Genomic DNA, 72,089 nt, shown 5'->3' on the forward strand with positions numbered 1-72,089 from the left:
GGGACGACAAGGAGTTCAGAGTAGTGCAGGGATTCCCTAGCAAGGAGACTTATGTAATTGTTTTCAATGTTGGGACAGCAATTTTTGGGGAGCACTATACTCTGGTGAATGATATATGGGGCCCACCATACACTGGAGCATTCCAAAGGTGGACATCAGACACTGGAGCAGCATTTACAGGGCCCATTATACACTAGAGCAGTAGAAATGGGGCCCATTATATATGGAGCATTATTTGGGCCCATAAGACAGTGGAGCTTCATCCATTGAGACCAACATATACTGTAGCATTATGTGGAGCTCATCATATACGGTTTGAAACATTATATGGGAATAATGATTCCGTATGGAGAAATATATGGGCCTCATTACTCTGTATAGCCCACTAAGCGCTGGCCATAATACTGTATGGAGTTATATACTGTCCGTTTTTGGAGGTATTGGAGAATTTAAAATGGATATCAGTCATGAGATGTATGAAGTGAAGTATTTTTCATTGTACTATACTGCTATTTCTCTGCCGTATCAGAGCATCATGAGTTGTGGTATGTGTTAAAGGGGCGCTCTTTGGCCCTGGGCCCACGAAAACCTGGAGCCAGCCCTCCCCCCCACAACTGTAGCCAAATAACCCCCATTTTTCAGTGCGTAACTAGTATTATGAAGTTAATTAAGGTTGACAAGCTTCAGTAACAAGAATTTATGCTTTTGGCATTCAAATGGGCACTGTTGGTGTGTTTCCTGTCCTCCTCTCACTGCCGACTTTAATTCTCCATTGACTTACATTGGGTTTCGTGTTTCGGGACGACCCCGACTTTTCCCTATAGTCGGCCGATTTTGCTCGACCCGACTTTTGGAAAAGTCGGGTTTCATGAAGCGAAACTCGACCCTAAAAAACCAAAAGTCGCTCAACACTATAAGTGAGGTCATCACCATTTTGAAAGACATAGCCGAGTCGACCCCGTACAAAGAACAGCATGCCCTCAATAAAGATATCAAGGCCCTTGTGCAGCAACAGCAGGTGGTGTTAACTGGTGGAGAGATTGGTATCTTAAGGGTGAGTGATCCCTACTCCATTATGCTTCCACCTAGGAGTGAGACCCTCATCTGGTGCAGAGCAGCCATAGGCATCAGAGGACGGGACTACCAAGCTCTCCTTGAACCAGTCTACTCAGATAGCAGACCTACTGTGCTGATGGCCAGGGGAATTGTTGATGTTAAAAGGGGCAGGGTTCTGGTACTGTTCTGAACTGTGGAGAGGAGGAAACTTGCTTGCCCCGTTATGCAACCGTAGCCAAACTATTGACAGTCAGCAACAATGACATTCAGGCTGTAGAACCCTTGACTCAGTCAGAAGCGACGGATGGCAGTGGCTCTTCTGTTCAGATGGAGGAATGGTTCCAAAAGATACATGTTGGCACCGATTCCACTCCTGTACATCAGAAAAATGGACACAGTCAAAAGGCAATACAGTCATCAGGTCAACAATAAGATTAATTTTATTAGAATACAAGTATAAAAATTTATACAGACGGACAGATAAAAGATGGGGCTATAAGGTGGAACAAGTCATTCCAACCACACTACCGAGGCCCAGGACAAAACTGCAGGGAAACAGGCATACAGAAAACATCATGCTAGTGCATATATATCTCACACATAGCTCATCTACGAATAAATATAACCACAGGTATAAGGTAACTATATCGAGCATCCATAGCAGAGAGTCTGGCATAAAGCCATATAAAGTATCAGGCTAATAGCGCAACATCTGCAGGGCTGGGGCTGTGGGAGAGGGACCTCTTTCTGTCAGGCCGGATGTTATTGATAGACCGCGCCCCCTTTTGGACGCGGTATATCGATGACATCCTGTTTGTCTGGCAGGGCACGGCCATCGACTTTGCGCAATTTGTCAAATGCCTCAATAACAGTGATCTTAATATCACCTTGACCTGCGAATGGGATAAAACTAGTATCAACTTCCTTGATGTCACAATCTCTAAGGATAGCAGTGGCAATGTGAAAACGGATATTTTCCGTAAGTCAACTTCTACCAACACACTATTACACACCTCCTCCTGCCATCCACGCCATATGGTTACTTCCATACCGGTGGGACAATTCCTCCGCTTGCGACGTCTATGTTCCACAGATATGGACTTTGAGAAGCGAACGGATGAAATTGAAATTGCGGTTCTTGGAGCGTGGGTACAGTAAGCGGATTATTAAGAAGGCTTACCACAGGGCAAAATATTCTATACGCAATCAGTTGCGCTATAAAAAACATGCTGTGGAATCTGACACTACGAATCAATGTAGGTTTATAACGACGTTTCATCCGTTCTCGGATAGTGTCAGATCCGCATTAACTAAGGCATGGCCCATTTTGCAAGTAGACCCTGTAATTAGTAAATTTTTGCCTAAGCATCCACTTATAACATTTTGACGTGCTAGGAACCTACGCAATCTCCTAACTAGGAGTCATCACGTGGGCCTACAGTCACAAACATTTTTGGATACTGTTCCGATTGGGGGTGGTTGTAGTCCTTGTGGCCGATGTGTCGCATATCTCAACTTTGATAGATGCAATGATTTTTATAATTCCGGTGGTACGAGGAATTATGAAATCAAAAAACGGATTACATGTACCACACGTTATGTCATCTATTTTGCCACCTGCCCTTGTGGGCTGATATACGTTGGGATGACGACCAGACAATTAAAAGTTCGTATTAGAGAACATGTCTTGGGTATCCAGGCGGCCAGCGGACATGATGAGACAACCACCCTCAAAACAATCCCCAAACACTTCAAGTTATTCCATCAATGTGATAGTACCCTTCTAAGAGTTCGGGTATTGATATTTTGGATATAAATATTAGGGGAGGCAAGCTGTCTAAGCGCCTTGGCCAGTTGGAAAGTCGATGGATTTGGACCCTCAATACTGTTCAGCCACTGGGATTAAATGAAAACCTCAGCTTTTCGTCGTTTCTGTAGTCGCCAGCTCTCTGTGTTGTGCTATTCCTCCGCATAAACCGTTTTTATTTGGTTTTAATATTTCTTCTTTTTTACTTATTCTTTTTTAGATGTTCGTTGTATTGAATTTGGCTACCATTACCTGGATATGTCGTGGACGTCCCTCAATCTTTTGTCTTGTTCCACAATCATCGTTGTCTTCTACTTGTGCCATACTTTTGTCTTCTTGGATACATATGTATATGCTTGCCTATGATTATGGTTTAGGGCATTGTATGCCGCTTTATTGACATACATGTATGTATGTGTTTCTTTAGATATATGCATATTCCAACCATGTATTCATAAAATATATATATTTGTAATGTTCTATTCTAGTTTTGGCTATTCTTCATATGTTTCTGTAATACATATGTTAATACATCTAGTTATGGTCCAATATATGAATATATTTTCATTATAGTGATTATTTTGATCAATTGGACCGTTCTAATGTGTTTCACAATTGTATGTATGGATATATTTCTTATATGTATTACCTTGAATGGCCATAAAATGATATATATGGATGTATATATGGGGGGTTTCTGTATTAATCCCTGTATTTTTGTAAAGGATGCTTGGCGGTAATTGGCACGAACTACATTGTGGGATGATTTATTATGTTAATAATGTACTACACTGTGAGAATAATCTCTTGCTACTATATTGTCAGCCTTATTTACAATGCTGGTGTTAATGTGGCCGTTATGTGTATATTACTGCATCTATAATTGCCAATAATAAGGATTTATTAATACCCTGTAATTATATGCATTTATTTATCTGACCACATTTTGCACAGTCTTTGTATAGTTTATGTACATTTTTGCACTATTCCGGCTGTCATTCTTTGCCAGCACTTGTGATGGTGCCTCCAGGACTTGAGATGGTGCGTCCTGTCTCACATTGCGGCGCGCGTGCGCCCTGCTTTTAGCATGTCGGCTGGTTGCAGCTCGGCAGTGCGCTGAGATCTGGATCACGTGGGGCCCCACGTGTCTCTGGCTTTCGGCTGCCCGTTGGAGTGCGATCCGGCGGATGTGACGTCATCAGGGGGCCACGCGGCTGCAATGTTGAATTCCGGGTCTGTTACTATTAATAGACCATACATACAACCTGGAACTTATGCCCCTTGATAAAGGCACGCCGAAATGCGCGTCGGGGCGGATAAGGCTGTCGGGGAAGGTGTTCCATTCTGCTCCTCATAAGGTAATTGCATCCTGATTTTGTGAACCATTATGTTGCGCTATTAGCCTGATACTTTATATGGCTTTATGCCAGACTCTCTGCTTTGGATGGTCGATATAGTTACTTTATACCTGTGGTTATATTTATTCGTAGAGGAGCTATGTGTGAGATATATATGCACTAGCATGATGTTTTCTGTATGCCTGTTTCCCTGCAGTTTTGTCCTGGGCCTCTGTAGTTTGGTTGGAATGACTTGTTCCACCTTATAGTCCCATCTTTTATCTGTCCGTCTGTATACATTTTTATACTTGTATTCTAATAAAATTAATCTTATTGTTGACCTGATGACTGTATTGCCTTTTGACTGTGATTATATCATTGCAGTTGGTCACATACTGTCCTAGTTGGGTGTTTTTTTCTGAGATTGTGTTTCTACTCTGTACAATTTTGGTTGACCTTTTCCACCAATTATGTTCATTGGACTTCTCTTATCAGAAAAATGGAGTGCAGCAGGTGGTGCAAGAATACGAGAGGGTTTTCAATAAGCATTCCTTGGATTTTGGGCAGGTAAAAGGGTTTCAACATAACATCCCCACAGGTGATCACCCACCTATCAAAGAAAGGTATCATCCTGTACCTCCAGCTCATTATCAGTGTCCAAAAGGTATGCTAAGAGAAATGAAACAAGCAGGGGTAATCAGAGATAGCTACAGTCCTTGGGCAGCTCCCCTGGTGTTAGTCAAAAAGAAAGATGGTACAATGCGCATGTTTGTAATTTACAGATAACTTAACAAAATTACTCACAAAGATGCATACCCCTTACTGCACATAAAGGAGTCTCTAGCATCGTTAAAATCAGCTAGGTATTTCTCAACTTTGGACTTAACCAGTGGGTACTGGCAGGTTCCTGTTGCTGAGGCAGACAAAGAAAAAACTGTGTTCACTACTCCTATGGGGCTATGTGAATTTAATTACATGCCATTTGGATTGAGCAGTGCTCCTGGGACGTTTCAGAGAATTATGGAACATTGCCTGGGGCATATGAACTTTGAGATTATGCTATTGTACTTGGACTATGTGATTGTATATTCCAGGACCTATGAGGAACATCTGCAACACCTGGCAAAGGTCTTGAAGGCGTTGTCCAACTTCGGCTTAAAGGTAAAACCATTTAAGTGTCATCTCCTAAAGCCCAAAGTGCAGTATTTAGGCCATGTCCTGAGTTCAGAAGGAGTAGCACCCGACCCAGACAAAGTGACTGTCATCAGAGACTGGCAGGTACCCACCAACATCCAAGAGGTCTGACGATTCCTAGGCCTAGTGGGATACTACAGACTCTTTATCAGGGCCGGACTGAGACAAAAAAGCAGCCCTGCCACACAAACCCCACCAGCCCACAAACTATAACACTCATCAGCCCCGATCAGTGAATTTTTGCTATACTTTGTCGTCCCCTCATCACTCTATTAAAGGAGTTATTTAAAGAGCCACATGTTAATGGCGTCACAGTGCATATGTTTGGACCACAGCTCCATTTACATGGTGCTCTTCAAAGCTACGTTTCCTAGGATCATGGGGGTCCCAGCGGTCAGATCCACAACAAACAGAAAGTCATCCCCTATCCAATCGATAGAGGAGAACGTCCGAATTTGGATAACCCTCCATACAGTATTATGGGCACCACATAGTCCTCCATACAGTATTAAGTGCACAACTTAGTCCTCCAAACATTGTTATTGGTACCACATAGTCTTCTTTACAGTATTATGGGCACCATATAGTCCTCTATAGAGTATTATAGGCAACTCATAGACCTCCATACAGTATTATGGGCACCATATAGTCCTCCATAGAGTATTATGGGCACCACATAGTCCTCCATACAGTATTATGGGCATGACATAGTCCTTGATAGTATTATGGGCACAACATAGTCCTACATACAGTATTATGGGCATCACATAGTCCTCCATACAGTATTATGGGCAACACATAATGCTCCATACAGTATAATGGCCCCATGTATTGCTCCATACAGTACAATGGACCCCACATATTCCTCCATATGGTACAATGAGCCCATATAATGCTCCATACACTATTATGGGCCCCATACATTACTGCATACAGTTTTATGGGCCCCATATAATGGTCCATACAGTATAATGGGCCCTCATACTGTATATTACTTCAAACAGTATAATGGGCCCCATATATTACTTTATACAGTAAAATGGGCCCCATATATTACTTCATACAGTATACTGGGCCCCATATAATACTCCTCCCTGTCCCCACTGCTCTGGCCTCCTCAGTGTATTCTGATCCTCTGCACTGCTTGGCACAGACGATTCGCTGTAGTGATGTCTTTGCACCCTCTGAACTAAGACGTCACAGAGCTCAGATGCAGAGGGAGAACTGTTGTGAGTTCATTTTTCCCTTCACCATTGAAGTCTAATGAACTCCCTCCTCTGGTGAAGGAAGGTAGTGATGCTGATTATCAAACACCTGGGCAGCTAGATGATGACTGGGTGGCTGGAATTGAGGACTGGATATAAGGCTGCCGACGCCCTTCTTCCTGGCTGGTGATTTTCCTGCTGGATTCTTGGAGACCAGTCTGATTCCTGCTTCTCAAAGCTAAGTTTTTCTGCTCTGCTTTGTACTCTTCAGTTTTGTTTTTGTTTTGCCTTGTTTTTTTGGGAGTTCTGCCATCCCCGGTCGGGGGTGAGCTGAATTCCATTTTTGTCTCTGATCTGTTGATCTTTTGCTCTGTCTTCAGAATATACCTGAGTGCTGATATAGTCTTTTGAAGCCTAGCGACTTCAGGGCCTGTTTTTCCTATCAGTCGGTTGGCTCATTTTGATAGGGTTTTTGCGGATGGCAGACAGCAGCTTTCCTATCCTGTCCTATGTAGTTAGCTTGGGCCCCATCATTTGCTCAACCTATCTTTCTATCTGTGTGAGTGTTTTCATCTTGCTTCACCGTCATTATATGTTGGGGGCTGCCTATTGCTTTGGGGTCTGCTCTGGGGCAGCTTAGTTTTTCCCCTTTCTGTCTTTAGGCTATCTAGTTCTCCGGCTGTGATCGAGGGGTCTAGGGCACCGTAGGAACCCCCCACGGCTACTGCTAGTTGTTGTGGATAGGTCCAGGGGTCTGCAATCCGATAGCTGCCAACCTCTCTGGTTTTTCTGGACTTAGCTGGTATTTTGTTTTTTCCTCCTTCGGTGACTCATCATAACAGAATCACCAGCCATACCGCAGATCCTAGGCTACTCAATAGCAGGAGAGAATTGTAACAAAAAAAAAAAAAAGGGAAGAAAAAAAAGTGTCAGAATTTTTTTTTGTGTGCATATTTTTTCCTCTATATCTCTGAGGCAGTAGGGGGAATTTTTCTCTCAATGGAGATGAAGCAATTGTCTGATTGTGTGGAGCAGCTCGCTGCTGAAGTGCGGGGAATTTCCGCCTATCTTGCTCATTCACATGCGGCTGAAAAAAAGATTCCCACTCCTGATGTGTTTTTTGGGGATCGGTCTAAATTCTTGAATTTCAAGAATAATTGTAAATTATTTTTTGCCTTGAAGCCTAACTCGTCGGGGAACTCCACGCAGCAGGTTAAAATTGTCATCTCTTTGCTGCGCGGCGATCCCCAGGATTGGGCGTTTTCTTTGAAACCTGATGATCCTATTCTGAATAATGTGAATGCATTTTTTTAAGCCTTGGGGTTGTTGTATGATGAACCTAATGCTATTGATCAGGCTGAAAAGACCCTGTTGGCATTAAGCCAGGGTCGGCATTTGGCAGAGTTGTACTGTCAAAAATTCCGAAAGTGGGCGGTCCTTACTACCTGGAATGATGGTGCCTTGGCAGCCCTCTTTCGGAAGGGTTTGTCAGAAACTGTAAAATATACTATGGTGGGATTTCCTGTTCCCTCTGGTCTTGACGATTCTATGTCATTAGCCGTTCAGGTGGATCGGCGTTTACGTGAACGCAAAACTATACGAGAGATGTTGCCACCTGTTGAACAAATGTCTGAACCTATGCAATGTGATACAGTTTTGTCTAGGGTGCAATGTCAGGAGTTCAGAAGGCGTAATAAGCTGTGTTTTTTTTGTGAAGATGCCTTGCATATTATTTCTTTCTGCCCTAAACAAGAAAAACGTGCACACACGTTTTCTGTGGGTGGTGTTCAACCTAAGTTTCTTCTGGCAATTACTCTGATCTGCTCCCTGTCCACATTTTCCGCCAAGGCTTTTGTGGATTCGGGAGCAGCCCTGAACCTAATGGACTTGGATTTTGCTAAACGTTGTGGATTTCGTATGACACCCCTGCGGACGCCTATCCCTTTGAGGGGTATTGATGCTAATCCTTTGGCGAAGAATAAACCTCAGTTTTGGACCCAGGTGGTAATGCGGGTCACCCCGGACCATCAAGAAAATTGCAGATTTTTGGTGTTGCATAATTTGCATGATACCATTGTTCAGGGGTTTCTGTTATGACTGAGTCACCGTAGGAGGCAAAAACAGAAATGCTAGCTAAGTCCAGAAAACCAGAGAAGTTGGCAGCTATCGGATTGCAGACCCCTGAACCTATCAACACAACTAGCAGTAGCCGTGGGGGGTTCCTACGATTCCCTAGACCCCTCGATCACAGTCGGAGAATTAAATAGGCCTAAAGAAAGAAAGGGGAAATCTAAACTGCCCCAGAGCAGACCCCAAAGCAAAAGGCAGCCCCCAACATATAATGACGGTGAAGCAAGATGAAAATACTAACACAGACAGAAAGATAGACTGAGCAAAGACGGGGCCCAAGCTAACTAGATAGAAAAGGACAGGAAGGCTGCTGTCTGCAATCCGTGAAAAACCCTATGAAAATAAGAGCCAACAGACTGACAGTGAAAAAGGCCCTGAAGACGCTAGGCTTCAAAAAAGCTATGTCAGTACTCAGGAATATTCTGAAGACAGAGCTACAGGCAAAAGGAGATTCAGCTCACCCCAGCAGGGAATGGAAGAATACAGAAAAGCAAGGAAAACAAAAAACAAATCAAAAATGCTAACAGGCAAAACAGAAAACTTAGCTTTAGAGGAGCAGGAATCAGACTGGTGTCCTAGAAGTCCACAGAGAAATCACCCGCAGGGCAGAAGGGCGTCGGCAGCCTTATATCCAGTCCGTGACTCCACTCAGCCAGTCATCCTCATTAGGCTCAGGTGCCTGATAATCAGGCTCATTACCTTCCTTTACCAGAATAGGGAGTTCACCAGACCTCAGTGATGAAGGGGAAAATGAACTCACAACAGTACCTCCCCCTTGAGGAGGGGTCACCGAACCCTCAACCACGCCACCAGGGCGATCAGGGTGAGCTCGATGAAATGCACGCACCAATCTTTTGGCATGAATATCAGAGGCAGAGACCCAGAAATTATCCTCCTGACCATAACCCTTCCACTTAACCAAATACTGGAGTCTCCGTCTAGCCAGACGGGAATCCAGTATTTTCTCTACCTCATATTCCATGTTACCTTCAACCAATACAGGGTCTGGAGGTGCCACCCCAGGAACAACTGGTTCAACAAACCTCTTCAACAAGGACTTATGGAACACATTATGGATTTTAAATGTGACAGGAAGAGCCAAACGAAAAGAGACCGGATTAATAATCTCCAAAATCTTGTAAGGTCCAATAAATCTAGGCTTAAACTTAGGAGAAGCCACCCTCATAGCAATATTTTTTGATGATAACCACACCATATCACCAATCTTAAACTGGGGACCAATGGTCCTATGTCGATTGGAAAACCGCTGGGCCTTTTCCTGGGAGAGAGATAACTTATCCACCACTTGGTCCCAGATCTGGTGCATTCTCTCCACCACAGTGTCAACACCTGGGCAGGCAGAAGGCTCCACCTGCCCTGAAGAAAATCGAGGATGAAAACCAAAGTTACAAAAAAAAGGTGACATCAAAGTGGCAGAACTAGCTCTATTATTTAAAGCAAATTCGGCCAAGGGCAAAAGTGAAACCCAATCATCCTGATCAGCGGAAATAAAACATCTCAAATACGACTCCAAGGTCTGGTTTGTTCTCTCTGACTGCCCATTGGTCTGAGGGTGAAAAGCAGAGGAGAAGGACAACTGAATTCCCAGCTTGGAACAGAAAGTCCTCCAAAATCTAGACACAAACTGAACTCCTCTGTCAGATACAATGTTCTCAGGAATCCCGTGTAAGCGAACCACCTGTTGCAAAAACAGGGGCACCAACTCAGAAGAAGATGGCAACTTAGGGAGTGGTACAAGATGAACCATCTTAGAGAACCTATCACAAATCACCCAAATAACAGTCATTCTTTGAGAGACCGGCATATCAGAGATAAAATCCATTGAAATATGGGTCCATGGCCTCCTGGGGACCGGCAAAGGCATCAACAAGCCACTAGAGCGAGAACAAGATTTAGACCGGGAGCAAGTCCCACAGGACAGCACAAAATTCCTGACATCACGAGACAAGGTGGGCCACCAAAAAGAGCGACTCACCAGATCTCTAGTACCAAAAATACCTGGATGACCAGCCAATGCAGAGCAATGAACTTCAGACATCACTCTCTTCTTCCACTGGTCAGGAACATACAACTTTCCACTGGGACAATGCTCAGGTTTGTCCTCCTGGAACTCTTGCAGAGCAAGTCTCAAATCGGGCGAGATGGCAGAAAGAACTACCCCTTCGCCTAAGATGGTAGCAGGCTTGGTCACCACAGGAGAATCAGCAAAGAAACTCCTAGAGAGGGCGTCTGCCTTGACATTCTTAGTTCCAGGAAGAAAAGAGACCACAAAATCAAAACGTGTAAAAAACAAGGCCCACCTAGCCTGTCTAGGGTTCAAGCGTTTAGCCGACTCTAGGTAAATCAAATTCTTGTGGTCAGTGAGGACCACAACTTGATGTTTAGCTCCCTCCAACCAATGTCTCCACTCCTCAAATGCCCATTTCATGGCCAACAGTTCCCAATTCCCCACATCATAGTTACGTTCAGATGGAGAGAACTTTCGGGAAAAGAAAGCACAGGGATTCATTTTAGATGTTACAGGATCCTTTTGGGACAAAACAGCTCCTGCACCAATCTCAGAAGCATCCACCTCTACCTGGAACGGGAGTGAGACATCAGGTTGCCGCAAAACCGGGGCGGAGGTAAATCTTCGCTTCAGCTCCTGAAAGGAAGCAACAGCCTCAGGAGACCAATTCAACACATCAGCACCCTTCTTAGTCAGATCAGTCAATGGCTTGGCAATACTACAAAATTTTGCTATAAATTTCCGATAAAAATTAGCAAAACCCAAAAACTTCTGGAGGGCCTTCAAAGAAGTGGGTTGAACCCAATCATAAATGGCCTGTACCTTGGCCGGGTCCATTTCAATAGTTGACGGAGACAAAATAAATCCCAAAAATGAAATCCCCTGTACTCCAAAAAGGCATTTCGATCCTTTGACATACAGGGAATTCTCCCTCAAGATCCGGAACACAGTCCGAATATGTTCCACATGAGAATCCCAATCTTTGGAGAAGATCAAAATATCATCCAGATAGATAATCAAAAATTTATCGACAAAGTCTCGGAAAATATCGTTCATGAAGCACTGGAAGACAGAAGGGGCATTAGTGAGCCCAAAAGGCATCACCAGGTACTCAAAATGTCCCTCCGGAGTATTAAACGCCGTCTTCCATTCATCCCCCTGCTTAATGCGGATAAGATTATACGCCCCCCTGAGGTCAAGCTTGGTAAACCAGCAAGCACCTCTAACTCTAGAGAATAGATCCGAAATCAGGGGTAACGGATACTGATATTTAACAGCAATTTTGTTGAGAGCACGATAATCAATACAAGGCCTTAAAGAACCTTCCTTTTTGGCCACAAAAAAAAAACCGGCACCTAAGGGTGAAAAGGATGGTCTAATATGACCTTTCTCCAACGCCTCCTTAATATAGGACCGCATAGCCTCGTGCTCGGGTACAGATAAATTGAAGAGCCGACCCTTGGGAAATTTACACCCCGGGCTTAGTTCAATTGCACAGTCATAACTCCTATGAGGAGGCAAGGACGCAGACTCATTCTCACTAAATACATCATAAAAGTCCACCAAATAGTCAGGAACATCATGCGACTGAGGAGAGGTGGAAAAAACCCGAGCCTCACTAAAGGCACACCGACAACCCCAACTCACCACAGACACAGATTTCCAATCCAAAACTGGATTATGAATTTGCAACCAGGGAAACCCCAGAACAACGGCATCATGCAGACCATGCAATACCAAAAATCTGCAATTTTCTTGATGGTCTGGGGCGACCCGCATGACCACCTGGGTCCAAAACTGAGGTTTATTTTTAGCCAAAGGAGTAGCATCAATCCCCCTCAAAGGGATAGGCGTCTGCAGAGGTGTCATCGGAAATCCACAATGTTTAGCAAAATCCAAGTCCATTAGGTTTAGCGCTGCTCCCGAATCCACAAAAGCCTTGGCGGAAAATGTGGACAGGGAGCAGATCAGAGTAATTGCCAGAAGAAACTTAGGTTGAACACCACCAACAGAAAATGTGTGTGCAAAGCGTTTCTCTCGTTTAGAACAAAAAGGAAATAATATGTGAGGCATCTCCACAGAAAAAACACAGCTTATTACGCCTTCTGAACTCCTGACATTGCGCCTTAGACAAAACTCTATCACATTGCATAGGTTCAGACGTCTGTTCAACCGGTGGCAACACCTCTCGTGCAATCCTGCGTTCACGTAAACGCCGATCAACCTGAATGGCTAATGACATAGACTCGTCCAGACCAGAGGGAACAGGAAATCCCACCATAGTATCTTTTATGGCTTCTGACAAACCCTTCCGAAAGAGAGCAGCCAAGGCATTATCATTCCAGGTAGTAAGGACCGCCCACTTTCGGAACTTTTGACAGTACAACTCTGCAGAATCTCGACCCTGGTTCAATGCCAACAGGGTCTTTTCAGCCTGATCAATAGCATTAGGTTCATCATACAACAACCCCAAAGCTTGAAAGAATGCGTTCACATTAGTCAAAATAGGATCATCTGGTTTCAAAGAAAACGCCCAATCCTGGGGATCGCCACGCAGCAAAGAGATGACAATTTTAACCTGCTGCGCGGAGCTCCCTGACAAGTTAGGCTTCAAGGCAAAAAATAATTTACAATTATTTTTGAAACACAAAAATTTAGATCGATCCCCAAAAAATACATCAGGTGTAGGGATCTTTGGTTCAACAGCATGCGAACGAGCAAGGTAGGCGGAAATTCCCCGCACTTCCGCAGCGAGCTGCTCCACACGATCAGACAATTGCTTTATCTCCATTGAGAGAGAAAAAAAAAATTCCCCCTATGGCCTCAGAGATATAGAGGAAAGAATATACACACACTTTTTTTTTAAACACAATTCTTTCCTGCTATTGAGTACCCTAGGATCTGCTGTATGGCGGGTGATTCTGTTATGATTGAGTCACCGTAGAAGGCAAAAACAGAAATGCTAGCTAAGTCCAGAAAACCAGAGAAGTTGGCAGCTATCGGATTGCAGACCCCTGAACCTATCAACACAACTAGCAGTAGCCGTGGGGGGTTCCTACGATGCCCTAGACCCCTCGATCACAGCCGGAGAATTAAATAGGCCTAAAGAAAGAAAGGGGAAATCTAAACTGCCCCAGAGCAGACCCCAAAGCAAAAGGCAGCCCCCAACATATAATGACGGTGAAGCAAGATGAAAATACTAACACAGACAGAAAGATAGACTGAGCAAAGACGGGGCCCAAGCTAACTAGATAGAAAAGGACAGGAAGGCTGCTGTCTGCAATCCGTGAAAAAACCCTATGAAAATAAGAGCCAACAGACTGACAGTGAAAAAGGCCCTGAAGACGCTAGGCTTCAAAAAAGCTATGTCAGTACTCAGGAATATTCTGAAGACAGAGCTACAGGCAAAAGGAGATTCAGCTCACCCCAGCAGGGAATGGCAGAATACAGAAAAGCAAGGAAAACAAAAAACAAAACAAAAATGCTAACAGGCAAAACAGAAAACTTAGCTTTAGAGGAGCAGGAATCAGACTGGTGTCCTAGAAGTCCACAGAGAAATCACCCGCAGGGCAGAAGGGCGTCGGCAGCCTTATATCCAGTCCGTGACTCCACTCAGCCAGTCATCCTCATTAGGCTCAGGTGCCTGATAATCAGGCTCATTACCTTCCTTTACCAGAATAGGGAGTTCACCAGACCTCAGTGACGAAGGGGAAAATGAACTCACAACAGGTTTCCCTGGTTGCAAATCCATAATCCAGTTCTGGATTGGAAATCTTTGTCTGTGGTGAGTTGGGGTTGTCGGTGTGCCCTTAGTGATGCTCCTGTTTTCTCCACCTCTCCCCAGTCGCATGATGTTCCTGACTATTTGGCTGACTTTTATGATGTATTTAGTGAGAATGAGTCTGCGTCTTTGCCTCCTCATAGGAGTTATGACTGTGCAATTGAGCTGAACCCGGGGTGTAAATTCCCCAAGGGTCGGCTTTTCAATTTATCTGTACCCGAGCACGAGGCTATGCGATCCTATATTAAGGAGGCATTGGAGAAGGGTCATATTAGACCATCTTCTTCACCCTTAGGTGCTGGGGGTTTTTTTGTGGCTAAAAAGGATGGTTCATTAAGGCCTTGTATTGACTATCGTGCCCTCAACAAAATTACTGTTAAATATCAGTATCCGTTACCCCTGATTTCTGATCTATTCTCCAGAGTTAAAAGTGCTTGCTGGTTTACCAAGCTTGACCTCAGGGGGGCGTATAATCTTATTCGCATTAAGCATGGGGATGAATGGAAGATGGCGTTTAATACTCCGGAGGGACATTTTGAGTACCTGGTGATGCCTTTTAGGCTCACTAATGCCCCTTCTGTCTTCCAGTGCTTCATGAACGATATATTCCGAGACTTTGTGGATACATTTTTGATTATCTATCTGGATGATATTTTGATCTTCTCCAAGAATTGGGACTCTCATGTGGAACATGTTCGGACTGTGTTCCGGATTTTGAGGGAGAATTCCCTGTATGTCAAGGGATCGAAATGCCTTTTTGGGGTACAGAGGATTTCATTTTTGGGATTTATTTTGTCTCCGTCAACTATTGTAATGGCCCCGGCCAAGGTACAGGCCATTTATGATTGGGTTCAGCCCACTTCTTTGAAGGCCCTCCAGACGTTTTTGGGTTTTGTTAATTTTTATCCGAAATTTATAGCTAATTTTTCTGGTATTGCCAAGCCATTGATGGATTTCACTAGGAAGGTTGCTGATGTGCTGAATTGGTCTCCGGAGGCTGTTTCTTCCTTTCAGGAGCTGAAGCGAAGATTCACTTCTGCTCCAGTTTTGCGGCAACCTGATGTCTCACTCCCGTTTCAGGTGGAGGTGGACGCTTCTGAGATTGGTGCAGGAGCGGTGTTGTCCCAAAAAGATCCTGTGACATCTAAAATGAATCCTTGTGCTTTCTTTTCCCGAAAGTTCTCCCCATCCGAACTTAACTATGATGTGGGGAATCGGGAACTGTTGGCCATGAAATGGGCATTTGAGGAGTGGAGACATTGGTTGGAGGGAGCTAAACACCAAGTCGTGGTCCTTACTGACCACAAGAATTTGATTTACCTGGAGTCGGCCAAGCGCTTGAATCCTAGACAGGCTAGGTGGGCCTTGTTTTTCACACGTTTTGATTTTGTGGTCTCTTTTCTTCCGGGCACTAAGAATGTCAAGGCAGACGCCCTCTCTAGGAGTTTCCTTGCTGATTCTCCTGTTGTGACTAAACCTGCTACCATCTTAGGCGAGGGGGTAGTTCTTTCTGCCATCTCGCCCGATTTGAGACGTGCTCTGGAAGAGTTTCAGGAGGACAAACCTGAGCGTTGTCCCAGTGGAAAGTTGTATGTTCCTGACCAGTGGAGGAAGAGAGTGATGTCTGAAGTTCATTGCTCTGCATTGGCTGGTCATCCAGGTATTTTTGGTACTAGAGATCTGGTGAGTCGGTCTTTTTGGTGGCCCGCCTTGTCTCATGATGTCAGGAATTTTGTGCAGTCCTGTGGGACTTGCTCCCGGTCTAAACCTTGTTCTCGCTCTAGTGGCTTGTTGATGCCTTTGCCGGTGCCCAGGAGGCCATGGACCCATATTTCAATGGATTTTTATGTCTGATATGCCTATCTCTCAGAGAATGACTGTTATTTGGGTGATTTGTGATAGATTCTCTAAGATGGTCCATCTTGTACCACTCCCTAAGTTGCCATCTTCCTCTGAGTTGGTGCCCTTGTTTTTGCAACAGGTGGTTCGCTTGCACGGGATTCCAGAGAACATTGTATCTGACAGAGGAGTTCAGTTTGTGTCTAGATTTTGGAGGACTTTCTGTTCCAAGCTGGGAATTCAGTTGTCCTTCTCCTCTGCGTTTTACCCTCAGACTAATGGAGACGGAGAGAACAAACCAGACCTTGGAGTGGTATTTGAGATGTTTTATTTCCGCTGATCAGGATGATTGGGTTTCATTTTTGCCCTTGGCCGAATTTGCTTTAAATAATAGAGCTAGTTCTGCCACTTTGATGTCACCTTTTTTTTGTAACTTTGGTTTTCACCCTCGATTTTCTTCAGGGCAGGTGGAGCCTTCTGCCTGCCCAGGTGTTGACACTGTGGTGGAGAGAATGCACCAGATCTGGGACCAAGTAGTTGATAAGTTGTCTCTCTCCCAGGAAAAGGCCCAGCGGTTTTCCAACCGGCGTAGGACCGTTGGTCCCCAGTTTAAGGTGGGCGATATGGTTTGGTTGTCATCAAAAAATATTGCTATGAAGGTGGCTTCTCCTAAGTTTAAGCCTAGATTTATTGGACCTTACAAGATTTTGGAGATTATTAATCCGGTCTCTTTTCGGTTGGCTCTTCCTGTCACATTTAAAATTCATAATGTGTTTCATAAGTCCTTGTTGAAGAGGTTTGTTGAACCAGTAGTTCCTGTGGTGGCACCTCCTGACCCTTTATTGGTTGAAGGTAACATGGAATATGAGGTAGAGAAGATACTGGATTCCCGTCTGGCTAGACGGAGACTCCAGTATTTGGTTAAGTGGAAGGGTTATGGTCAGGAGGATAATTCCTGGGTCTCTGCCTCTGATATTCATGCCGAAAGAGTGGTGCATGCCTTTCACCATGCTCACCCGGATCGCCCTGGTGGCATGGATGAGGGTTTGGTGACCCCTCCTCAAGGGGGAGGTACTGTTGTGAGTTCATTTTTCCCTTCACCATTGAGGTCTGATGAACTCCCTCCTCTGGTGAAGGAAGGTAGTGAGGCTGATTATCAAACACCTGGGCAGCTAGATGATGACTGGGTGGCTGGAATTGAGGACTGGATATAAGGCTGCCGACGCCCTTCTTCCTGGCTGGTGATTTTCCTGCTGGATTCTTGGAGACCAGTCTGATTCCTGCTTCTCAAAGCTAAGTTTTTCTGCTCTGCTTTGTACTCTTCAGTTTTGTTTTTGTTTTGCCTTGTTTTCTTGGGAGTTCTGCCATCCCCGGCCGGGGGTGAGCTGAATTCCATTTTTGTCTCTGATCTGTTGATCTTTTGCTCTGTCTTCAGAATATACCTGAGTGCTGATATGGTCTTTTGAAGCCTAGCGACTTCAGGGTCCGTTTTTCCTATCAGTCGGTTGGCTCATTTTGATAGGGTTTTTGCGGATGGCAGACAGCAGCTTTCCTATCCTGTCCTATGTAGTTATCTTGGGCCCCATCATTTGCTCAACCTATCTTTCTATCTGTGTTAGTGTTTTCATCTTGCTTCACCGTCATTATATGTTGGGGGCTGCCTATTGCTTTGGGGTCTGCTCTGGGGCAGCTTAGTTTTTCCCCTTTCTGTCTTTAGGCTATCTAGTTCTCCGGCTGTGATCGAGGGGTCTAGGGCACCGTAGGAACCCCCACGGCTACTGCTAGTTGTTGTGGATAGGTCCAGGGGTCTGAAATCCGATAGCTGCCAACCTCTCTGGTTTTTCTGGACTTAGCTGGTATTTTGCTTTTTCCTCCTTCGGTGACTCATCATAACAGAGAACGCTGAGAGAGGGAGCATTAGCAGATAGCTCCTTCACTCATCATCATTTTCAACTGTGTCGGCGCTGGCACCGGAGCCCCACTACTTACGAGCCCCATAGCATGCCAAGTTCCCGACAGCACTTGCCCGCTTTTGCCGGGTGGTGATGTTAACCTTGATATGTGTCATAATTGAGCACAGCCAAATATTAACCAGTGGATGAAATGCTTTTAGGACACACACCCTTAAATCAAAGGTATTTATAAAAAGAAAATAATCAGCACACCGATTAAATGATTAAATAAGAGAAAAGTGGAGGACTCTTTATTAGCCCATGTGGTAATATTTCAATTCCATAGCAGAGAAATGATCTGTAATAGATCCAAACCTTTGTCACATGGGCTAATAAAGAGTCCGCCACTTTGCACAATTCATTGGAGCGCTTTTAATTTTCATAGATACACACACTTACTGTAGAGTAGATGCTTATATTTACACCATGTACACAGGACAGGAGGAGCATACACAATGTACAGAGCTCTACACTATATACTGTGGTAAGAAATAAGTGGAGCTGTGTATATACCATATAGTGTAGAGATGTGCCAGTGTACTGTATATAGTGTGGATTCCACACTATATACACAGCAACATACTATATGAACAGCTCTACACTATATACACACAACTCTACATTATAATTGACAGTATTATACTATATTATGTTACATACTGCTGAATCTATCACATTGAGACTACTGTATATACATATGAATAGACGGGTGCTGGCGCTGATGTATATACGGGTGCTGGGGCTGATGTTTATACAGGTGCTGGGGTTGGTGTATATACGAGTGCTAGGGCTGATGTATATACAGGTGCTGGGGCTGATGTATATACAGGTGCTGGGGCTGATGTACTGTATATACAGGTGCTGGGGCTGATGTATATATGGTGCTGGGGCTGATGTATATACGGTGCTAGGGCTGGTGTATATACGGGTGCTGGGGCTGATGTATATACGGGTGCTGGGGCTGATGTACTGTATATACGGGTGATGGGGCTGGTGTATATATGGGTGCTGGGGCTGATGTATATATAGGTGCTAGGGCTGATGTATATACAAGTTCTGGGGCTTATTTATATACGGGTGCTGGGGCTGATGTATATACGGGTGCTGGGCCTGATGTATATACGGGTGCTGGGGCTGATGTATATACGGGTGCTAGGGTTGATGTATATATGGGTGCTGGGGCTGATGTATATACGGGTGCTGGGCCTGATGTATATATGGGTTCTGGAGCTGATGTATATACAGGTTCTGGGGCTGGTGTATATACGGGTGCTAGGGCTGATGTATATACGGGTGCTAGGGCTGGTGTATATATGGGTGCAGGGGCTGATGTATATATGGGTGATGGGGCTGGTGTATATACGGGTGCTGGGGCTGGTGTATATATGGGTGCTGGGGCTGGTGTACATACGGGTGCTGGGGCTGATGTATATACGGGTGCTGGGGCTGATGTTTAAACAGGTGCTGGGGCTGGTGTGTATACAGGTGCTAGGGCTAATGTATATACAGGTGCTGGGGCTGATGTATATACAGGTGCTGGGGCTAATGTACTGTATATACAGGTGCTGGGGCTGGTGTATATACGGGTGCTGGGGCTGGTGTATATATGGGTGCTGGGGCTGATGTATATACGGGTGCTGGGGCTGGTGTATATACGGGTGCTGGGGCTGATGTATATACAGGTGCTGGGGCTGGTGTACATACGGGTGCTGGTGCTGGTGTATATATGGGTGCTGGGGCTGATGTATATACGGGTGCTGGGGCTGGTGTATATACGGGTGCTGGGGCTGATGTATATACAGGTGCTGGGGATGATGTATATACGGGTGCTGGGGCTGATGTATATATGGGTGATGGGGCTGGTGTATATACAGATGTTGGATCTGATATATATATGGGTGATGGGGCAGGTGTATATATGGGTGTTGGGGCTGGTGTATAAACGGGTGCTGGGGCTGGTGTATATACGGGTGCTGGGGCTGATGTATATACGGGTGTTAGTGCTGATGTATATACAGGTGCTGGGGCTGATGTATATACAGGTGCTGGGGCTGATGTATGTACGGGTACTGGGGCTGATGTATATATGTGTGCTGGGGCTGATGTGTATACAGGTGCTGGGGCTGATGTATATATGGGTGCTGGGGGGTGATGTATATATGGATGCTGGGGCTAATATATACAGGTGCTGGGGATGATGTATATGCAGGTGCTGTGGCTGATGTATATATGGTGCGGGGGGCTGATGTATATATGGGTGCTAGGGCTGATGTATATATGGGTGCTGGGGCTGGTGTATATACAGGTGCTAGGGCTGATGTATATACAGGTGCTGGGGCTGGTGTATATATAGGTGCTGATTAGAGGCTGATCAGTGATGTATATACATACAGCCCATATATACATCAGGCTCAAGTCAGCACCAGTATATACATCACCCCCGCCAGCACCTGTATAAACATCAGCCCCGGCACCTGTGTATTATACAGGTGCTGATATATATACTGGTGCTTAGGCTTACTTATATACTGTTGCTGAGGCTTATGTATAGATAGGTGCTGACTCAAGGCTGATGTATATACAGTGTACAGTGTATGTACATCAGTCATTTTGGGCACAGTGGCTGGTACTGAGGAAAAGAAAGAAAGAATAGAGAGAGAGAGAGAAAGAAAAAATGACAGATTAGAGAAAGAAGGAAAGAACAGAGAGAGAAAGAAACAGAGAGATAAATAAATATTCTATAAAGATACTATAGCAGCATGGCTCCCATTGTAGTGCCCACCTGAGCCTCCCGGTGCAGGACATATCATGATCCGCTCACATGGCCGGCATCCCCGATACCAAGGCAATCCCACTGTCAGTGCTGTCGGACAGGGCCGGCCGGAGAGATTACGGCGCCCTAGGCGAAACTATTTTGTTGCGCCCCTACTATTCTTGGCAAAATAAAAATAAATAAACGAGCGGGATCAAACACCTGTCAGCAGACGATGCAAACGACTCACTTCCGTAGTTTAGCGCCTCCTTTCCATGCGTAAATTGAAGCTCAACGGTTTTTCTTTTAAATTTATGGTAAAAAAATGTATGTACACTTTTCTTTCCATCCCTAAAACTTTTTGCCTTTTGAAAAGATTTTTTATAATTTTTTCTATTTTTTCTCTGGCGCCCCCTTTGGGTCGGCGCCCTAGGCGGCCGCCTAGTTCGCCCATAAGTTCGGGCCGGCCCTGCTGTTGGAGGAGGACAAAGTGATCTGAAGCATACCCTGAAGTGCCTCCTGGGTTGTGTCACAATCTCCTCCTGAAATTACCTCATTTCCGGTCAGCTTCTAGCACGTCACTTCCGGTAGAACATCACGTGCAAGTTTTAAAGTGCTCCTCGGGGCTCCGCCGTGTACTCCTGTGTCCGTGGGAAAAGTAAGCTCCCAGCTGGGGCAGTTTCTCTCTCTCAAAATCGGGACTGTCCCATTGGATGCGGGACGGTTGGGAGGTATGAATGCTCCCCACCATACACCTCATACACGCATGGCTCCGCGCGCCTCATACACACATGGTTCAGCTTTGTATGCCTCGTACACACACGGCTCTGCTCCGTACACCTTGCGCACACATGGCTCCACTCAGTACACACTTGGCTCCACTCTGTAACACTCGTACACATGTGACTCTGCTCCGTACGCCTTGTACATACGCGGCCAAGCTCTGTACACCTTGTACACACATGACTCCACTCCGTAAACCTTGTACACATGCGGCTTTGCTCCATACACCTCGTACACATGCGGCTCCGCTCCATACACATGCAGCTCCACTCCAATCCGTTCACCCCGCACACACGCGGCTTCATTCCGTACACACCCAGATCTGCTCCGCTCCGTAAACACAAGGCTCAGATCTGTGCACTTTGTACACAGGGCTCCGTTCCGTACACCTCGTACACACATGGCTCTGCTCCATACACCTCGTACACCTCCAGCTCCGCTCCATACACCTCGTACACACGCGGCTCCACTCCGTACACCCCATACACGCCAGGCTCTGCTCCACTCCGCACATCTCGTACACACATGGCTCCGCTCCGCACACCTTGTAAACATCCGGCTCTGCTCCTTACACCTCGTACACACACGGCTCCGCTCCATACACTTCGTACACACATGGCTCCGCTCCATCCACCTCATACACGCTCTGCTCCGTACACCTCGTACACACATGGCTCCGCTATGTACATCTCGTACACACATGGCTCCGCTCCGTACAACTCGTACACACGGCTCCACTGCATACACCTCGTACACATGCGGCTCCGCTCCGTACACCTCGTACACACACGGCTCCGCTCTGTACACTTCATACACACATGGCTCCGCTCCGCCCACCTCATACACACTCTGCTCTGTACACATCATACACACACGGCTCCGCTATGTACATCTCATACACACATTGCTCCGCTCCGTACACATCGTACACATGCGGCTCCACTCTGTACACCTTGTAAACACACGGCTCTGCTCCGTACACCTTGTACACATGCGGCTCCGCTCTGTACACCTTGTACACATGCGGCTCCGCTCTGTACACCTCATACACACACGGCTCTGCTCCGTACACCTTGTACACACGCGGCTCCGCTCTGTACACCTTGTACACATGCGGCTCCGCTCTGTACACCTCGTACACACACACAGCTCTGCTACATCCACCTTGTAAACCCCTCCTGACCCCACACAAACTTCCCCCATCCAGCACCATGACAACCAGCACAGCAGACACCAAGAGGCAGGGATGTGCGCACAGGACCTGTGATGAGGTCACATGAGGGGAGGAGTCAGGGGTCACATGATCAGGGGTCTGGACAGAGGATCCTGATCATGGGACCCACTGACTCCTCCCCTCCTGTGACCTCATCACAGGTCCTGTTCGCAGAGAAGAGAGCAGCCAAGCAACGCTGTGAGTGGCTGCAGGGGGGGGTGTCTCTGGAGGGTGAGGATGGGGGGCGTGGTGACGGCTTATCTCCCTGCTATAACCGCTATGCCCGCAGAGGGCCGGCGGCATGAAGAACAGCCAGTCCAGTGACAGCATCAGCTGGCAAGAGGCCAGATGAGCGGATGCTGCCAGCCTGCGGCCCACATGACAGTGGCCCAGCGGGAAAATGCCCGGTTGGGTATATTATCAATTCGAGCCTGCTCTTTATCAAAGACTTTACTAAATTGGCAGCTCTTCTTCAAGATCTCCTAGTTGGCCAACCTAAAAAGGCCAAAGGCAAGAGTCCCCTGATTGAGTGGAATGCTAGGTTGGATGAGTCATTCAACAGCCTTAAGCAAGCACTTACTGGAGAAGAGATCTTTGCGTATCCAAACTATGATCAGCGGTTTATCCTGCACACCGATGCCAGCAATGTTAGGTTAGGAGCTGTCCTATCTCAAGTGCAGCAGGGTAAGGAGAAAGTCATTGCTTATGCCAGTCGGAAGCTTCGTCCTACTGAGAGAAACCCTACCAACTATAGCTCCTTCAAGCTAAAATTCTTGGCTATCGTTTGGGCAGTGACCGAGTCCATTAACCGATCTGGAGACCATCAGGCTTGGTGTCTTGGAACGAAGATGGATGGCTCGGTTGTCCAATTATGAGTTCGTGATTAAATACCGAGCTGGCACTAAAAACGCCAATGCTGATGCTTTGTCCTGTATGCCAAGTGCTCCTGATCCAGCAGAAGATCTAGAAGACCTGGAAGAAATAGAGATGCCAGCATTCCATCGCCACGGTGCCTCCCAAGACTCTAACCACGTGACAGAGAGAAGTCTTGCCGTTCATGAAGTTTCCCTTAATCCACTACCTCACCATGGTTGGGCAGAGATGCAGAGCAGTGACCCGGCTATATGTATAGTCAAAGAACTCCTTGGAGAAGCAGATTCATCTCCAGCTCCTGATTTGCCTGCAGATGTCCAACAGTTGTGGAAAGAGAGAAAGAAGCTGTTCCTTTTTGAAGGCAAGTTGATCCGAAGAGCTATTAACCCACGCATGCATGAACTGGTATGGCAGATCGTGGTCCCCAGAAAAGATGTGCCCATGGTCTTGGAAGCTTACCACAATCAAGCGGGACACTTTGGTTGGAAAAAGATGGAAGTAGCGCCATCCGTGACCGCTTCTTCTGGACAGGTATGAGACGGTCTATTGAACAGTGGTGTAGGGAATGCGGCTCATGTAATCTCAGAAGAAAGAATTCTGCCAATCAAAGGGCCCCCTTGAAGCCCATCATCACTAAACAACCTTTGGAACTGGTGGCCCTAGACCACGTGCAACTAACCCAAATCTGATCAGGGTATACCTATGCCTTAACAATAGTTTATCACTATTCCCGTTTCCTAGTGGTCGTTCCGGTGAAAGACCAAACAGCAACAACAGCTGCAAAGACATTCCAAGAATATTTCTGCAGACCCCATGGCTACCCAGATCAAGTGTTGGCAGACAGAGATCCAGCCTTCGAAGCAGAGGTCTTCCAAGAATTTTGCTCCCTCTATGGATGTAAAAAGATCAGAACTACACCATACCATCCACAAGGCAATGATCTTTGTGAAAAACTGAACCATCTGGTAATCAATTTATTGCAGATCCTACCACTGGAAGAAAGGAACCAATGGCCTGAGAAATTACCTGATTTAATTGAAATGTACAACCATATCCCAACCAGCGCAACAAGATATGCCCCAGCTTACTTGATGCGTGCATGGCCGGGTAAACTCTCCATCGACCTAGAAATGGGAGTCCTAACTCCTGAAACCATATCCAGCCAATTGGACATGGATTGAAATACAAAAAGACAACTGCAGTATCAAAAAGTTCAGCAATGTGTAGAAGAAAGTCTTGCTCAAGCTAAGGAAAAACAGGAAAGGAACTTTAATAGACATGCTGTGGCAACCCCCTTACCAACAGGTGAACAAGTGCTAAAGAAAAAGAAGAAACCACAAGTTAGATGACCAATGGGAGGCTCACCATTACACTATTCAACCATCTAGTTATGACAACAGCAAAGTGTGTACCATCTCCAAAGACGGCAGAAAAACGTGTACTACCGTATCAAGAGACAATCTGAAAGCACGTCCAGCACAATTACGTGAAAGAGTTGAGACTAAGGAAGATTCTCAGCTAAAAGAAAAGACTGATACAAAGGTTCGCACTGTTCTAGGTGAATTCCCTAGTTCTCGGCTACAAATTAACAATGCAGTGGTAGTTCCAGTGATGGTGTTCCCACAAAGGTCTTTACCAGAGACACCAAATTGTTCTGGAAGCAACGAGTCGCTAATGCCAACCACTAACACTTTGCAGGTGGAAGAATCAGAAAACTTGCCCACATTCAGCAGTGAACCTATTGTAGCCATGGCAGGTTCAAAGATTTGTAGGAAGTTGCCTAGTATTCCTATCTTGCACAGATCACAGCGTAGCACACAGGGCCAAACCCCTTCTCGCTATAGAAATTATTTCTAAAATTTTCTAAGATTAATAAGTTAGTTTTGAGTTGTACTTACATTGAACTTTGCCTTAGGTAGCGTTACTAAAAATGTTAAAGAAGTTGTGCCCACATGGACTAATGTGAGATTTCAGTAATTATTATGCCTTATTTTACTACAAGAACTCTTGTAAAGACTCTTAAACTTGAGAAGAAAAATCTGTTCATCATGCCTTGTCAGGAAGCCATCTAAAACAGCCAGTGCAGTGAATTTTCTATTATGGTCTGTGTACCCTGCAGCTGCACTCAGGTGCGACCTAAACAAGCAGAAGTGGTTTTGGGCTGTATTCCACAACTCAACTCAGTTACTGGGACTGTTTACTTATACTCAGGTTAACTGTTATGTCATTTGTTATATGCTTATGTTCCTTGTGTAGCCCGAGGACGTGCTACCTTTAACTAGGGGGGAATGTGGTGCCCTGCATCTTTACCACCACAAAAGGGTTAAATATGTACTGTTATGTATGTGTTTTGTGAGCAATGGGAGTTATGCTTTCTCTGCTAGAGACCACAACACACACACAATTTACTGCATACCCTTACTTGTCTGAAGCTTAGAGCTTTGCAGACATACCCTAGCTGGGAGGGGGAGGAGAAAAGTTGTTATTTCAGTGGAGAAGAACGAGGAAGAAGGCTCTTGGAAGCCATGTTAAGACATGTGCTCGATCCAGGAGTACAGCTAAAGAAGCATCAGGGACCAGCCCCTAGACCATGCATGCTTTCAGAGCAGGGTGCTAAGCTGAAAGACTGTGTGGGATTATACTACCAGCAGAAAAGTGTTTTCCCCAGGATTACAGTAGCAAACTAGGATCAGTGAGGATTGTACAAGAAGGAACGTGAGCTTCACAAAGGATCCAAGTGAAAGTTGCCAGCGGAGAAATGCACAGTGAGTAGAGGCAATACTGGGAAGTTCTAGACTCCAGGAAGCCTTGGTCCCAGAAGGGATTAGAATAGCAGGAAGTTACACTGAGTCACATCAGGGAAAGATAACTCCCATTCTCCAGAGCAGACTGTAACATGGTGAGAGTTTTAATATCTCCTCTGAACTGCACCTGAACTACAGTAAATGATAAAGTGACTTTCCTTGTCTCCTGCCTTATTACTCCATGCCTTCTACTTGCATCACAATCTCTGGGGGTCTGCCCTGGTTGGAGAAGGTTTAACATCTGCACTGCCATCACCACCTACTCCCCCAGGGATCATCTGCACTGCCGACTATCCTACAGTCGAACACTCCAACTGGCGTCACAAATCACTACATAAACTTTATCCCCAATTAACTCTACCCCTTTTACATGACCACCTGGGGCCACGGACTGGGTCACTGCCACTGTGACATCTCCCATTGAAGTTAATGCGCTCAGTACCGAGTAACCCACGGCCCCTCGGGCGCATCAAATGTAGCAAACGTTGGCCAAATTTTGCCTATATTTAATAAAAATGCTTGGGTGTCTGAACATGAATGCAAATTTGAGATTGGCGAACATTCTCCGAATAAGTTCGCTCATCTCTACACACCACCGTGATGGCTAACCCATAACGTACGTTTCAGAGGTGACACACGTAGACATTTTTACTAACACACAGCAAATAGAGATGGGTGAACCCAAACAGTAAAGTTCAGCATCCTTACCGATTACCTACTGTTCGGGCACAGACTCTGAACATGGACGTCACCAGGAAGTCCATGTTACTGTTTGGGTTCAGCGATCGCAGATAACTTCCACTGTGCAGGCAGTGCCATCTTGAAGGAGGATTTTTTTTTCTTCTCTAGCAAGATGGCACCTGTGGTGCCTGCTCAGTATCAGCTATTGGATCACCTCTATTATACACCGATGGCTGCTACTACGCAGGTGCGGTGGGCGCCATTTTAAAATTGATTTTTTTTTATACTCAGGATAACCTCAAACACATTTATTAACAACACAGTAACCATGCGATTATGCTGCAATGCAGGTACCATGGCTGGCACCTGCCTGCAGAAGGATGTTTTTCTTTTTTGCAGTATGTTTATATATTCATTATGTAAACTAGGGGGCAGGTAACTGAGGGATCAGTGACATGTCAGCAGGCTACATTATGAATACCTAATCAAAGCACCACATGTAGAGCCCCTCCAGGCCCACCCCAAAGCATGAGCATATCATTAACTCAAAACTGAAAATAAAGAAACCACTGGAGCCATAGGCGGAGGAGGACATGACTTGGGGATGGGTGGACCTTTACTCCTGCAGCTTTTTTGGTATAGCGGTGTAGATTTTAAGCAAGAGTGATGTTGCTTTCAGAGTAAGAAGCACAGTATGTCTGTGCCTGGGGGGTTACTGTGAGGAGGATGGGGCTTATATAGAGCAGGAAATCTGTGTCTCTCCCTCTTTCTTACACAGGATGAACAGGAGGAAGCATGTCTGCAGTTTCAGGGAGTATAATACTGGGGTTATCACCTCACATCACAGATGATAGGAGCACATTCACCTCAGACATCATGTACTAGTGTAGTATCAGCTCCTACATTATGTATGGGATCAATATTACCTCAGCAATTCATGTAGCTGCCAAGTCCCTCATGTGCATGCTACATTTTCCTCACAGACTGTGAGACAACTTCTGTGTGACCGCCCTGCAGACATGTTTGATATACTACTCTGCATTCACCTCAGACATTGTGTAGTGCAGTGGTCCCCAACCTTTTTTGCACCAGGGACCGGTTTCAAGCAAGACCATTCTTCCATGGCCCGGCAGGGCGGGGATGGAGGTGTGGCAGGGGCGGGGCTTTTGTCATAAGGGGGCAGGGCTATGGACACGGTTGTAGTGTAGCAGTGCATACTTATAATTAAATAACATTTATAATGTGACTCAACTCACCATAGGTTTTGAATGAGTGCTCCATCACCCCCTTCTCCCCATCATTGCCTTCACCCCATCACTCCCTTCTCTCCATCATTGCCTTCACCCCATCACTCCCTTCTCCCCATCATTGCCTTCACCCCATCACTGCCATCTCTCCATCATTGCCTTCACCCCATCACTGCCATCTCTCCATCATTGCCTTCACCCCATCACTGCTGTCTCCCCATCATTGCCTTCACCCCATCACTCCCTTCTCCCCATCATTGCCTTCACCCCATCACTGCCATCTCTCCATCATTGCCTTCACCCCATCACTCCCTTCTCCCCATCATTGCCTTCACCCCATCACTGCCATCTCTCCATCATTGCCTTCACCCCATCACTGCCATCTCTCCATCATTGCCTTCACCCCATCACTGCTGTCTCCCCATCATTGCCTTCACCCCATCACTCCCTTCTCCCCATCATTGCCTTCACCCCATCACTGCCATCTCTCCATCATTGCCTTCACCCCATCACTCCCTTCTCCCCATCATTGCCTTCACCCCATCACTCCCCTCTCCCCATCATTGCCTGCACCCCATCACTGCCATCTCTCCATCACTCCCCTCACGGTCTTCTCCTCATGTCCCCATCTCCTCCAGGGCCAGGCTACACAAACACAGACCAACACACATACACACACACACACAGACATACATACATGTACACACACAGACATACATACACACACACACACCACCTCTCTCCTCTCACCTGCCCGCCGCCCGCGCTTCCTCGCTCTGACACAGCAGCGGCCGCGCTCCTCTCTGTGTCAGTCAGAGACAGGAAGCGCGGGCGGCGGGCAGGAAGCTGGACGCAGTGGACGGGTCCTTGCAGCTCTGCTCCTGCTATTCCCTCTTGCAGGCAGCGGAGCTGCTTGGATCGCTCCCTGGCCGCCGCTAAGAACTGCTGCGCGCCGCCCCAGTCCCCGCTACGCCACTGACCGCCCCTGGCTCCCCTTGTGTCCGCGGACCGGCAAGGGCACTGCAGCGGCCCGGTGCTGGGCCGCGGACCGGCGGTTGGGGACCCCTGGTGTAGTGTGTACTAGTGTAGTATCAGCGCCTACATCATATCTGGGATCAAGATTACCTCAGAAATGCATTTAGCTGCCGTGTTCCCTCACTTATTGCAGAGGCAGCTTTTGTGTGACCTCCCTGCAGACATTTCTGATATACCACATTACTGCTGTATTATACGTACAGAGTCTTCATGAGTTCTGGGTTTATGTATGATAGGACAGAGCAGGGACACATATAGTATCTGCCATTGCTGTGGTGGAGCTGAGCAGTCACACATACTAGAGGCACTGGTAAGAGTGAGAGAGGAGGAGTCGGGGGATGGTATATGTATGATGATGAAGAGCTGCACTTCATGTTAGTGCACTGTATACTGACCCTGCTGTGTGCTGATTACCCCTCCTTCCCAGTTATGGAGTCTGATGATCTGTATGTGACCTCATCTGTTACATACTTTGATGCTGGGCATGCAGATTCAGTGGAACCAGGTTACTCACTATATGTGGTATATGTGTAAAGGCTCTATTGCTGTGCTGTATACTTAACCTGTACCACAGGTCTGTATACATGATATCACTCCTCACTCTGCTATATACGGATCATGCTGGGTATAGATATCCTGTCTCTCCAGGCTATTTTCCTGGCTGTACATATAATCTAGACATGACTTCCAGCTTAGTGCTTGATTTCTGTAGCTATTGCTGCCTTTAGTCCTCTTATGTTACATGCTATCCTGCCGGATATATCCATCCTGTTTCTGTATATTGTCTCCCTCGTATGTTGCATGATCAGAGTATACCCACCAAGAGCTTATTTTATATTACTAAGATGGTGGATAGCACAGGCCTGAATGGTTTATGTCTTATCATGTGTAAAATAAACAATCGGGGAGTAACTCTGCACATTTGAGTGGGCACTATTAACTCAGCACATGGCGGGCAGTGAGTGGGCACTCCTAGTGTGATGCTGCACATTGCTCTGGAAAACACATCATGGGCCCAGTTTTCAGCCCTGTCTCTCATCTATTGTAATTGTATGTAGTAGAGTGACTGACTGGGATACAGAACTTGCAGTTTTCTGCTCACACACCTATGGCTGCAGGCAGCTTATATTAGACCTACATACAGTATTTCTTACAATTTATGCGCAGCTGGTGATTAGAGTCTGTCTGTAACTGCTGTAGAGGAGCAGGCGGCTTCTCATTTAATGTTACAACATATAACACAGCATTGCCCATCTCTGTCTATTTCTGGACCTTACGATGGGGTATTTTCCATTATTAACCTGTTGTATACCTTGGTTGTAAACCTGCATGGTTTTCAACCTCACTTATCTCACATCTTGTGCGGTTGGAGGGGTCTTTGAAGTTGGTTAAATATGGTCTTGGGGATCCAATGGGATATGGTTTCCTCCTTTTGGAATTTAATATGGTTCTGGATCTGGTGAAAGGTGGAGGGGAGTTTCGGCAAGGGTTTTTCAGATCCCCAGGAAATCCAAGTGAACATTGGAACCCTTGTGGTTACGGTGCTCCCGAGCTAGTGGGGTAACGGCTAGGAGTAATTGTTGGTACATTTTATGTTCACTTTATGTTTGGTAATCACCAGATTTTGGGAGCTTCAAGGACTCCTACCAGCGTGTTAATATTGTTTATGCTTTGATGTTTTATTGTATGTTTGTTTTAATAAAGGCGTGAATAATAATTTTAAAAAAAAGGGATCGGTGTATACCCACCAAGTGCTTATTTTATATTACTTAAGATGGCGGATAGCACAGGCCTGAGTGGATTACCTGGAGCCTGGTGGTTGGGGGGGTCCTTGAAGTTGGTTAGAAATTGGTCTGGGGGATCCATTGGGATATGTATTCCTCTTTTTGGAAGTTAATATGGTTCTGGACCAGGTGAAATGTGGAGGGGAGTTTTGTCAAGGGTTTGCCGTATCTCCAGGAAATTCAAGTGAACATTGGAACCCTTGTGGCTTTGATGCTCCCGAGCTAGTGGGGTAACAGGTGGGAGTAATTGTTGGTATATTTTAAGCTTGGTAATTGCCAGATTTGGGAGCTTCGAGGACTCCCCCCAGCGTGTTAATGTTATTTATGCTTTGATGTTTATTTTATGTTTATTTTAATAAGAACATGAATTAAAAATTAAAACAAAAAACAAAAAAAAACAACAGTTATTTGTTTTCCTTTTTGTGGGTCCTTGAAGTTATTTATATATTGGTCAGTAGGGGTAACCATATCAAGTATGGACCTCTGGTTTGGCGGGTGTTCATCACAGTATGACCCCCCCAGGGGTTTGGAAGGGTAACCATTTCAGGTATGGCACCCTGGTTTTGAGGGGTAATCATCTCAGGTATGGCCCTCTTGTGTGGAGGGTAACCATCTCGTGTATGGCCCCCTGGTGTGGAGGGGGTAACCATCTTGGGTATGGCCCCCTGGTATGGAGGGGTGACCATCACGGTATGGCCCCCTGGTCTCCAGAAGCATTTATATTTTATAGGACCCTGTTAGGGTAAAGTCCCTGGGGTCATGGCAATCATATTTTGCATGCCTACAGAATAAATTGGCTCCTCTGAGCCAGGAACAGCGGCTGGAGGGGAGAAGAGACCAAGGTAGGCATGCTTTTCAATACAATCTATAGCTTCAAGGACCCTCTCTTTTTTCATGTGACTTGAGAATGCCGAAGCACGGTTTTTGACTGTTTATATTGACCAAACCATATTTCTTTCAAGGTTGTCGTCTGGACAATGCAGTTAGCTAGTGCATGAAACTGAAGAGCATTGTACCTAATCTGTGTGCCCTTGGGTCAGTCGGAGTGACTAAGGGTAAAGTAATCAAGTGCATTAACACAAAGGGCAGTATGCCTACTCCCGGTGCCCTTTAGCCAGTGGGAGCGGCTAAGGGTAAAGTAATCAAGTGCATTAACACGAAGGGCAATATGCCTATTCCCAATGCCTTTGATCCAGTTGGAGAGGTCAACAGTAAATGTTATCAAGATCATGAAAAACAATTAGCAATGGCATTGCAGGATTATTAATAATGCTTTTGTAGACTTTTTCTGCTTTAGATTTATTTAAATTACTACTTCCAGATATTCTGAAAGTTATTTTACGGTCGGTTATAATGTTGATGTTATATTGTGTAAAGTTTTTAATTACTCCTTATTTATAATATCTTTCTATTGATATGTTCATCACTTTTCGGGTAGTGATAGTAAGTGGGTTTAAGAAATTTTACTGCACAGCTACTGTAAATAATGGTGGTTTCTAAAACTAAAATCTGTGAATTGGTGAATTATTAGAGCTGGCTACAATGGATGCAGTATAATAGTTTTTTGAGGCATGACAGATGTCATTATACAGGTATTCAGATTGTAGCTACGACCTTAATTATGGTTTACTTTTCACATTCCCCATTATGGGATCCTCATTGCAGGATGTTTAGCAACTGTTATTTTGCTGTAGTTACCGTATTATCGATCATAACTTGGTAGCATGGCATTGACCTGTCGGAGCTCTGGAATTTTATTTTTTTCTTTTACTTGTATGCACAGTCTTTCCATAGCATGTAGAAATAGTTGATGGCTTTATTAGGCATGGTTGATGGGGGTCGAGTCCATTTAAGGTGTCAAATGGCCTCTCTGGTGGCGGTTTAGGAGTCAGGTGGAAGTTGCAGACAAGTTAAGGTGGACTCATTTTAACTAATAAAGGATGTAAAACCTCATGGTGGTGAACAGGCTCGGCTTTGGTGGCCAGCCTCAAGGACATTGGAATAGTAACATCAATCATCGGTGGGCACAGTGGTTAAGCACAGGAGTGAGGATAATAGGGTCATTGGTGCACTGAAAGTTTACTGGCTCTGCTTGAATGGCAAGCCAGTGCATGCCACCCCTTTATGGCTGTCTGTCCTGGTTCTGTATGTCAGATAGCTGGGGATATCACAGTACTTGTGAATCCCAATGTACTAGCACTTCACCTGACTCCTACTGTGATTGTTTTAATCCTGTGATTTAAATAAAGCTGTGGCCATTTTGACAACCAAAATAATGTGTTGTGTATTTATTCTAGTACCTAGGTTTACTGTAGTTATGGTGGTTTTAAGATGGAGTGGGGGTCCGTCCCATATCCATAAGTCAAGATTAAAGAACAGCCACAAGACGGATTTCATCAACCAAGGAATCATTTTAATCAGTATAAAAGCGCCGACATGACACTGTGTGTAGGTTAGTGTGCACAATCCTGCTGTCAGTTTGCCTTTAAGTGGGCACCCTGGGATCACTGCTACACAGAAGCTACATTTCTTGCAAAAAGGAGGAATGCAGCAGCACTCAATAGAGACCAATACACATGCGAACACAGAATCTATCATAATTGTAATAAAAAGTAAAAAATGTTTTTTAAAAAATTACTTACAAAAATCAAGGTTCTTAGCACATAAATTGGCCAATTCATGTGAGCCCATCAAAAGTGACAAGGTGACACTTCTCTTATGGTCCTATCATCTAATAAATGCCTCTCTTGTGCTATAAATTCTACAGTGTGAATGGGAAAACCTGCCTCTCCTGGGTTACAAACTTGCGCATTGAAGTAAGCTGGTAGGAACCAGAGTTGATTATAAACACCCTTGGGCTGATGGGTGGGGTGCAGAGTCAGGAAGGAGGAGGTAGCAACCTCCAAAGAATAACTGCATAGAACAAAAAACTTGACCTGCACCTCCATATAGTATGAACAGGTGCCAACTGCAATGAATACATTTCTTGCAAAAAAGAGGAATGCAGCAGCACTCTGTAGAGACCAACACACATGCGAACACAGAATTTATCATAATTGCTGAGTAAACTGTAATAAAAAGTAAAAAAAATTAAAAATGAATTACAAAAGTGAAGGTTCTTAGTGCATTAATTGACCAATTCATGTGAGCCCATCAACCGTGAAAAGGTAATACTTCTCTAATGGGTCCTATCATCTAATAAATTCCTCTCTTGTGCTTTAAAAATCTTATTTTTACTTTTTATTGCAGTTTGCTCTGCAATTATGATAGATTCTGTGTCTTATAGACACCTTTCCATTACTAAAACGTGTGCCATGATCCAGATGGGTTTTGAGTCCTGTCTTTCCATGTTCCCTGTCTGATCATTTCAGAGGTTAACTTTTCTCAGCCTCTGTCTGGTTTCAGGGTTGCTATTTAGTTCCGCTGCATCCTGCAGGTGGGGTCAGCTATAGTTCTGCCTTCGGCGTGTGTATCTGACTCTGGTATATCCTAATTATTCCTGCTGTGATCCCTGACTTGCCCCGTGTCTGTTTTTTCCCTCTGTCTGTCCTGACGCAATGTTTCCTTGTTTGTTTGTTGACTCTCTGGTTTTGACTTGGCTTGCATTCGGACCTGCTTCTGTCTTCTGTTTTTGCCTTATCCGCTTCCGACCGTTCTGACCCCCTGGCTTATTCCTGACCACGTGTACTGCTGTGACGTCTTGTACTTCTGCTCCTGACTGGTTTTTGGCTCTCTTGTCTGACCATTCTTTCATTACCTGTGACACCTGTGCTGCTTGTTGTGAGTTCATTTTCCCCTTCACTACTGAGGCCCGAGGAGCTCCCTCTTCTGGTGAAGAAATGTAGTGAGCCTGATTGTCAAACACCTGGGGCTGATGATGATGATTGGCTGAGTGGAGTTAATGACTGGATATAAGGCTGCCGACGCCCTTCTGGCCTGCGGGTGATTTCTCTGTGGACTTCTAGGAAACCAGTCTGATTCCTGCTCATCTAAAGCTAAGATTTCTGCTTTGCCGTTTTGCATTAGTGTTTTGTTTTCCTTGGTTTTCTGGATTCTGCCATTCCCTGCTGGGGTGAGCTGAATCTCCTTTTGCCTGTTGCTCTGTCTTCAGAATATTCCTGAGTACTGACATAGCTTTTTTGAAGCCTAGCGTCTTCAGGGCCTTTTTTACTGTCAGTTTGTTGGCTCTTATTTTCATAGGATTTTTCACGGATTGCAGACAGCAGCCTTCCTGTCCTTTCCTATCTAAGCTAGCGTGGGCCCCATCTTTGCTCAGTCTATCTTTCTGTCTGTGTTTTGTTCTTTCTTCTTGCTTCACCGTCATTATATGTGGGGGGCTGCCTTTTGCTTTGGGGTCTGCTCTGGGGCAGTTTAGATTTCCCTTTCTGTCTTTAGGCTATGTAGTCCTCCGGCTGTGATCGAGGGGCCTAGGGCATCGTAGGAGCCCCCCACGGCTACTGCTAGTTGTGTTGATAGGTTCAGGGGTCTGCAATCCGATAACTGCCAACTTCTCTGGTTTTCTGGACTTAGCTAGCATTTCTATTTTTGCCTCCTACGGTGACTCAATCATAACAGAATCACCCGCCATACCGCAGATTCTAGGGTACTCAATAGCAGGAAAGAATTGTAAAAAAAAAAAAAAAGTGTGTATATTTTTTCCTCTATATCTCTGAGGCCATAGGGGGAATTTTTTTTCTCTCAATGGAGATAAAGCAGTTGTCTGATGGTGTGGAGCAGCTCGCTGCGGAAGTGCGGGGAATTTCCGCCTAGCTTGCTCATTCACATGCTGCTGAACCAAAGATTCCTACACCTGATGTATTTTTTGGGGATCGGTCTAAATTTTTGAATTTCAAAAATAATTGTAAATTATTTTTTGCCATGAAGCCTAACTCGTCAGGGAGCTCCGCGCAGCAGGTTAAAATTGTCATCTCTTTGCTGCGTGGCGATCCCCAGGATTGGGCGTTTTCTTTGAAACCAGATGATCCTATTCTGACTAATGTGAACGCATTTTTTCAGGCCTTGGGGTTGTTGTATGACGAACCTAATGCCATTGATCAGGCTGAAAAGACCCTGCTGGCATTGAACCAGGGTCGTGATTCTGCAGAATTGTACTGTCAAAAATTCCGAAAGTGGGCAGTACTTACTACCTGGAATGATAATGCCTTGGCTGCTCTCTTTCGGAAGGGGTTGTCAGAAGCCATAAAAGATACTATGGTGGGATTTCCTGTTCCCTCTGGTCTTGATGATTCTATGTCTTTAGCCATTCAGGTTGATCGGCGTTTACGCGAACGCAGAGCTGCACGAGAGGTGTTGCCACCTGTTGAACAGATGTCTGAACCTATGCAATGTGATAGAGTTTTTTCCAGAGAGCAGTGTCAGGAGTTCAGAAGGCGTAATAAGTTGTGTTTTTTCTGTGGAGATGCCTCGCATATTATTTCTGTCTGTCCTAAACGCGAGAAACGCTTTGCACACACGTTTTCTGTTGGTGGTGTTCAACCTAAGTTTCTTCTGGCTATTACTCTGATCTTCTCCCTGTACACAATTTCCGCCAAGGCTTTTGTGGATTCGGGAGCAGCTCTAAACCTAATGGACTTGGATTTTGCTAAACGTTGTGGATTTCCGATGACTAGAGTTGAGCGAAACGGGTCGAAAAATTTGAAAAGTCGCCGACTTTTGGCAAAGTCGGGTTTCATGAAACGAAGGTTGGCGAATTACGCCCCAAAGTCGCGTTTCAAAAGTTTGTTTTGCGCTCTTTTTCAGCCAATCAGGATCCACGGACACAGTGGGCAACGTGATGACATAGGCACGGGTCACCACCATCTTTCAGAAGGGCATGCAAGTGATTGGCTTGCTTTGGTGGGCGTCACAGGGGGTATAAAAGGGCGTGCACGCCGACCGCCATCTTACTTCTGCCGATCTCAGTATAGGGAGAGGTTGCTGCTGATTCTGTAAGGAGAGCGTTAGGCAGGGAAGAAGACAAAAAAACTGCTTCTGCTGCTAGCGATTTGGCCTGCACAACACACCAGTCACTGTGTGTGCAGTGCAAGGGGAGACTATATTGTGGTGTATCAGTGGTGTTGGTTGTTGGGCTGCCTTTTCAGGCTTCCTGACAGGCTGGCATTGCTGTTTACCCACTGCTCTGCAAACTGCTTTTTTAAAAGCAATCCAATCTCCCTTATCCTATAGTCACTTTTGTCACAGCTGTGTCTTCGAGCCTGTGACATAGCGCTCAGATATCAGTGGGCCTCACACAATCCAAAAGTGTCCAGTGTCCACAAGTGTCTGCAGAAATTCAAAATCTCCCTTATCCTCTAGTAACTTTGGTCACAGCTGTGCCATCGAGCCTGTCACATAGCGCTCAGATATTCATTGGGCCTCACACAATCCAAAAGTGTCCAGTGTCCACAAGTGTCTGCTGAAATTCAAAATCTCACTTATCCTCTAGTCACTTTGGTCACAGCTGTGCCATCGAGACTGTCACATAGCGCTCAGATATTCATTGGGCCTCACACAATCCAAAAGTGTCCAGTGTCCACTAGTGTGAGAAGAAATTCAAAATCTCACTTATCCTCTAGTCACTTTGGTCACAGCAGTGCCATCGAGCCTGTCACATAGCGCTCAGATATTCATTGGGCCTCACACAATCCAAAAGTGTCCAGTGTCCACTAGTGTGAGAAGAAATTCAAAATCTCACTTATCATCTAGTCACTTTGGTCACAGCAGTGCCATCGAGCCTGTCACATAGCGCTCAGATATTCATTGGGCCTCACACAATCCAAAAGTGTCCAGTGTCCACTAGTGTGAGAAGAAATTCAAAATCTCACTTATCCTCTAGTCACTTTGGTCACAGCAGTGCCATCGAGCCTGTCACATAGCGCTCAGATATTCATTGGGCCTCACACAATCCAAAAGTGTCCAGTGTCCACAAGTGTCTGCTGAAATTCAAAATCTCACTTATTCTCTAGTCACTTTGGTCACAGCTGTGCCATCGAGCCTGTCACATAGCGCTCAGATATTCATTGGGCCTCACACAATCTAAAAGTGTCCAGTGTCCACAAGTGTGAGAAAAAATTCAAAATCTCACTTATCCTCTAGTCACTTTGCTCACAGCAGTGCCATCGAGCCTGTCACATAGCGCTCAGATATTCATTGGGCCTCACACAATCCAAAAGTGTCCAGTGTCCACAAGTGTGAGAAGAAATTCAAAATCTCACTTATCCTCTAGTCACTTTGCTCACAGCAGTGCCATCGAGCCTGTCACATAGCGCTAAGATATTCATTGGGCCTCACACAATCCAAAAGTGTCCAGTGTCCACAAGTGTGAGAAGAAATTCAAAATCTCACTTATCCTCTAGTCACTTTGGTCACAGCAATGCCATCGAGCCTGTCACATAGCGCTCAGATATTCATTGGGCCTCACACAATCCAAAAGTGTCCAGTGTCCACAAGTGTGAGAAGAAATTCAAAATCTCACTTATCCTCTAGTCACTTTGGTCACAGCAGTGCCATCGAGCCTGTCACATAGCGCTCAGATATTCATTGGGCCTCACACAATCCAAAAGTGTCCAGTGTCCACTAGTGTGAGAAGAAATTCAAAATTTCACTTATCCTCTAGTCACTTTGCTCACAGCAATGCCATCGAGCCTGTCACATAGCGCTCAGATATTCATTGGGCCTCACACAATCCAAAAGTGTCCAGTGTCCACTAGTGTGAGAAGAAATTCAAAATCTCACTTATCCTCTAGCCACTTTGGTCACAGCAGTGCCATCGAGCCTGTCACATAGCTCTCAGATATTCATTGGGCCTCACACAATCCAAAAGTGTCCAGTGTCCACTAGTGTGAGAAGAAATTCAAAATCTCACTTATCCTCTAGTCACTTTGGTCACAGCAGTGCCATCGAGCCTGTCACATAGCGCTCAGATATTCATTGGGCCTCACACAATCCAAGAGTGTCCAGTGTCCACTAGTGTGAGAAGAAATTCAAAATCTCACTTATCCTCTAGTCACTTTGGTCACAGCAGTGCCATCGAGCCTGTCACATAGCGCTCAGATATTCATTGGGCCTCACACAATCCAAAAGTGTCCAGTGTCCACTAGTGTGAGAAGAAATTCAAAATCTCACTTATCCTCTAGTCACTTTGCTCACAGCAGTGCCATCGAGGCTGTCACATAGCGCTCAGATATTCAATGGGCCTCACACAATCCAAAAGTGTCCAGTGTCCACTAGTGTGAGAAGAAATTCAAAATCTCACTTATCCTCTAGTCACTTTGGTCACAGCAGTGCCATCGAGCCTGTCACATAGCGCTCAGATATTCATTGGGCCTCACACAATCCAAAAGTGTCCAGTGTCCACAAGTGTCTGCTGAAATTCAAAATCTCACTTATCCTCTAGTCACTTTGGTCACAGCTGTGCCATCGAGCCTGTCACATAGCGCTCAGATATTCATTGGGCCTCACACAATCCAAAAGTGTCCAGTGTCCACTAGTGTGAGAAGAAATTCAAAATCTCACTTATCCTCTAGTCACTTTGGTCACAGCAGTGCCATCGAGCCTGTCACATAGCGCTCAGATATTCATTGGGCCTCACACAATCCAAAAGTGTCCAGTGTCCAATAGTGTGAGAAGAAATTCAAAATCTCACTTATCCTCTAGTCCAGGGGTCCCCAACCGCCGGTCCGCGGCCCAGCACCGGGCCGCTGCAGTGCCCTTGCCGGTCCGCGGACACAAGGTGAGCCAGGGGCGGTCAGTGGCGTAGCGGGGGCTGGGGCGGCGCGCAGCAGCTCTTAGCGGCGGCCAGGGAGCAATCAAGCTGCTCCGCTGCCTGCAAGAGGGAATAGCAGGAGCGGAGCTGCAAGGACCCGTCCAGCTTCCTGCCCGCCGCCCGCGCTTCCTGTCTCTGACTGACACAGAGAGGAGAGCGCGGCCGCTGCTGTGTCAGTGCGAGGAAGCGCGGGCGGCGGACAGGTGAGAGGAGAGAGGTGGTGTCTGTGTGTATATGTATGTCTGTCTGTGTGTGTGTGTGTGTGTATAATGTGTGTACATGTATGTCTGTGTGTGTGTGTACATGTATGTGTGTGTGTGTTGGTCTGTGTTTGTGTAGCCTGGCCCTGGAGGAGATGGGGACATGAGGAGAAGGCCATGAGGGGAGTGATGGGGTGAAGGCAATGATGGGGAGAAGGGAGTGATGGGGTGAAGGCAATGATGGGGAGAGGGGAGTGATGGGGTGAAGGCAATGATGGGGAGAGGGGAGTGATGGGGTGAAGGCAATGATGGGGAGAAGGCAATGATGGGGAGACAGCAGTGATGGGGTGAAGGCAATGATGGGGAGATGGCAGTGACGGGGTGAAGGCAATGATGGGGAGACAGCAGTGATGGGGTGAAGGCAATGATGGAGAGATGGCAGTGATGGGGTGAAGGCAATGATGGAGAGATGGCAGTGATGGGGTGAAGGCAATGATGGGGAGAGGGGAATGATGGGGTGAAGGCAATGATGGGGAGACAGCAGTGATGGGGAGAAGGCAATGATGGGGAGAAGGGAGTGATGGGGTGAAGGCAATGATGGGGAGAAGGGGGTGATGGAGCACTTATTCAAAACCTATGGTGAGTTGAGTCACATTATAAATGTTATTTAATTATAAGTATGCACTGCTACACTACAACCGTGTCCATAGCCCCGCCCCCTTATGACCAAAGCCCCGCCCCTGCCACACCTCCATCCCCGCCCTGCCGGGCCATGGAAGAATGGTCTTGCTTGAAACCGGTCCCTGGTGCAAAAAAGGTTGGGGACCACTGCTCTAGTCACTTTGGTCACAGCAGTGCCATCGAGCCTGTCACATAGCGCTCAGATATTCATTGGGCCTCACACAATCCAAGAGTGTCCAGTGTCCACTAGTGTGAGAAGAAATTCAAAATCTCACTTATCCTCTAGTCACTTTGGTCACAGCAGTGCCATCGAACCTGTCACATAGCGCTCAGATATTCATTGGGCCTCACACAATCCAAAAGTGTCCAGTGTCCACTAGTGTGAGAAGAAATTCAAAATCTCACTTATCCTCTAGTCACTTTGCTCACAGCAGTGCCATCGAGGCTGTCACATAGCGCTCAGATATTCATTGGGCCTCACACAATCCAAAAGTGTCCAGTGTCCACTAGTGTGAGAAGAAATTCAAAATCTCACTTATCCTCTAGTCACTTTGGTCACAGCAGTGCCATCGAGCCTGTCACATAGCGCTCAGATATTCATTGGGCCTCACACAATCCAAAAGTGTCCAGTGTCCACAAGTGTCTGCTGAAATTCAAAATCTCACTTATCCTCTAGTCACTTTGGTCACAGCAGTGCCATCGAGCCTGTCACATAGCGCTCAGATATTCATTGGGCCTCACACAATCCAAAAGTGTCCAGTGTCCACTAGTGTGAGAAGAAATTCAAAATCTCACTTATCCTCTAGTCACTTTGGTCACAGCAGTGCCATCGAGCATGTCACATAGCACTCAGATATTCATTGGGCCTCACAAAATCCAAAAGTGTCCAGTGTCCACTAGTGTGAGAAGATATTCAAAATCTCACTTATCCTCTAGTCACTTTGCTCACAGCAGTGCCATCGAGCCTGTCACATAGCGCTCAGATATTCATTGGGCCTCACACAATCCAAAAGTGTCCAGTGTCCACTAGTGTGAGAAGAAATTCAAAATCTCACTTATCCTCTAGTCACTTTGTTCACAGCAGTGCCATCGAGCCTGTCACATAGCGCTCAGATATTCATTGAGCCTCACACAATCCAAAAGTGTCCAGTGTCCACAAGTGTCTGCTGAAATTCAAAATCTCACTTATCCTCTAGTCACTTTGGTCACAGCTGTGCCATCGAGCCTGTCACATAGCGCTCAGATATTCATTGGGCCTCACACAATCCAAAAGTGTCCAGTGTCCACTAGTGTGAGAAGAAATTCAAAATCTCACTTATCCTCTAGTCACTTTGGTCACAGCAGTGCCATCGAACCTGTCACATAGCGCTCAGATATTCATTGGGCCTCACACAATCCAAAAGTGTCCAGTGTCCACTAGTGTGAGAAGATATTCAAAATCTCACTTATCCTCTAGTCACTTTGCTCACAGCAGTGCCATCGAGCCTGTCACATAGCGCTCAGATATTCATTGGGCCTCACACAATCCAAAAGTGTCCAGTGTCCACTAGTGTGAGAAGAAATTCAAAATCTCACTTATCCTCTAGTCACTTTGGTCACAGCAGTGCCATCGAGCCTGTCACATAGCGCTCAGATATTCATTGGGCCTCACACAATCTAAAAGTGTCCAGTGTCCACTAGTGTGAGAAGAAATTCAAAATCTCACTTATCCTCTAGACACTTTGCTCACAGCAGTGCCATCGAGCCTGTCACATAGCGCTCAGATATTCATTGGGCCTCACACAATCCAAAAGTGTCCAGTGTCCACTAGTGTGAGAAGAGATTCAAAATCTCACTTATCCTCTAGTCACTTTGGTCACAGCAGTGCCATCGAGCCTGTCACATAGCGCTCAGATATTCATTGGGCCTAACACAATCCAAAAGTGTCCAGTGTCCACAAGTGTCTGCTGAAATTCAAAATCTCACTTATCCTCTAGTCACTTTGGTCACAGCAGTGCCATCGAGCCTGTCACATAGCGCTCAGATATTCATTGGGCCTCACACAATCCAAAAGTGTCCAGTGTCCACTAGTGTGAGAAGAAATTCAAAATCTCACTTATCCTCTAGTCACTTTGCTCACAGCAGTGCCATCGAGCCTGTCACATAGCGCTCAGATATTCATTGGGCCTCACACAATCCAAAAGTGTCCAGTGTCCACTAGTGTGAGAAAAAATTCAAAATCTCACTTATCCTCTAGTCACTTTGGTCACAGCAGTGCCATCGAGCCTGTCACATAGCGCTCAGATATTCATTGTGCCTCACACAATCCAAAAGTGTCCAGTGTCCACAAGTGTGAGAAGAAATTCAAAATCTCACTTATCCTCTAGTCACTTTGGTCACAGCAGTGCCATCGAGCCTGTCACATAGCGCTCAGATATTCATTGGGCCTCACACAATCCAAAAGTGTCCAGTGTCCACTAGTGTGAGAAGAAATTCAAAATCTCACTTATCCTCTAGTCACTTTGGTCACAGCAGTGCCATCGAGCCTGTCACATAGCGCTCAGATATTCATTGGGCCTCACACAATCCAAAAGTGTCCAGTGTCCACTAGTGTGAGAAGAAATTCAAAATCTCACTTATCCTCTAGTCACTTTGGTCACAGCAGTGCCATCGAGCCTGTCACATAGTGCTCAGATATTCATTGGGCCTCACACAATCCAAAAGTGTCCAGTGTCCACTAGTGTGAGAAGAAATTCAAAATCACCCCTGTCCTATAGACAGCTTGTACCTTGTTTTACATTACTATATAGTTTGTTGGATTTTGTCTATATTTTTACCAAAAATGAGGAAGGCTGGTGGAAGAGGCCGTGGAATTGGGCGGGGGTTGCCAGCTGATAATGATGGTGTTGGTGGTGGATCTGATGGTAGTGGCAAGAGCAAAATAGGACCGAATGCAGGAGGTGTTGAGCCTGCGTCATCGTCTGGCTCCATAAGGCTTCGAAGGCTTAGTTTTCTAGGAGTTGGCAAACCGCTTTTAAAGCCAGAGCATCAGGAAAAAGTTTTGTCTTACATTGCTGACTCAGCCTCCAGCTCTATCGCCTCCTCTTCTTCAGTTGTAAAAAGTAAAAGCACTGAGTCGTCATTGGAGGCTCATGTTCATGAACCACACCTTTCCTTGTGTCCTTCACCCCAACCAAGATTGAAGGATGACGCAGGCCATACTACTGATTACTCCATGGAGCTGTTTTCACATACCATGCCTGGATTATCAAGTGAAATGGTGAATTACCCAGGCTAAGATGAATCTGACATGGAGTGCACTGATGCACAGCCGCTGATGGATGATTCTACTGGTACATTCACTCAGAGCACTACATTGTCCTCGCAGTGTACAGAGCCAGATTCTGACCCTGATGAGACTCAGGTGCCCCTTCCGCACACTATACCACCATACACGGTGACACAGAGGAAGGTGCACATGACATTTAAGAGGAGGTGATGGATGACCCAGTTGTTGACCCAGATTGGCATCCATTGGGGGAAGAGGGTGCTGCTTCCAATAGCTCAGATGAGGAGCATCCACAGCAGACATCGACTTCGCAACAGCTGTTATCCGGCAGGCCCGGAGCACTCCAAAGACAGGTTCCAAAAATCAAAAGAGTTGCTGGACAGCTTGTCCAGAGTGTCAAAACATCACAGCATGCTAGGCCGCAAAATGTCTGCCAAAGTAGGAAGAGTGCAGTGTAGTACTTTTTTGAACAAAATCCTCATGATCAGGCCAAGGTTATCTGTAAGAAGTGCGCAAAGACCTTTAGCCGAGGGAAAAATCTGAATAATTTGAATACCAGTTGCATGCTTAGACATTTAACCAGCATGCACTTGCAAGTGTGGACACAACACCAAACCTCAAGTGCCACATGTGCAACTGATCACAACGAAAGTAGTCAGCAACGCTACATTGTTTCCCCCACTGTAAGCCCACCGGTTAGCACAGCAGCAAATGTTGAGGTGTCGTTGCAAGGCCACAGCAGTCAGGGAATCCCACTGTTATATCAACGAAAGACTGATTCTAGGCCATCAGAAAGAACACCAACTCCATCACCATCATCAACCCTCTCTCAGTCCGCCCTGTCCACCGCTACTTCCACCATATGCAGCTCTCAAGTCCAGCTCACCCTCCCAGACACTATGAGTAGGTCAAGAAAGTACTCAGTCTCTCATCCGCGTACACTGGGTTTGAACGCCCACATTGCCAAACTAATCTCGCTTGAGATGATGCCCTTTCGGTTGGTGGAAAGCGCAGCTTTCCGCAAACTCATGGCCTATGCAGTACCACGCTATGACCTACCCAGTCGCCACTTCTTCTCTTGCAAAGCCATCCCAGCCCTCCACCATCATGTGAAAGACCGCATTGTCCATGCACTCAAGCAGTCAGTGAGCGGAAAGGTGCACCTCACAACTGATGCATGGTCCAGTCGCCATGGCCAGGGCCGTTACGTGTCCATCACTGCGCACTGGGTTAATGTGGTGGATGCAGGGTCCACAGGGGACAGTGGTGGTGGGACAGTGCTGCCTAGCCCACGGTATAGGAAACAGTTGGCTGTAGGCGTTCGACCCTCCTCCTCCTCCTCCTCCTCCAGAAGCGAAAGCTCGTCCACAGAGAGCAGTCGTACGAGCACTCCATCTGCAGCTGCCACTGTTGCACACGAGGTGTCCCCCTATTGAGCAGCTAGTGGAAAGCGTCAGCAGGCTGTGTTGCAGATGATGTGTTTGGGCGACAGACACACCGCCGAGGTGCTGGCCGAGTACTTTCAGCGACAAACTGAGTCATGGCTGGGCAGTGTACATCTTGAGGCAGGCAAGGTAGTTAGTGATAACGGCCGTAATTTTGTGGCAGCCATAGCCCTTTCAAAACTCAGACACATACCTTGCTTGGCTCACACCTTGAACCTGGTGGTGCAGTGCTTCCTCAAAAATTATCCGGAGTTAACAGCCCTGCTCCAGAAGGTGCGAAGACTGTGCGCGCACATCCGCCGGTCGCCTGTACACTCCGTTCGTATGCAGAAGCTGCAGCGATTGCTCCACCTTCCCAACCACCGCCTCATTATCGACATTGCAACAAGGTGGAACTCCACCCTGCACATGGTGGAGCGGCTGTGCGAGCAGAGGCAGGCCATAATTCATTTGTGGGAGGATACACGGCCAGGCACTTTGAGAGGAGACATGGAGTTGACCGGTGTGCAGTGGTCGAAGCTGAAAGACCTCTGTAAAGTCCTTCAGTGTTTTGAGGAATGCACACGGCTGGTAAGTGCAGACGACGCCATCCTAAGCATGAGCATCCCACTTATGCGTCTGCTCATGCAAACTTTGACGCACCTTAAGGAGCAGGCTTCTGCAGCCAATGTTGATGAGGAGGAAGAGGAGGAGGGAATCCTTGATGACATTCAGCCATTGTCTGCTCAGGGACCTCTCCTGGACGAGGTGGAGGAAGAAGAGGAGGAGGAGGAGGAGGAGGATGATGGGGATGATTACTTAGGGGAGGAGGATGCATCTCGTGGGGCAAGTGAAAATGTTGGCGTGGCAAGGTCTGGTACAGGGTTTGTGCGTGACTGGAGGGATGTGGATTTGCCAGAAAGTGCTCCTCCAACCAGCACTCGCAGTGCATCATTGACACCGGGAACATTGGCCCACATGTCAGATTATGCCTTGCAGATCCTAAAAAGGGACCCCCGCATTGCCAAAATGATGAACGATGACGACTACTGGTTGGCCAGCATCCTGGATCCACGCTATAAAGGCAAATTACAAAACATCATGCCACAGGAGAACCTTGACCTAATATTGGCTAATAAACAAGCAACTCTGGTAAATCGGTTGCTTGAGGCATTCCCAGCGCACAGCAGCGGTGATGGTTCTCACACGAGCCGTACGGGCCGAGGGCAGCTTGGCAGAGGTGTTCGTGGTGCACACAGCAGAAGTGGCGTTGGAGACAGGGGTTTCATGACAATGTTGTGGACTGATTTTTCAAGTACCGCTCACACAACTGGTAATACTGCATCGATGGAAAGTGACAGGAGACAGCAGTTGTCAACTATGGTTACAAACTACTTTTCCTCCCATATCGATGTTCTCCCACACAGGTCATTCCCCTTTGACTATTGGGCCGCTAAACTGGACACCTGGCCTGAATTGACACAATATGCCTTACAGGAGCTCGCTTGCCCAGCTGCAAGTGTGCTATCGGAAAGAGTCTTCAGTGCAGCTGGATCAATCCTGACAGAAAAAAGGACCCGTCTGTCAACCCAAAATGTGGATGATCTAACCTTCATTAAAATGAACCACGCATGGGTTTCCAAGGATTTTGTCCCACCTTCCCCTGATGACACATAGGGTGACAGAAAAATGGCTTGCTTTGGTCCACCTCTTCCTGGGACTTGACCTATTTCACCTTTTGCATCAGCTGAATGTCCAACATCAACATATGCCACTTTCTAAAACTCCCTAACTGTGCTGCCTCCCCCCCCATGGCCGGGGTCACCACCTAGCGCACGACACCGTGCGAGTGCCGTTGCCCTGGACAGGTGGGTAGGCCGACTCTTGGGCGCGGGCACTGGCACAGGGTCCTTCATAGTGCACTCAAGTGTCTCTGACGGTGGTGGTGCACACCCGCCGTCAGACACACCGCCGTACTATGAGGGGCCCAGTGCCAGTACCGACGCCCACGAGTGGGCCCCCCTTGCTTGGGCAGGGCCCCAGCATTTGCAATCTTTACCTCTCCCTGCTCCTCCGCTGTGTAGTCTGGGCCGTCAAATCCATACTGGGCCTGACACCGTTTGAGCCTGCCTCCTGATGTATAGACATATATTTTGAATGTGTACGCTATCCATACATGTTATCTGGGGATACGGAACCCTTTCTCACCTTTGTGCAATCACGTGCAATCCATACTGGGCCTGACACCGTCTGAGCCTGCCTCCTGATGTATAGACATATATTTTGAATGTGTACGCTATCCATACATGTTATCTGGGGATACGGAACCCTTTCTCACCTTTGTGCAATCACGTGCAATCCATACTGGGCCTGACACCGTCTGAGCCTGCCTCCTGATGTATAGACATATATTTTGAATGTGTACGCTATCCATACATGTTATCTGGGGATACGGAACCCTTTCTCACCTTTGTGCAATCACGTGCAATCCATACTGGGCCTGACACCGTCTGAGCCTGCCTCCTGATGTATAGACATATGTTTTGAATGTGTACGCTATCCATACATGTTATCTGGGGATACGGAACCCTTTCTCACCTTTGTGCAATCACGTGCAATCCATACTGGGCCTGACACCGTCTGAGCCTGCCTCCTGATGTATAGACATATATTTTGAATGTGTACGCTATCCATACATGTTATCTGGGGATACGGAACCCTTTCTCACCTTTGTGCAATCACGTGCAATCCATACTGGGCCTGATACCGTCTGAGCCTGCCTCCTGATGTATAGACATATATTTTGAATGTGTACACTATGCTATCCATACATGTTATCCGGGGATACGGTACCCTTTCTCACCTTTGTGCAATCACGTGTAATCCATACTGGGCCTGAGAACAGATGGCGAGCTGTTAAGCAAGCTACAGCACCTGTGGTTTGCACACATAAGTTTTTCATTTTTTCAGGAATGATGGTTAGGCCTAATTCCGGAACTGCGGTTGACCTGCACTTACTGGGAAATCATCGTTCGCGGGTAATAATTGTAATCACAGATCCCCATCACTAACGTTGTTCAGCGGGTTATCTGCACCTGTAAGCGACAAACGCTGGCCTTTTCAGTGTAGCGCACATGCAGCCACGGACATGTAAGGGCATGACACACGTTATTGGCCAATCTCATGTGCCAGAGCCTCACGTGTCCCTCTAGTATGCCAGACTCGGACCGCGGGGCATGACGGAGTCTCGTTCGTTAACGGAACTAAGCTTGCAATGTGTGCATCTGTTCTGTAGCTTGCATGGTTGAGGTTTCCCAGGTGGAGTCGAATTAAACCGTAGGCTCCACTCCTGGTGGTGCCCTTCTGGACATTCCTTTAAGGTTCAGCTTTGCAACCATACTGCCCACGTAAAACAAACACTTTGCCTTCATGAACGCTGTTTGGAGGGTCATGACTCATGGGAATAACGCCGCCCAATCAGTTAACCTGCTAGAGAGATCTTCGTTGCTCCCAAGCATGACATCACACTCCCTAGGAGGAAGGTAATGCCACTGTGGCGACCGTACTCCTGGGGGCGACACAAGTGCACTGATGCCCAGCCACTGCTCGATGAATCTGCTGGTACATTGACCCAGACCACTACATTCCCCTCGCACGCTACACGGCCTGAATCTGACCCTGATGAAACTCAGGTTACCCTTCCCATTTACAGTTCCATCTTACACGGTGACAAAGAGGAAGCTGCAGATGAAAGTGCAGGTTCGGCCCACCCGCCATCAGACACACCACCGTACTATCAGGGGCCCTGTGCCAGTGCCATCGCCAACGAGTGGGCCCCCCCTGCTTGCTCAGGATCACAGCACTTGCAAGGTTGAAATACTGTGCAGTGAGATGGAAGATGGGAACGACGAGGAGTCCAGACTAGTACAGGGATTCCCTAGCGAGGAGACTTATTTGATTGTTTTCAATGTTGGGACAGCAATTTTTGGGGAGCACTATACTCTGGAGAATGATAGATGGGGCCCACCATACACTGGAACATTCCAAAGGTGGACATCAGACACTGGAGCAGCATTTACAGGGCCCATTATACACTAGAGCATTAGAAATGGGGCCCATTATGTTTGGAGCATTATTTGGGCCCATAAGACAGTGGAGCTTCATCCATGGGGACCAGCATATACTGTAGCATTATGTGGAGCTCATCATATACTGTTTCAAACATTATATGGGACCAATGATTCTGTATGGCGAAATAGATGGGCCTTGTCATGAGATGTAAAAAGTGAAGTATTTTTCATTGTACTATACCGCTATTTCTCTGCCGTATCGGAGCATGATGAGTTGTGGTATGTGTTAAAGGGGCGCTCTTTCGCCCAGGGCACATGAAAACCTGGAGCCAGCCCTCCCCCCCCACAACTTTCGCCAAATAACCCCCATTTTTCAGTGCGTAACTTGTATTATGAAGTTAATTAAGGTTGACAAGCTTAAGTAAGAAGAATTGATGCTTTTGGCATTCAAATGGGCACTGTTGGTGTGTTTCCTGTCCTCCTCTCACTGCCGACTTTTATTCCCCATTGACTTACATTGGGTTTCGGGACGACCCCGACTTTTCCCTATAATCGGACGATCTTGCTCGACCCGACTTTTGGAAAAGTCGGGTTTCACGAAACGAAACGCGACCCTAAAAAACCAAAAGTCGCTCAACTCTACCGATGACACCTCTGCAGACGCCTATCCCTTTGAGGGGGATTGATGCTACTCCTTTGGCTAAAAATAAACCTCAGTTTTGGACCCAGGTGGTAATGCGGGTCGCCCCAGACCATCAAGAAAATTGCAGGTTTTTGGTGTTACATAATCTGCATGATACTATTGTTCTGGGGTTTTCCCTGGTTACAAATTCATAATCCAGTTTTGGATTGGAAATCTGTGTCTGTGGTGAGTTGGGGTTGTCAGTGTGCCTTTAGTGAGGCTCCGGTGTTTTCCACCTCTCCTCAGTCGCACGATGTTCCTGATTATTTGGCGGACTTTTATGATGTATTTAGTGAGAATGAGTCTGCGTCTCTGCCTCCTCATAGGAGTTATGACTGTGCTATTGAACTGAGCCCGGGGTGTAAATTTCCCAAGGGTCGGCTCTTCAATTTATCTGTACCCGAGCACGAGGCTATGCGATCCTATATTAAGGAGGCGTTGGAGAAGGGTCATATTAGACCATCCTCGTCACCCTTAGGTGCCGGTTTTTTTTTTGTAGCCAAAAAGGATGGATCATTAAGACCTTGTATTGATTATCGTGCTCTCAACAAAATTACTGTTAAATATCAGTATCCGTTACCCCTGATTTCTGATCTATTCTCCAGAGTTAAAGGTGCTTGCTGGTTTACCAAGCTTGACCTCAGGGGGGCGTATAATCTTATTCGCATTAAGCATGGGGATGAATGGAAGACGGCGTTTAATACTCCGGAGGGACATTTTGAGTACCTGGTGATGCCTTTTGGGCTCACTAATGCCCCTTCTGTCTTCCAGTGCTTCATGAACGATATTTTCCGAGATTTTGTCGATAAATTTTTGATTATCTATCTGGATGATATTTTGATCTTCTCCAAGGATTGGAATTCTCATGTGGAACATATTCGGACTGTGTTCCGGATCTTGAGGGAGAATTCCCTGTATGTCAAAGGATCTAAATGCCTTTTTGGAGTACAGAGGATTTCTTTTTTGGGATTTATTTTGTCCCCGTCAACTATTGAAATGGACCCGGCCAAGGTACAGGCCATTTACGATTGGGTTCAGCCCACTTCTTTGAAGGCCCTCCAGAAGTTTTTGGGTTTTGCTAATTTTTATCGGAAATTTATAGCAAAATTTTCTAGTATTGCCAAGCCGTTGACTGATTTGACTAAGAAGGGTGCTGATGTGTTAAATTGGTCTCCGGAGGCTGTTTCTTCCTTTCAGGAGCTGAAGCGAAGATTCACCTCCGCCCCGGTTTTGCGGCAACCTGATGTCTCACTTCCGTTCCAGGTAGAGGTGGATGCTTCTGAGATTGGTGCAGGAGCTGTTTTGTCCCAAAAGGATCCTGTAACATCTAAAATGAATCCCTGTGCTTTCTTTTCCCGAAAGTTCTCTCCATCTGAACGTAACTATGATGTGGGGAATCGGGAACTGTTAGCCATGAAATGGGCATTTGAGGAGTGGAGACATTGGTTGGAGGGAGCTAAGCATCAAGTCTTGGTCCTCACTGACCACAAGAATTTGATTTACCTAGAGTCGGCTCAGCGCTTGAACCCTAGACAGGCTAGGTGGGCCTTGTTTTTTACACGTTTTGATTTTGTGGTTTCTTTTCTTCCTGGAACTAAGAATGTCAAGGCTGACGCCCTCTCTAGGAGCTTCTTTGCTTATTCTCCTGTGGTGACCAAGCCTGCTACCATCTTAGGCGAAGGGGTAGTTCTTTCTGCCATCTCGCCCGATTTGAGACGTGCTCTGGAAGAGTTCCAGGAGGACAAACCTGAGCGTTGTCCCAGTGGAAAGTTGTATGTTCCTGACCAGTGGAAGAAGAGAGTGATGTCTGAAGTTCATTGCTCTGCTTTGGCTGGTCATCCAGGTATTTTTGGTACTAGAGATCTGGTTAGTCGGTCTTTTTGGTGGCCCTCCTTGTCTCGTGATGTCAGGAATTTTGTGCAGTCCTGTGGGACGTGCTCCCGGTCTAAATCGTGTTCTCGCTCTATTGGGTTGTTAATGCATTTGTCTGTCCCCAAGAGGCCATGGACCCATATTTCAATGGATTTCATCTCTGATATGCCTGTCTCTCAAAGGATGACTGTTATTTGGGTGATTTGTGATAGGTTCTCTAAGATTGTTCATCTTGTACCACTCCCTAAGTTGCCGTCTTCCTCTGAATTGATGCCCCTGTTTTTACAACAGGTGGTTCGCTTGCACGGGATTCCTGAGAACAATGTATCTGACAGAGGAGTCCAGTTTGTGTCTAGATTTTGGAGAACTTTCTGTTCCAAGCTGGGAATTCAGTTGTCCTTCTCCTCTGCTTTTCACCCTCAGACCAATGGGAAGACAGAGAGAACAAACCAGACCTTGGAGTCATATTTGAGATGTTTTATTTCTGCTGATCAGGATGATTGGGTTTCATTTTTGCCCTTGGCCGAATTTGCTTTAAATAATAGAGCTAGTTCTACCACTTTGATGTCTCCTTTTTTTTGAAACTTTGGGTTTCATTCTCGATTTTCTTCAGGGCAGGAGGAGCCCTCTGCCTGCCCAGGGGTTGAGAATGCACCAGATCTGGGACCAAGTGGTGGATAAGTTATCTCTCTCCCAGGAAAAGGCCCAGCGGTTTTCCAACCGACATAGGACCATTGGTCCCCAATTTAAGGTTGGTGATATGGTGTGGTTATCATCAAAAAATATTGCTATGTAGGTGGCTTCTCCTAAGTTCAAGCCTAGATTTATTGGACCTTACAAGATTTTGGAGATTATTAATCCGGTCTCTTTTCGTTTGGCTCTTCCTGTCACATTTAAAATCCATAATGTGTTCCATAAATCTTTGTTGAAGAGGTTTGTTGAACCTGTTGTTTCGGGGGTTGCACCTCCAGACCCTGTATTGGTTGAAGGTAACATGGAATATGAGGTAGAGAAAGTGCTGGATTCCCGTCTGGCTAGACGGAGACTCCAGTATTTGGTTAAGTGGAAGGGTTATGGTCAGGAGGACAATTCCTGGGTCTCTGCCTCTGATATTCATGCCAAAAGATTGGTGCGTGCCTTTCATCGTGCTCACCCTGATCGCCCTGGTGGCGTGGTTGAGGGTTCGGTGACCCCTCCTCAAGGGGGAGGTACTATTGTGAGTTCATTTTCCCCTTCACTACTGAGGCCTGAGGAACTCCCTCTTCTGGTGAAGAAAGGTAGTGAGCCTGATTGTCAAACACCTGGGGCTGATGATGATGATTGGCTGAGTGGAGTTAATGACTGGATATAAGGCTGCCGACGCCCTTCTGGCCTGCGGGTGATTTCTCTGTGGACTTCTAGGAAACCAGTCTGATTCCTGCTCATCTAAAGCTAAGATTTCTGCTTTGCCTTTTTGCATTAGTGTTTTGTTTTCCTTGGTTTTCTGGATTCTGCCATTCCCTGCTGGGGTGAGCTGAATCTCCTTTTGCCTGTTGCTCTGTCTTCAGAATATTCCTGAGTACTGACATAGATTTTTTGAAGCCTAGCGTCTTCAGGGCCTTTTTTACTGTCAGTTTGTTGGCTCTTATTTTCATAGGATTTTTCACGGATTGCAGACAGCAGCCTTCCTGTCCTTTCCTATCTAAGCTAGCGTGGGCCCCATGTTTGCTCAGTCTATCTTTCTGTCTGTGTTTTGTTCTTTCTTCTTGCTTCACCGTCATTATATGTGGGGGGCTGCCTTTTGCTTTGGGGTCTGCTCTGGGGCAGTTTAGATTTCCCTTTCTGTCTTTAGGCTATGTAGTCCTCCGGCTGTGATCGAGGGGCCTAGGGCATCGTAGGAGCCCCCCACGGCTACTGCTAGTTGTGTTTATAGGTTCAGGGGTCTGCAATCCGATAGCTGCCAACTTCTCTGGTTTTCTGGACTTAGCAAGCATTTCTATTTTTGCCTCCTACGGTGACTCAATCATAACAGCTGCTGCTGTGTTACTACGCTGTGTGGGTCCAACCTCTCTTCCCTCACCAGCACCCCCTGGTGAAGGTTGCGCTGTACTGAACTGCAGCAGCACATGACACCATGGCTTGATGTCACCTGACAACACAAAGGTGACATCAACCCCAAAAATATGAACCCCACTTTCCACCGATACAGGGCAAGTGGGAAGAGCCAGGCAAAGCACCAGAATTGGTGCATCTAATAGATGTGCCTTTTCTAGGCAGCTGTGGGCTGCTATTTTTAGGCTGGGGGCCTATATCAATGGCCCCTTACCAGCCTGAGAATACCAGCCTCCAGCTTTCAGCTTTAGCAAGGCTGGTTGTCAAAAATTGGGGGGACCCCATGCTGTTCTTTTTTTATTATTTATTTAAATAATTAAAAAAACAGTGTGGGGACCCCTCTATTCTTGATAACTAGCCTTGCTGAAGTTGACAGCTGAGACTTGCAGCCCCCAGATGTGAGTTTTGCTTGTCTGGTTATAGAAAATAGAGAGTAACCCACTCCAGGTTTTTCATTTATTTATTTATAGAGCAGGCGGGGGCTGATGCAAACTCTCATCAGCCGCTCCTGCTGTCACTGTTATTAGCGGGAGCAGGCGTAGGCTGATGGGAGTAATAGTCCCATCAGTCCCACCTGCTGTCATTGCGATCATTTGAGTACAGCTCTCATCATCATCAGAATGATGAGAGCCGTCTTCAGCACCCAGCTCCAGGGAACAGCGCTTACTGTAGCACTTCTTCCCTGGCGCCCATCCGTATGGTACTGATGTGGCACACAGTTGCCACACATGTGTCACAAGCATTACACACAGGGACACATGGACACTGTCATCTCCAGTACCTTTTTTTTCTGGTACCGGAAATAAATGGACGTGTGAACTGGCCTAAGATAGTTTAAAGCAGGGTTCCCCAATTCCAGTCCTCAAGGCGTACCAACAGGTCATGTTTTCAGGATTTCCTTAGTATTGCACAGGTGATAATTGCATCACCTGTACAATACAAGGGAAATCCTGAAAACATGACCTGTTGGTGGGCCTTGAGGACTGGAGTTGGCGAACCCTGGTTTAAGGAATTTGTTTTCAAACAGATCCCAACAAATTGTGATGTATCCAATTCACGAATAAGCTTATTGTGGATTTAAAGAGTAATCCTCATTTTATGACTTTTTTAGAGAGATATACTTCACTCTTTAAACGTCTCCATTCATGGGAAAAGTCTGTATTTAATGACAAGATATTTAGTGAAAGGAGATGACAGTTGCGGATCTTAAGATTCTGTGGAGAGAGGAGGAGCTAATCAGACAGACATTCTGCCGCAAAGTCTCCTGAAAAGGTTCCTGGACTCTCGTGAATATAATGGTAGGAAATATATCTGCACTCAAACTCCAAATTCCCCAAAGTGAATAAACCATAAGAAAATGGATTTAAAAAGAATTTGTCACCAGGATTTTGCTACCTCACCTGAGAGCAGAATAATGTTAGGGAACAGACCCTGGTTCCTGTGCCTTACTGGGCTGCATGATGTAATTTGGATAAAATGCCTGTTTTTATTGCTGCAGATCTATGATCTCTGAATACTGAGCCGTGTCTATCCCCACCCACACCACTGATTAACAGTTTTCTGTGTATACTGTCAATAAGTACAAAGTGGTGGGAGCAATGTAAGGGCTCATTCATACTAGCATATAAATCGAACAAGTGCAATCCAATACTAAATCGGACCAATGTTATTCAATGAGGCAGTTCTGCATATTTATTCTTGGCTGTATTTGGCATGAGAAATAAATTGCAGCATGCTGAAATTTCTCTCCAAAATTAGTCAAGGCGAGAAAAAATTGCATGCCATAGTGACAACCAGTAGAGATGAGCGACTTTGCCTTTTTTCGGGTCGAGTTGGGTTTCATGAAACCCGACTTTCTCAAAAGTCGGGTCGAACAAAATCGTCTGATTATCGTGAAAAGTCGAAGGCCGACTGAAACACGAAACCCAATGCAAGTCAATGGGGAACCAAGGTCGGCAGGGAGTGGAGGACAGGAAACACACCTACAGTGTATTGAATCTGACTTTTATAGATACATTATCATTCTGTAGCATAGGAAACAGTAACTGGTCCTATCAAGTAACCCCTTTCCCACCAGAGTCATATCCAAAGGCTGTCATGCACGATCGCCGCCATATGTCAGCTGATTTGACAGCTGACACCTGGCACTCATTGCCTGGAGCAGTTCCGCACTGCTCCCCGCACTTTAACCCCTAAATGCTGCAATTGAACTCAATGGCAGCATTTCATGAACAGGCAGAGGGAAGAAAGCCCCCCTGCCCTTGAGTAGGAGACCCCGAAAAGTCACCGTGGGGTCCCGATCATTGCCATGGTGGCCCGATGTCATCATGATGACATCTGGATCATCAGAGCTAGCAAAGTTGCTTGATCATGCTCAGAGCACGATCATCAACTTTGTCAGTGCAGTGCTGACATCTTGCATAGCATAGGTATGTTCCTACATCTCTATGCTATATAAGCGATCAGCCTGCAAAAATGAAAGTCCCACACAACAAAAGCAAATTAAAAAAGTTAAAAAAGTTTTCGGAAACTTGTAAAAATATTTTAAAAAATAAAAAAAAATAAAAAAATCTAAATGTATTGTAGCCATGAATAAATATTTTTATTAAAAAAAATATTAACAATAAACGCACACATATTTGGTGGTACCACCACATTCAGAATGGTCTGACCTATGAAACTAGTTAACCCCTTTAGTGAACACCATAAAAAAATAAGGCAAAAAACATGTTTTATCATCATTCTGCTGAACAAAATTGGAATAACATGCCATCAAAAATGAATATAAATAAACATGGTACTGTTCAAAATGTCATCTTGACATATAAAAAACAATCTGTCATACAGCTCCATCAGTGGAAAAAAAAGTCATCGCTCTCAGAATAAAGCGATGCAAAAATATTTTTTTTTCTGTAATAGTTTTTATTGTGTAAAAGTACCAAAACATAAAAAAATAAACGTGGTATCATTGTAATCTGTAAGCACTGACCTGATGAATAAAACTGCCTCATTAATTTTACCACACGAGGAACGAGATAAAAAAAAATCCTTAACTGCTGCTTTTTTCATTCTGCCTCCCAAAAATTGGAATAGAAAGCGATCAAAAAAAAGTCATGTGTCTGAAAATGGTTCCAATAAAAATTGCAACTCGTCCCGCAAAAAAAGCCCTCACATGACTCTATAGGCCGAAATATGGAAAAATTATAGCTCTCAAAATATGGTGATAGAATGAAAAGCGTTTTTTAGTATGTGACAGCATGCAAACATAATACACAATATAAATCTGGTATCACTGTAATTGCACCAACCCGAAGAATAAAGTCGCCATATCATTTATACCACATGAGGAACGGCGTAAAAAAATAAAACCCATTCTTCACCTGCTGTTGATTTTTCCATTCTGCCTCTCAAAGATCACAGTAAAGCTCGGCGCACCTTTATCCTACACTCTGCACTCAGTGTTTATCTCAAGGTTTCCACGTAAATCTCTAGATGTAAGTACTTATGTCCCCCCAAAAAATTGAGAAAAGTATACAAGGAGTGATACCTTTATTGGCTAACCAGAGAAATTATATTCCCAAGCTTTCAAGGCTGAGAAGGTCCTGTCATCAGGCAATTACTGAGAAGACACGTCAACATTTATATAGGAATTATACAAGGACATGAGATGATGCTTGCTAGAGATAGGCCAAGGAAATCAAATGAAGGTTTTTGTTATACATGTAGATGAGGTGGAAGTGTTCTATTAGACATCTGAAGATCTTCTTCCACCTCATCTACATGTATAACAAAAACCTTAATTTGATTTCCTTGGCCTATCTCTAGCAAGCATCATCTCATGTCCTTGTATAATTCCTATATACCGTATTTTTCGGACTATAAGACACACTGGACCATAAGACACACCCCAATTTTCAGAAGGAAAATAGGGAAAAAAATAATAATGTGTCAAATGGGGGTCCGTCTTACAGTCCGAATTCAGCTTACCTGGGAAGGGATCCGGCACAGGTGGAGGAGTAGTCACAGGGGTCATTCAGTGGTCCAGGCTCGTGTGGTGGCAGCTCTGTGCTGGGGCAGGTTGGTTGTGCTGGGGCAGCTGTGCTGGGGCAAGGGCAGCTGTGCTGGGGCAGCAGCGCTGGGGCCGGTGGGCTGTGCTGGGGCAGGGGCAGCTGTGCTGGGGCAGCTGTGCTGGGGCAGGGGCAGCTGCGCTGGGGCTGGGGCAGGTGGGATGTGCTGGGGCAGCTGTGCTGGGACTGGGGCAGGTGGGCTGTGCTGGGGCAGGGGCAGCTGTGCTGGGACTGGGGCAGGTGGGCTGTGCTGGGGCAGCGGCAGCTGTGCTGGGGCAGGGGCAGCTGTGCTGAGCTGGGGCAGGTGGGCTCTGCGGTGCGGTGGTGGCAGCGGGCTGTGCTTCGATGCAGGGGCGGCGGCTCCGCCGGCATTTCCTCACAGCCCGGAGGCCCCCGCACACCCCTTGCTGGCCGCCGCCATGTTGAGATGGCCTCCGGGAACATGGACACCAGAAAGATGGCTGTCGGTCCGGGAACCACGCATGCGCGGGATCAGATCTCGTCCCGAGATCTCGGGAGACGAGATTCAAATCTCGGCAACGAGATCTCGGGATGAGATCTGAACCCGCGCATGCGCCGTCCCCGGACCGGCGGCCATCTTTCCGGCGTCCATGTTCCCGGAGGCCACTGCAACATGGCGGTGGCCACCAAGGGGTGTGCGGGGGCATCCGGGCTGCGAGGAAATGCCGGCGGAGCCGCCGCCCCTGCCCCGGAGCACAGCCCGCTGCCACCACCGCACTGCAGAGCCCCGCCCGCTTTCACCACCGCACCGCAGAGCCCCGCCCGCTATCACCACCGCACCGCAGAGCCCCGCCCGCTGCCACCACCGCACCGGAGGTTAGTATATTGCGACCCTAAGACACACCCCCCACTTTCCCCCAAAATTTTTTGGGAAAAAAGTGCGTCTTATGGTCCGAAAAATACGGTAAATGTTGCCATCTCTTCTCAGTAATTGCCTGACGATGGGTCCTTCTGAGCCTTGAAAGCTTGCGAGTATAATTTCTCTGGTTAGCCAATAAAGGTATCACTCCTTGAATACTTTTCTCAATTCTTTTGGAACACAAGGACTTACATCTATTTTTCTGGCTAACACAGTACCACAATATTATGTGTATTGTACATCGTGTTAATCTCTAAAATACATGATTCAGACAGAACCCTGGTCAGAAGATTGCCTAAAATGAAGCAGACGGAGTCACTATGGATGCCATAGGATCTATGATCCGGCAGTGTTTGTCTTTTAAGAATTGCATAAAAGTGCTATTGGCCATGGTTTTGTGCACTTCTGAAAAGCAGGACACCACTGAAGGAGTCCAGAGTAACTCTGCTGCCTCATTATAGTAAATGGATCCTTCAGGGGTTTCATATGAATTATGTCACTCATGATGGTTGGGTATTCGAGATTCCTGTTGGGTTTTTTTTAACTCCCTCTTTCACAAATCTACCCTCAGCCCGTAACTTCCCCCAACTAAATACCATAGACCACCACAAAAATGACTCAACACCGTATTTGAATAAATTGGCCACAGCAGCCATTTATTAAAACATTTAACATAACAGTTTCTTTAAACGTTATTCCAAAGGGGGACGGTCCTTGAGGCCCCAAATTGTAACCGCCTCAGGTTCCAGTCCCATAATAATAAACTTGGCCTCCAGGTTGAGTCCTGCCTCTAGACGCTAGGCACCAGCTCAGAGACAATAAGAGACTTGCCCGGCCACTATCCATCATGAATTCCCAGTGATCCAACATTTCAACGTAATCCACCCAAGGGGGAGTCCAGGACCTTAGAGATCCCCCCCTCCAAGCCGCCAATTACTCTCACCACCAACCTCGAAGGCCACCTCCCCCATGCCACACTGCTATGACAAATGATACATAAACATTAGTACTAACATGGATGAGATTACTATGAATTAACTGCATATCAATGTCACTTTCAAGGGCGGGTGGGTGGGAGCTTGTGTTCTCTGTGATAGGAGAGCCTAAAATGGTTGCCCTATAAAATGTCAACCCCCAGTTATTGTATTCCCCTTAACCCCACATACTACCCCTCAGCCCTATCATATATCCACATTCAAAATTCTTAACTCTTACTAAACTGTCCCTCTTAACAAGTATCCTACCCTCTAGTCCCTCTCAACCCCGTCATGCTGTCCTCCCTTTTAAGGCCTGTGGCCTCCTAGTACGGCCTCACTTGACGGTTGGGTATTCAAGATTCCTGTTGGGTTTTTTTAATTCTCTCTTTCACAAAGCTACCCTCAGCCCGTATCTTCCCCCAACTAAATACCATGGGCCGCCACAAAAATGACTCAACACCGTATCTGGATAAATTGGCCACAGCAGCCATTTATTAAAACATTTAACATAACAGTTTCTTTAAATGATATTCCACAGGGGGCCGGTCCTCGAGGCCCCAAATTGAAACCGCCTCATGTTCCAGTTCCATAATAATAAACTTGGCCTCCAGGTTGAGTCCTTCCTCTAGCCGCTAGGCACCAGCTCAGAGACACTAAGAGACTCGCACGGCCACTATCTGTCATGAATTCCCAGTGATCCAACATTTCCACGTAATCCACCCAAAGGGGAGTCCAGGACCTTAGAGATCCCCCCCTCCAATCCGCCAATTACTATCACCACTAGAGATGAGCGACTTTGCCTTTTTTTTAGGGTCGAGTCAGGTTTCATAAAACCAGTCTTTCGCAAAAGTCGGGGTCGAACGAAATCGGCTGACTATAGCGAAAAGTCGGAGGCCGACTGAAACACGAAACCCAATGCAAGCCAATGGGGAAATTAAACTATGAAAAAAAACGAATAAAACAAATGTCCAATATATAAAAATAGATATTTTATTCACAAAATTTAAAACGTATACAAAAAATGGTGAGATCACAAATACCAAATAGAAAAGGGAAATACTGGGAACCAATATAGCATGTGTATATTATACATAAAAATGTATATTCTTTAATACAATCGTAAATATCCAGAGAAAAATATCCATATAAAGTGCAAAATAATAATACTACAGTTAGTTAATAAAATTTAGATAATAAAGTGTAAGTGCAAAAAATGTGCAACACAAGAAAATTTTTTTTAACAATTTTTTATAAAAAAAACTATATCATATTATTTATAAATGGAAATCATTCAATGTGCAAAAAAATGTAAAATTATTTTTTCAAAAAACCTCCCTATATATGCATACAGTCATGGCCAAAAGTATTGACACCCCTGCAATTCTGTCAGATAATATTCAGTTTCTTCTTGAAAATGATTGCAAACACAAATTCTTTGGTATTATTATCTTCAATTAATTTGTCTTAAATGAAAAAACACAAAAAGAATTGTCCTAAAGCCAAATTGGATATAATTCCACACCAAACATAAAAAAGAGGGTGGACAAAAGTATTGGCACTAGTGTTGAGCATTCCGATACCGCAAGTATCGGGTATCGGCCGATACTTGCTGTATCGGAATTCCGATACCGACTTCCGATATTTTTTCAATATCGGAATTCGGCATCGGAATCGGAAGTTCAGTTGATTGACGGCCTGACGTCATCATGATGCGCGGTGTGTGCGCATCATGATGCGCCGTCATTTCGGGCCTTCCGGGGGTCTCTGCCGGCCTGCCGGGGGCTGTGTGGACTGCCCGGGGTCTCTGCCGGCCTGCCGGGGGGCTGTGCCGGCCTGCCGGTGGTCTGTGCACCCTGTGGGGGTCTGTACCGGCCTGCCGGGGGGCTGTGCCGGCCTGCCGGGGGGCTGTGCTGATGTCCGGGGGTCTGTGCAAGCATCGTCCGATGGGACTACAAGTCCCATCGGGCGATGCCTGCTACCATGACAGTGATTGACACATTAGCCAATGATGGGACAGTAGTAGTCCCATCATCCGGCTAATGTGTTAAATGTTAAAAAAAAAAAAAATACTACATACATACTACATGCATGCTACATACATACTACATGCTACATACATACTACATATATACTACATACATACTACATACATGCTACATACATACTACATGCATGCTACATACATACTACATGCTACATACATACTACATGCATGCTACATACATACTACATATATACTACATGCTACATACATACTACATATATACTACATGCATGCTACATACATACTGCATACATACTACATACATGCTACATACATACTACATGCATGCTACATACATACTACATGCTACATACATACTACATGCATGCTACATACATACTACATATATACTACATGCTACATACATACTACATATATACTACATGCATGCTACATACATACTGCATACATACTACATACATGCTACATACATACTGCATGCTACATACATACTACATACATACTACATACATACTACATGCATGCTACATACATACTACATATATACTACATGCATGCTACATACATACTACATGCTACATACATACTACATATATACTACATACATACTACATACATGCTACATACATACTGCATGCTACATACATACCACATACATACTACATACATGCTACATACATACTACATATATACTACATGCATGCTACATACATACTACATGCTACATACATACTACATATATACTACATACATACTACATACATGCTACATACATACTGCATGCTACATACATACCACATACATACTACATACATACTACATGCTACATACATACTACATATATACTACATGCATGCTACATACATACTACATGCTACATACATACCACATACATACTACATACATGCTACATGCTACATACATACCACATACATACTACATACATGCTACATATATACTACATGCATGCTACATACATACTACATGCTACATACTACATGCTACATACATACCACATACATACTACATACATACTACATGCTACATACATACCACATACATACTACATACATGCTACATATATACTACATGCATGCTACATACATACTACATATATACTACATGCATGCTACATACATACTACATGCTACATGCATGCTACATACATACTACATACATACTACATGCTACATACATACCACATATATACTACATACATACAATACATTCATACAATACATACATAGACATACAGTACATATAACATAGAGTAACATACTTACCAATACTTGTCACATTGTTCCCCGAAGCCATTGTCTTTCCGGAATAAATATTAACATAACAAACCACAAAAATACTCACCCACGATCCGAAGCAGTCCACGAGTGTGTCCCACGACGATCTTGGGTAGAGAACTGCAGCATCAGATGATGCTGCCGTTCTCTACGGGCTGCAGGAATCCAATGACGGAAGGTAGGTATCCTTCCGCACTGTATTCCTCCGCCACTTAAAAAAAAAAAAGTCCCTAGTCTCACTTTATGCCATTGCTGCGTGGGAATTTCCCACACAGCAATGGCATAAAGTGAGACTAGGGACTTTTTTTTTTTTTAAGTGGCGGAGGAATACAGTGCGGAAGGATACCTACCTTCCGTCATTGGATTCCTGCAGCCCGTAGAGAACGGCAGCATCATCTGATGCTGCCGTTCTCTACCCAAGATCGTCGTGGGACACACTCGTGGACTGCTTCGGATCGTGGGTGAGTATTTTTGTGGTTTGTTATGTTAATATTTATTCCGGAAAGACAATGGCTTCGGGGAACAATGTGACAAGTATTGGTAAGTATGTTACTCTATGTTATATGTACTGTATGTCTATGTATGTATTGTATGAATGTATTGTATGTATGTAGTATATATGTAGTATGTATGTAGCATGTAGTATGTATGTAGCATGCATGTAGTATATATGTAGTATGTATGTAGCATGTAGTATGTATGTAGCATGCATGTAGTATGTATGTAGCATGCATGTAGTATGTATATGGTATGTATGTAGCATGTAGTATGTATGTAGCATGCATGCAGTATATATGTGTTATGTATGTGGTATGTATGTAGCATGCATGTAGCATGCATGTAGTATATATGTAGTATGTATGTTGTATGTAGTATGAATGTAGCATGTATGTAGTATGTAGTATGAATGTAGCATGTATGTAGTATGCATGTTGTATGTATGTAGCATGTAATTTTTTTTTTTTTTTTTACATTTAACACATTAGCCGGATGATGGGACTACTACTGTCCCATCATTGGCTAATGTGTCAATCACTGTCATGGTAGCAGGCATCGCCCGATGGGACTTGTAGTCCCATCGGACGATGCCTGCACAGACCCCCGGAGCCTGCACAGACCACCGGCAGGCCGGCACAGCCCCCCGGCAGGCCGGCACAGCCCCCCCGGCAGGCCGGCACAGCCCCCCGGCAGGCCGGCACAGCCCCCTGGCAGGCCGGCACAGCCCCCCGGAGACTGCACAGCCCCCCGGCAGGCCGGCACAGCCCCCCGGCAGGCCGGCACAGCCCCCCGGAGCCTGCACAGACCACCGGCAGGCCGGCACAGACCACCGGAGCCTGCACAGACCCCCTGGCAGGCCGGCACAGCCCCCCGAAAGGCCCGTACAGACCCCAGAGAGGCTGTACAAGGGCAGGAAAGGGTTTTTCTTATTCCGATACCGGAAGTCCCATAGACTTGAATGGGACTTCCGGTATCGGAATCGGCGATACCGATACTTTTTTTAAAGATCGGCCGATACCATCCGATACGATACTTTGAAGTATCGGACGGTATCGCTCAACTCTAATTGGCACTGTTCGAAATATCATGTGATGCTTCTCTAATTTGTGTAATTAACAGCACCTGTAACTTACCTGTGGCACCTAACAGGTGTTGGCAATAACTAAATCACACTTGCAGCCAGTTGACATGGATTAAAGTTGACTCAACCTCTGTCCTGTGTCCTTGTGTGTACCACATTGAGCATGGAGAAAAGAAAGAAGACCAAAGAACTGTCTGAGGACTTGAGAAACCAAATTGTGAGGAAGCATGTGCAATCTCAAGGCTACAAGTCCATCTCCAAAGTCCTGAATGTTCCTGTGTCTACCGTGCGCAGTGTCATCAAGAAGTTTAAAGCCCATGGCACTGTGGCTAACCTCCCTAGATGTGGACGGAAAAGAAAAATTGACAAGAGATTTCAACGCAAGATTGTGCGGATGTTGGATAAAGAACCTCGACTAACATCCAAACAAGTTCAAGCTGCCTTGCAGTCCGAGGGTACAACATTGTCAACCCGTACTATCCGTCGGCGTCTGAATGAAAAGGGACTGTATGGTAGGAGACCCAGGAAGACTCCACTTCTTACCCCGAGACATAAAAAAGCCAGGCTGGAGTTTGCCAAAACTTACCTGAAAAAGCCTAAAACATTTTGGAAGAATGTTCTCTGGTCAGATGAGACAAAAGTAGAGCTTTTAGGGCAAAAAGCATCAACATAGAGTTTACAGGAGAAAAAAGAGGCATTCAAAGAAAAGTACACGGTCCCTACAGTCAAACATGGCGGAGGTTCTCTGATGTTTTGGGGTTGCTTTGCTGCCTCTGGCACTGGACTGCTTGACCGTGTGCATGGCATTATGAAGTCAGAAGACTACCAACAAATTTTGCAGCATAATTTTGGGCCCAGTGTGAGAAAGCTGGGTCTCCCTCAGAGGTCATGGGTCTTCCTGCAGGACAATAACCCAAAACACACTTCAAAAAGCACTAGAAAATGGTTTGAGAGAAAGCACTGGAGACTTCTAAGGTGGCCAGCAATGAGTCCAGACCTGAATCCCATAGAACACCTGTGGAGAAATCTAAAAATGGCAGTTTAGAGAAGGCACCCTTCAAATATCAGGGACCTGGAGTAGTTTGCCAAAGAAGAATGGTCTAAAATTCCAGCAGAGCATTGTAAGAAACTCATTGATGGTTACCGGATGCGGTTGGTCGCAGTTATTTTGGCTAAAGGTTGTGCAACCAAGTATTAGGCTGAGGGTGCCAATACTTTTGTCCGGCCCATTTTTGGAGTTTTGTGTAAAATGATCAATGTTTTGCTTTTTGCTTCATTCTCTTTTGTGTTTTTTCATTTAAGACAAATTAAATGAAGATAATAATACCAAAGAATTTGTGTTTGCAATCATTTTCAGGAAGAAACTGAATATTATCTGACAGAATTGCAGGGGTGTCAATACTTTTGGCCATGACTGTATATCATAGGACAATGCCCATACATATAAGATAAGCATAATAGTGTAGGATTATAATAGTATAAACCCATATGCAGCAAACCAGTACTGATATATTAAGAGTTAAAAATATTCAATGTGCACCTATATGCTGCAGATTAAGCGAAACGCGCGTCGGGGTCGGGCGTACACTGGGAACCTTGCATTAACGGACATTAGGTAATTATTTCTCTTGTGAATATGCATATGGGATAATCTCTGTATATAATCCAATACGGTTAGTTAATTTGCAACATGTGGATGTATTTTGGGGATTGTTAACCCTTATATAGTTTGTTTTGTCATTGTCCTGCAGCATATTGGTGTTTAGAGAGGGTTAGTTTACTTATCCCTACTATACTGTCATCAGTCTGCAATATATTGATGCATAAGACTTAATGTAGCCACTTGAATATGCATATGTGATAAATTTTGCATTGAATCTAATATGGCAACTTAATTTGTTACACATAGATAGACTTTGAGGATTATTAACCCTTATTATATTGTACCTGTTTGCAGCATGCATGTGCATGGTAATGTTTGGTCTATTAAACCATATTATACTGTCACCAGTCTGCAGTGTGATATTAATATATAATATTTAATGTGGCCACTTAATCTGCAGCATATAGGTGCTCATTGAATATTTTTAACTCTTAATATATCAGTACTGGTTTGCTGCATACGGGTTTATACTATTATAATCCTACACTATTATGCTTATCTTATATGTATGGGTATTGTCTTATGATATATGCATATATAGGGAGGTTTTTTGAAAAAATAATTTTATATTTTTTTGCACATTTAATGATTTCCATTTATAAATACTATGATATAGTTTTTTTATAAAAAAATTGTTAAAAAATTTTTTTTCTTGTGTTGCACATTTTTTGCACTTGCACTTTATTATCTAAATTTTATTAACTAACTGTAGTATTATTATTTTGCACTTTATATGGATATTTTTCTCTGGATATTTACGATTGTATTAAAGAATATACATTTTTATGTATAATATATACATGCTATATTGGATCCCAGTATTTCCCTTTTCTATTTGGTATTTGTGATCTCACCATTTTTTGTATACGTTTTAAATTTTGTGAATAAAATATCTATTTTTATATATTGGACATTTGTTTTATTCGTTATTTTTCGTAGATTAATTTGGTCTTTTTTCCGAATTGTCCGTCAGTGTATTGTCCATTTGTGCATAAGATTTGGCTATTCATATATGAAATGAGATAGGATTGGCACTATTATCTTGAATTTTCTATGATATAAGTCAATGGGGAAGTAAAGTCGGCAGGGAGTGGAGGACAGTAAACACACCTACAGTGCCCATTTCAATGCCAAAAACATCAGTTCTTATTACTGAAGCTTGTCAACCTTAATTTACTTCATAATAATAGTTACGCATTGAAAACTGGGGGTTATTTGGCTAAAGTTGTGGGGAGGTAGGGCTGGCTCCAGGCTTTCCTGTGCCCTGGGCCAAAGAGTGTCAGTGCGCCCCTTTAACACATACAACAACTCATGATGCTCCGATACGGCACAGAAATATAGGTATAGTACAAAGACAAATACTTCACTGCTTACATGACATGACTGATCTATTTTAAACTGCACAATAGCTCAAAAAAGGACTGTATATTACTCTATACAGTATTATGGCCACCACATTGTGCGCCATACAGAATAATGAGCCCCATATATTTCTCCATACAGACTAATTGGTCACATATAATGTTCCATACAGTATATGATGAGCTCCACATAATGCTACAATATATGATGGTCCCCATGGACGATGCTCCAGTGTGTTATGGGCCCAAATAATGCTCCATATATAATGGGCCCCATTTGTAATGCTCGAGTGTATAATGTGCCCCATAGATGCTGCTCCAGTGTCTGATCTGCCCCATTTAGAATGCTCCAGTATATGATGAGCCCTATGGATGATGCTCCAGTGTCTTATGGGCCCAAATAATGCTCCATATACAATGGGCCCATTTGTAATGCTCCAGTGTATAATGTGCCCCATAGATGCTGCTACAGTGTCTGATCTGCCCCATTTAAAATGCTCCAGTATATGATGGGCCCCATGGATGATGCTCCAGTGTCTTATGGGCCCAAATAATGCTCCATATATAATGGGCCCCATTTGTAATGATCCAGTGTATAATGTGCCCCATAGATGCTGCTTCAGTGTCTGATCTGCCCCATTTAGAATGCTCCAGTATATGATGAGCCCTATGGATGATGCTCCAGTGTCTTATGGGCCCAAATAATGCTCCATATACAACGGGCCCATTTGTAATGCTCCAGTGTATAATGTGCCCCATAGATGCTGCTACAGTGTCTGATCTGCCCCATTTAAAATGCTCCAGTATATGATGGGCCCCATGGATGATGCTCCAGTGTCTTATGGGCCCAAATAATGCTCCATATAATGGGCCCCATTTGTAATCCTCCAGTGTATAATGTGCCCCATAGATGCTGCTCCAGTGTCTGATGTGCCCCATTTAAAATGCTCCAGTATATGATGGGCCCCATGGATTATGCTCCAGTGTCTTATAGGCCCAAATAATGCTCCATATATAATGGGCCCCATTTGTAATGCTCCAGTGTATAATGTGCCCCATAGATGCTGCTCCAGTGTCTGATCTGACCCATTTAGAATGCTCCAGTATATGATGGTCTCCATGGATGATGCTCCAGTGTCTTATGGGCCCAAATAATGCTCCATATATAATGGGCTCCATTTCTAATGCTCCAGTGTATAATGGGCCCTGTAAATGCTGCTCCAGTGTCTGATGTCCCCCATCTGGAATGCTCCAGTATATGATAGGCCTCATGGATGATGGTCCAGTGTATGATGGGCCCTAATAATGCTCAATATACAGTATAATGGGCTCCATTTCTAATGCTCCAGTGTATAATGAGCCCCGTAAATACTGCTCCAGTATCTGATGTCCCCCATTTGGAATGCTCCAGTATATGATGGGCCCCATTTTTAATTAACCCAGGCATGGTATGTGAAAAGAGCTCCATGGAATAATCTGAAGTGTGTGCTGCCGCATCTTTCACTTTTGGTGTGGGTGAAGGACACAAGGAAAGGGGTTGCTCCTGACCAGAAGCCTGCACTGATGACTTAGTGCTTGCATTTTTTTTAAACTTCAGAAGAGGAGGCGATAGAGTTGGAGACTGTTTCAGCAATGTAAGCCAAAAACAGTTCCTGATGCTCCAGCTTTAAAAGCAGTCTACCTACTCCCAGAAAAGGGATCCTTACAGGCCTTCCAGAGCTACACCATGACGCAGGCTCAACACCTCCTGCCTTAGCTGCTATTGTGTTTTTGTCACTAACAGCAGATGCACCAACACCACCATCAGTACCAGGTGGCTCCCCATGCCCATGTCCATGTCCTCTTCTGCCATACTTCCTTCTGTTTTGGAAAATGGACCCAAAATACCAGCAGATATATGGTACTGTATCAGAAGCGTACAGCTCTATACAGTCTAGGGATAACAGTAAATCTCTGTATATATTTCATGAGTCATACACAGACGCTCACAGGCTCAGTATGGAGTACACAATAAAATAAAAAGTTGAAAAAGGGTACAGTATTATCAGATACAAGGTATATATAGTATAGTGTAAACATTAGGAATCTCCGTATATATTTCAGTAGACAGACACAAATGCTCTCAGGCCCAGTATGGATTACACAAGAATATGAAAAGCTGTAAATGGGTAATGTAACACAAGCGTACAGCTATATACAGTGTTGGGGTAATCTTAAATCTCCAAATATATTTCCGGAGTAACAGACAGACTTTCACAGGCTCATTATGGATTACACCAGAATCTAAATAGCAAAAAAGGTTACTGTATCAGAAGCGTACAGCTGCATACAGTGTTGGCCAAATTTGAAATATCGGTATATATTTCCGGAGTCACCCACAGACGCTCACTCAGTCTGGGTTTGACCATAATAAAAAATGTTGTAAAAAAGTACTGGATAACAGATAGCAAGTATATTTATTATAAGGTACAATTGAAATCTCCGTATACATAGTCCCATAGTCACTCTAAGACGCTTACTCAGTATGGATTTGACCTTAATGCTAAATGTCGAACAAAGGTACTGTATAACAAGATACAAGCTGTCTCGAGTATAGGGTAATAATTGGTTTCTCCGATTCACCATATATATAGAAGGCGTAAACCACACATGCTCACTCCCAAAGGATGATACCGTAATAACAAATTTTTAACAAAGGTACAGTATCAGCACATACCAGGTGTATTCAGTCTAGGGGTAATTGTAAATTTCCATCTATACTTCTGGAGTCAGACACAGACACTCACAGGCTCACTATGTATTACACCAGAATTTAAAAGTAGAAAAAGGGAAAGGTATTCGAAGCGTACAACAGTATACAGTGTTGTGGTACTTTTAAATCTTCGTTTATATTTTAATCTCAGTAAGCCAGTCCTGACTCTCCGCTACTGGAAACTACATGGATACAAGTACAGACGGAAAGTTGAGTGTTAGCAGAAATTTGGGAATTACTCATCGTGGGAAAACCTCCCGGTAGATGTTGCAGAGACGATGCAGACCCTCAATTACTGTGTCTGTGGAGACAGCGAAAACGGTTCTTTGTGAAGAAAGGATTTCTTTATCGCAGTAGCGTGGATAACCTCACCGTTACTCGTCTCCATCAAATTGTGATCACAGGGAGAGATGTAGACATAGTCCTCTCTGCCTATCATGTTGTGTCTGGTCATTTTGGAGTGCGAAAGACAGAAGTCACAGGCCGTAGGCGATTCTATTGGATTTGCATGAGAGGAGACATTGAAAAATGCTGGCAGGAATGTCACACTATGACATTTCACAACTGTGAAAGGTGATCATAAAGCACCACTTCATCCGCTTGTAAGTTGGCATACATTACAAATGGTAGCCATTGATCATCTGAAGGTAGAGGCCAGCAGGACAGGCCGTAGCTACATCTTAACCATCATCGATCAATACACCAAATTTCTAGTGGCCATCCCTGTGAAGGATTTAACTGCCCAGACTACACAGCGGTGGAGCAGGGAGAGGTAAGTATTGCAGCTTGCAAGTGCTGTGGCCATGACCAAGCAGTACGCTGGTGTGTCTGACGGCGAGTGGGCCCCCCCACCGTCAGAGACACTGTATTGTACTATGAGAGGCCCTGTGCCAGTGCCGTCGGCCATCAGTGGGCCCATCCACCTGTTCAGAGAAACGGCACTTGCCCGGGTGTGC

The sequence above is a fragment of the Dendrobates tinctorius genome, unplaced genomic scaffold (genome assembly GCF_039654945.1).
Source record: "Dendrobates tinctorius isolate UK_male_01 unplaced genomic scaffold, ASM3965494v1 ptg000094l, whole genome shotgun sequence".
NCBI classification, from domain to species: Eukaryota; Metazoa; Chordata; class Amphibia; order Anura; family Dendrobatidae; genus Dendrobates; species Dendrobates tinctorius.